Source organism: Vicugna pacos, chromosome 6, assembly GCF_048564905.1.
Source record: "Vicugna pacos chromosome 6, VicPac4, whole genome shotgun sequence".
In the NCBI taxonomy this organism is placed as follows: Eukaryota; Metazoa; Chordata; class Mammalia; order Artiodactyla; family Camelidae; genus Vicugna; species Vicugna pacos.
This window is the reverse complement of record NC_132992.1, coordinates 25,446,610-25,518,698: the sequence shown is the minus strand read 5'-3', so window position 1 is coordinate 25,518,698 and position 72,089 is coordinate 25,446,610. Positions and strand designations below refer to the sequence as shown.

The following is a 72,089-nucleotide window of genomic DNA, read 5'->3' as shown; positions in this document are numbered from 1 at the left end:
CTCTGCAGAAACTAAATCAAATTCCCTCTTGGTCATGTTTATTTTTTTCTTTTCGAAGTCCTCTCTCCTCCCAGGAGATTGATTGGCCCTTTAATCAATCTACATTCCTCCTCTTCTACACAGCTTTTGGAAAAAAAAAATAGGGGCCCAGAACCATTCAGCTCTCCCTCTCAGATTATATTTTCCCCTCAGCAAAACCAAAGTTTAGGAGTTACCTAAATAGTAACCTGAGTTCATTCCACCACACACACTAAAATGCCTCGGCCAACCCAGAAAAGAGTTTGCCAGAACACTCACCCAGCCCCCTTATAACAGACAGGATGTTCATGATCATGAATTCCACTTATTAAGCACATATTGTGTGCCAGGCACTTCATTGTTTCATGTTCATTATTCTATTAAATACAATCCTCCAAAGGATATTATACGCAGTTTACAAATAAGTAAGTTAGTTCTGAGGCAAAATAAAACAAGTTCTGAGTTGAAAGAAACAGAGTCTGTCCCTGTGTCTGGTTCCAAAGCTTGGCCTCTAAAATCTCTGTTGTTTCTGACAGCAGACATTGAGCAGACAGCTGGCCAGGGAGAGGTTGGGGCAGAGCCTAGAGTAGTGGGATGTTCACCCACCTGTGAAGGAGGAAATCCCAGCCATGGCTGCCTTTATAGAAGAAACAGGCATCAGGGAGACTCTCAGACAAAGCATAGATTCACAGACCTGGCAAGGAATTTGGAGATTACTCATTCAGTCCCACTGAGGCACATTCCCCAAAATCACATTACTAGTTGGTGACAAAACCAAGATAAGAACTAGATCTCTTGAGCATTTTTCAGTGGCCCTTCTGGTAAACCAGCATTTACCAACTCTTTACAGTCAGGTACTAACATAATGAAGATATTGTTGCAACCGTTATTTAAAATCAAAATCAACTGTACCCTCCTGTCTTCTAAGGTAAAGGCATAATTATTAGCTCTGGGGAAATAAACTTCCATATTTCTCTTCCTACCCCTAACAGTGGGAGAGAAGAAAGGGTGACATATGGCATGCATGAACCCTTTTTTAGCAGAGCACATTAAGAAATCTTGAGTTATGCAAAATGTGAATTGTGGGGGAGTGAAAGGGCTAGAAATGAAATGCTCTTTATAATAATGAAACACATGGAATTTTCTGTCACATCTGGGAGGAGAAGAAGGAGGAGAGAAAACTGAACAACATGATGAGACACTGAAATCCAAGCTGGTGGAAATGGACAAGGGACTTTCAGAAGACCAGAAGAGTTGATACTCAATTAGATTATTTTCTACGCGGTGCTGCAATGTATGATCTTACACACTTACTTCACTGGCCAGTAAAACTTTCCAGAAACAGTTGTAAATATTCGCCTGTACAAGTTGCCTTTTGCTGACACTTACAACTGTATTCTGGGAAAGAAGAAGCTGTTATCTCTCAAGTTTGAGTCATTGCTGAATCAGAGATAAAGAAATAGCCATAAGTTATAGAATGGAGAAGTAGGAGAAATGATTTGTAAAAACTCATAAGAAGAACAAAAAATAATACATGGAATGTGGAAGATGGCAGGAAAGACGATCTTAGCTGGTATCTAAGAGTCGGGTGGCTCCTGGTGACACCTAAATTGCAAAAGAATCTTCTACACTTCTTCCTTCCTCTTAGTCCTCTCCAATGAGTCAGACCAATGTCAAGGGGATGTTCCCCTATGTTTTCTTCTAGGAATTATATGGTTGAACCTTACCTTTAAATCCTGAGTTGAGTGGTTTCTTCCTATTCCTAGTTCATTGAAGGTTTTCATTTTATCATGCAAGAAGGTTGAATTTTGTCAAATGCTTTTTTTGTATCAACCAAGATAATCATATGGCTTTTTTCTCTTCATTCTGTTAATGTGGTGTATTACACTGATCAATTTTCATGTGTTGAATCATGTTTGAATACCAGGAGTAAATCCCACTTGGTCATGGTGCATAATTATTTTAATATGTTGCTGGATTTGATTCATCAGTATTTTGTTGAATTTTTTTTTGCATCAGTATTCATAGGGAAATTAGTCTATAGTTTTCTTCTAATGTTTTTATCTGGCTTTGATATCAGGGAAATGCCGGCCTCACAGAATGAGTTAGGAAGTTTTCTCTCTTCAATTTCTTGGAAAAGTTTGAGAAGGACTAGTGTTAGTTCTTCTTCAAGTATTTGTTAACATTTACCAGTGAAGCCAGCAGGTCCAGGACTTTTCTTTTTTGAGAGATTTTTGATTACTTATTCAGTTTCTTTACTTGTTATAGCTCTGTTCTATAGAATAGGTTTTCTAGTTCTTTATGATCCAGTCTTGATAGCTTTTGTGTTTGTAGGATTTGCCCATTTCATCTAGGTTATCCAATTTGTTGGTGTATACAATTGTTCATAATATTATCTTTTAATAATTTTTATTTCTGTAGCATCAGTAGTAATGCCAACAGTCATTTGATTCCTCTTTTCTTAGTCATGTAACTAAAAGTTTGTCAATCTTGCTGACCTTTCTGAACAATTAACTTTGACTTCATTGATTTTCTCTATTTTTCTATTCTCCAATTAGTTTATCTCTGATCTAATCCTAATCTAATCCTAAATCTGCACTTCACATAACAGCTGGCCCACCTTGCTTCCCGTTATAGTTAAGTTTGATAAATGGCCTTCTACAGAGGAAAGTTCCACAACATGTTCCTTGAAACTCCCTCCAGTTGGCACCAACCCATATTCAGCTACAAGAAGCCCTTTGAATCTGAAATCCCAGATACGTTAACGTCTACAGCTGTAGGAGCCAGGTCAGCTAGGGAGGGAGTAAAGGGGAGTCAAGGCAATAGTGAGACGTGGATGGCAAGGACTGTTCTGTACATTTTTCTATCACTTTAACAGCTCATCAAAGAGAAGAGAGTTAGTGCATCCTGATTTGGTTTTGACTCCTGCAAATTTCTATAATCACAGCTGTTTTAAGTGCTGGTAGAATTTTTCCCTTTGGGATTAAGAGACTTTACAAAGAATTAGATTGTAAGGGTGGCCTATTAGGAGTTAAATGGTGTTAGATCTTTATAAACAACAGCTTTCCCTGCCTCCACCTATTAGAGCCCAATCCCAACACACACATCAGTCAACCAACCCCTCAAGGAAAAGCAGGGATCTTGGTGCCAGCCACCTAGGAAAGGCCACTGTGGAGGTAAAAACCTTTCTCCTCTCTTTGCTAGCCACTCCCCTCCATGCTGTTGGGACTCAAGGTCACAGTCAATATAACCGCTCTACACTGTTCTCTTCTTTCCTCTTCTTTCTCCCAAAGGAGTCAGGAGAGAAGCTCCACCTCACTTTCCTACCCAACAGGAGGCAAACTATGTATCCTACCACCAGATTTTATGTCTCTTCCTTTCCTCTGATTCAGCCTGCATTCCTTGGGCAATAAAGGTCAGAAAGCTGCCTCAGTAACAGGGTCCGGCATTTCTTACCGAGTCCAAATCGGTAAAATCCACTTTTAGAGCCCAGTGGCTAATCCCAAACTAGGTGTCTAATTTACACTCTGCCTGACACAAAGCTGCTCTGTGAGTCTGTCACTGTCGCCTTCCTGCATGCAGTGGATGTCATTTTGTAGGAGCACAAGGTCCCTGAGAGCCCTGCACTGTATGACACTTCTGCAAAAAATACTTCTATCACTAGAAGGCTCTGCAATGACTCAGAAAAGATGAACAGATGAGAAGACACCAAAATCACTTTGCCAAAGGCACAAGTGCTGGCCTGTTACGCAAGCCAAAGAAAAGTCTGTATCCACTTTGTCCACAGGGTGGTGCTAGCCTCAAAAGAATTCCCCAAGAAAGATAAGAAAACAGTTCCATTCCCCTCTCAATGATAATAAGGCTGTACACACTGTGATCAAAACATCACTCATGAAAGACAGCTATACGTTTATTCTGCAAATCAGCATCTAAAATAGATGAGTTTGTCCCAATCCTCTTCCCTACACTACTTCCCAGGGGGAATAAAAGGAATTGAATCACTGTTCATTCTCCCTACCTCCAACTCACTGATTCAATCTTTACCAACCCTGGGGCAAAAGAATGACTCATGCTGGACTGTTGGATGTGTACAGCCCTGGCACAGAACCTTACTATTCCCGAGAGGGAGCAGGGGTACCCTGAGGAGAGGTGGTCAACTAGCCTTCGAAGGCTCCTCATTTTTCTCGTAAGTGCTGCTGGCAGTCTAAGATGGGAACAGAAGGCATTTCACTGGTGTTGCTGAATAAAACAAGGTGGGTTCAACATAAGTGCCCTCCGGGCCGATGGGCAGAGAAGACAAAGTCTGGCTTTGGCTTCTAAACCTGAAAATATGTCCTCCACCTGTCATATGACCAAGTCTTACAAGTTGCCTCTTCTATTTGTGGAGTCAAAATCTTTCATTTAAATGTTTTAAAAGCTCAGGGGAATCTCATTACACATGCTAAATAGTGCTTAGGCAACATAGATGATACCAAACGGAACCAATGACCAGGTATAAAAACAACTTTTAAAAATATGGTGACTGTCAACATCAAAAGTACCCTCAACTTTAGAAAGGGAGAACTGACAATAGTTGGTTAGTAGTCCTCTGTAAGTCAGACCTACCTGACACTGAAACTGGTAACAATGACAACCATGACCACAGTGATGCAAGTCCAAATTGTTTTCAGACCTCGCCCTAGACACTGGCACTTGTGATTTGGAAGATAACACAAAGTACCACATAACCATTTTACCCAAATATCCCCCTTAGGCCTACCATGGACTTTTGGCTCTTCTACATGTTTAAAATCCTCAACTTTTGACAAGAGCTACAAGACTATTATCCCTATAATTTCATTCATAAACTATACATTTTAACAGAGAATGAAGAAAAGACGTTAGCAAAAATTCCCATTAGTTTGAATGAGGTCATTAGATTGCCCAATTTACCCTTGAAATAGCAAGTGGCGAGATCCTGAGAAGACGGCCATATGGGACAACTAAGTGTTGACAAAGGCCAAAGAGTTTAGCAGTTAGAGGTTCTTGGGCCAAGGAATGACTTGGGGACAAGCAAAAATAAGTCTGAAAGTATTTTCCCATTTATCACAGATCAGATACAGCAAAGTGATGGCTCACAGGCTCAGTCAAATTCACAGTTGTATTTTGTTTGACTCAAACAGTGCTTTTTTTTTTTTAAATTTGCTTTTGTTGTAAATATTTAAAATTCTGGAGATACCATCTCCAGAACTCTAAATTTTGGAATTCTCTTTAAAAAATGAAAAGCTTTGTCAACATTGGACAGAATGCTGTGATAATAATTGCTCAAAGCTGATAAATAACAGGTGAGTCAACAGACTACATGGCCATTTGTTCACCATAGTCCCCATCACCCCAGTCGTGTCATACGTGGTCTACTTTATTCATCTGTGCCATCACCATGCCCCTTTAAATCAAACTGACTTTGATTCCTCAGGGCCACCTAGAAGAGAGAATCTTTAAAAGAAATGATGATGCCAACAGTGAGGGGAGGTACCAAAAGACAGACAACTTTCTGTAAAGAACATGGAAACACTTAGAGAAAAGATAACATAGCACAGCTCACACTGGGCTAAGTAGGAAGCACAAGGGATTCAGCAGTATGCAAAGGAGAGACAAATGAAAAACCATATGATGTGATGAGAAAGTGTTCCTGAATCTCAGCCTTCGATTTATGAGGAGGCACAGACTTACCAACAAGTCACACGAACTTTAGTCAAAGGCTCTCTGTGTGGCAAGGATGCAGCCTATGTGCTCACTTTCCCACAGCTCATGGATGAGAGTGATGGAACTGGCTCAGGCTGAACATGAGAAGCAAATCATGTTCTAGAATTATATATACACTGAACTCTGAGATAATGGCACAGAATTATAAATTATTTATGCTTAAGCAATTTGTGCCTGAGTCTTAATTTATAAAGGTGACCACGTGATGATACGAAGAGGTCAGTGTCACTGAAAAAGAGTTTATTGTTATTCACAAGTCCCCAGAAATAAGAGACACTCAGGGCCACATGGGGAAGCACCAGAGTCAGTCAGGAGGCAGGATGGAGGGGACAGCACAGCCTAGAGACTTGATCCTGTCTTCCATGGAAAAGGCAAACTGGGAAGGGAAAACACTTTAAAATTGGCTAGTGTGAATATTGGCAGCCTCTGCCCTATAGGGGTGGTCTCTAGTTGTCTGGTACCTGGTCCTGTGTGATTGGGGCAAGGGAATTAGTGGGTTGGTATGTGAGATTTAGATAAAGGAGGTAGTTGGGGATATGGACTAAGGATTGGCTGGAAAGTTTATAATATGATCTTTGCACACCTGTGAAAGCTGGATCACAAGGAGATGGAAACAACTCTGACCATTTGATTAGCCCATGATTAATGGATGCTAAACTGACAAACACAGAATCTAAGAGAAAACAGATCATCAGGAAATGTAAGAACTCTTCAGTCCAGTCCCTACATTTTATAAATGAGGAAATTGATATTTAAAGATATGGTGTCATTTGTCCAAAATCCAATGAAGTTTGTGAACAACACTGAACAGAACAGGATTCTTTTTGTTTGTTTTGTTTTGTTTGTTTTGGGGAGAAATAATTAGCTTTATTTACATAAATGGTGGTACTAGGGATTGAACCCAGGACCTCGTGCATGCTAAGCATGGGCTCTACCACTGAGCTGTACCCACCCCCTAGAACAGGATTCCCATGTACTACTCACAACTCTGACTTCTCTGCTACACTCTACTGACTTATGCCGATACACACTGACATATGCAATTTTCTTCATCGGGTCTTGAGAATCTAAAGCAGGGGTTGGCAAACTCTTTCTGTAAAAGATCAGACAGTGAATATTTAAGGCTTGAGGATCATGCTGTCTCTGTCACAACTACTCAGCTCTGCCACTGTGGCAGTAAAGCAGCTGCAGATAATATATAAACAAATGGGTGTGTCTGTGTTCCAATAAAACTTTATTTATGGACATTAAAATTGGAATTTCATATTAATTTTCATTACTGTTATAAAATATTATTTAAAATTTTTTTCAGCCATTTAAAAATGTAATAACTATTCTTAGCTTGCAGGCTGTACAAAATCAGGCAGAAGGCTGAGTTTTGCCCATAAGCCCGTTTACTAACACTTGGGCTCGATAATCTGTCTGCACACTTCCTATGAAACCTCAGATGATTGAGCCAGAAGACAGTTTATCACCCTAGGCCTTAGTTTCTCTATTAAAAAAATGAGGTAACTAGGCTCTAAGGTCCCCAGCAAACCTGTGGCCTTGAGGGTTTTGCCAAGGGTACTCAAAGACAAAAATGATCTGTGAAAGGCAATCTGTGGGGTCTTTCATGGGACACTGTTAAGCAATACCTCTCTCAGATACCTCCAAGAGCCAAATTCAGGAATGATATTGCAAAAACATCAGATATACAAAATTTTAGATTAAAAAAATTGTAGAATGACAAATTTAGGAAACAGGACTAAATAAACTTCTCTACTCTAGAAATTTTCAAACCTAATATGCATAGGACTATCAAGAGGAGGGGTCTTCCAAAAGCAGGCTCTCAGACAAGGACTTGGGTGCAGGTAGTTTATATCAGAGGCGGAAATAGGAAACACAAATGAGACAGGGAAATAAGAAACATCATGTAGCTTATGTTAATGAGCAAGTTACTACTATGAGCAACTCAAACTCAATTCTGCTGGAAACTTTGTGGGAAACTATGATGTGGCTTCAGGATTATTTCACAGAGGGTCGGGTGGTTTAGGCATTTGTCTATAAAGTCCAACCTCCCCGTGGTTGAGGGTTGTCCTAAGGATGTGAACACTCCCAAGGTTTCCAGGTGACACCTGCAAGGAGCCCAGAGAAGCTCCCAGAGTGCCAAAGAAAGCCCTTAGGCAAAGAAGAGAGCCCAGTTAAGGTGGGAAGTAATCAGCATGCCAGAAACAACTACCATGGCTATATTCAGAGAGGTGCTGAAGAGATAAAGTGTGGGTGTCAACACACTGGGTACAGAGGTGATGGGGGAAGGAAAGAAATCAACATTCTCTAACCTCATTTGCCCTCAAAACACATTCTTCCATAATTTGACTCTAGAACTCCTTTATCCATGAAGCATCTGTCCTTGGGGAGATACTGGCTGAAGATAAATAGAATGATGCCAGTGACTGGGTAATTTTGGTAAAATCAAAAGATTTCTTCAAGCTCTATTTCCTAAAAATCAATATGACAAAACATACACTAAATACCAATAAGCCTCTGTCATCTCTGCGGCAGAAACTAGGCCAATATATTTCACACAGTGCCAGGTATGAGGTCAACTCCAATACGGAAAAAAAAAAAATTTAAAGCAAAGAATAATTCACCTCCAATTTAGGTTGCCATCTGAAGTGATGCATGTCGGAGGAGGGACAGACTGTTCAAAGTGTAGTTGGAACCATGACAAGGCATCACCATCTGCCATCTGAGTCCCATCTCCCTAGTCCTTTAACCATCTGCACACCTGCTCAGGCATGTACATTGGGGAAGGGATGGCCCTGCCATCATTAATGCAGTGACAATAAAAACAAAAGCTCAAGAAAAAGCTCTAAGCCTCTGATAGCATCACTTCCTTAAATTTGGAATCTGCTTCCAAGAAGAAGTCTATAGAAAGGAGATTCAATAGCCTAAATCTACACAGGGCTGAAGTTTCTGTGTGCTCTGAATTTTTAGACTAATAGGTCATACATAGAAAAATCAGCAAATTGTTAAAGGCATAGCATGGCAAATGCCAAGCAGAACTTCATCTGGAATATATTACACATTCTCATTTTGAACTTCGATCAACACAAGAATCACTTCTTGTCTAACTCCATTCAGATTTCATCTCTAGATGCACTTTTCTCAGGAAAACTAAAATAAATCCATCTAAAACCAGTTACGGAAAAGTGCCTGTAAGTGCTCAAAGCAATCAGCTCTCCTAGAGAGCCTGGCACATAAGTATATAGTTTGGCTATTTCAGGTCTTTACAGTCTCCACACCAGAGACTGGGTTTATGTAAATGTGGCACATTCAAAGAGGAACAGACCTGGTCTAGGATCCAGTCTCTAAGGAATGCTATTTGCTTGGTCTATCTTCTCTAGGCAACAAGATTTGATTCTGAACGTTAGATAAGGTCCTCCGAGTTCAAGTGTCTTTCCTTAATGGTAACTGAAAATTCTAAAATAACTAAAAAAACAACTAAAATTCTTTTAGCTTAGGAATTAAAAAGATACCATGAAACATGCCATTAATAAGAACTCACTGGATATATTATATGCCATGAAATGGACAGACCCTTTTCTAATTACTTAGGTTAAGCGTATGAACCTATGTGGAGGCAATACAACACAGCAGTTAGATATACAAGCTCTAAGGTCAGACCATGTGAGTTCACTCTGACTTCATCACTTACTAGCTATGTGACCTGACGCAAGTCATGTAAACTCTCTGAGACTCAGTTTCTTTGTAAATGAAATGAGTACTGATAGTCCATGCAAAGAAAAATACATGTGAAGTGTTTACTATGGTATCTAGAGAATAATAAGAGCTTGTAAATGTTAGCTATTTGTAGTAGACTGAAAAATGGTTCCTACAAAGATATCCACATCCAAATACCTGGAACCTGTAAATGTTACCTTACATGGAACAAGCATCTCTGCAGATGTGATTAAGTTAAGGATCTTGAGATGGGGAGCTTATCTAGGTTATCCAAGTGCGCCCCTAAGTGCAACCACAGGGATCCTTACAAGAAGGAGGCAGAGGGAGACATCACACACACATTCACACACACACACCCACAGAGGAAAAGCCAATATGATGATGGAGCAGAGAGATTTAAAGGTACTAGCTTTGGAGATTGGAGTGATGTGGTTACAAGGCAAAGAATGTCAGCAGCCACTAGAAGCTGTTAGAGGCAAGGAAAGGATGCTCCCCTAGAGCCTGAGTGCAGCCCTACCAACACCCTGATTTCAGCCCAGTGATAAAGATTCTGGACTTCTGGCCTCCAGCATTGTAAGAAAATAAATTTCTGTTGTTTTAAGCCACCAAGTTGGTGGTAATTTGTCAGAGCAGCCATAGGAAAATAATCCTTGGTATATATTTATGGTGATTCTCTATTGCTGTGTAACAAAACTTTGTAGCTTATTTATTTATTAAATAAAATTTAATAAGTAACATATTAATAAAAATAATAATACATTAAATAACATTTAATAAATATTTATTACCTCACAGTAGTTTCTGTCAGTCTGGAATACAGGCACAGCTTCACTAAGTATCACTGCTTCAAAGCCTCTCACAAGGCTATAATTAAGGTGTGGACTGTGGTCTCATCTCAGTTTGAATGAGGAAAGAATCAACTGGGGTTCAGTCCTTCACAAGGTACTAGACCGAGGGTCTCACATTCTCACTTGGTCAGAGGCTGCCCGCAGTTATTTGCCATACATGCCTCTCCATAAGCTAGCTCCAGCACAGCAGGGACTTCATCAGAGTGAGCAAGAGAGAGAGCAAGAGAGAGGGAGATGGAAGTCAACACCTTTTTAACCTAATCTCACCAGGGATATTCTACCGCCTTTGCTGCATTGTCTTTGTTAGAAGTGATTCACTAGGTCTAAGATCATTAACTACCCAGGATAATTACTGCACACAGTCTTTTTACTTGACAACTCTCCTGGCTCTTCATCACCAGCTGATCTTTTCTGAATACTAAACTAATCTAACTCACATTGGTTTGCTTATTGCATAATGCAGGACTGTTAACTTTAAAAACTCCCAGTCTTTCAATCTGCAAATGCTTGACTCAGACTTAAAAATAAAAAGAAGTACTGACCATGTTTTACATCTGTTTCCAAGTGTTTCTGTGTAACTCCAACTCTGAAAAAAATTGTCTGCTATGTAGTTGCCTAGGAATGGCTTCTACCTGACACTGCTATCATGAGATTTTTCTAGACTGCCCTGCATTTGTTACCAGAACAATTTCCAGCCCAGAACATCTCTTCTCATTCTCCCTGGTTATTCCCTATGTCTCCCTGTCACATGTGTCTCCTTCCTTCCCCAGAATCTGTGGTTAGCCTTCAAAACTGTCTGGAGGTAAAGAAGAAATGTTTACAACACTCATCTCAGGTAATAAGCACGACAGTGAAGGATGTGTTTGGGGCTAAGAGGCAATTTGTCAAAAGCAGGTATACTCTCGTCATCAGTGAAAAGGCATGAGCACTAGTCTCAGCCCCAGGAACTTGCTAACACCTAAGGACCTCTTAGACACATGATCCCCTACATGATGCCTTGGTATCTCTTCACTTTCTTTGATCCAATCTGTGAAACATTTTGAGTTTGATGGTCTCAGTGAGCCATTCAACTACTTCAACACATAATAACTGAAAATAGCAAATAAACAAAACACACATATCAAGATTCCTAGAGCCCACATCAATAATTTTTTTTCTATTTTACTTTGCCAGATACCAAACTAAGGGAGATCATTTTTATTTGATTCCTATTACTATTTGTGATACTGTGATTATGCTAAGAAGTATATATTTGGTCTTTGTCCCCAGTTCTTGACACAAGAGTTTCTGAAACCCTTGGAATTTCCTGAGTGATAGGGATAAGAGGAGTGTCTCATTATTCATAATAAGCCCCTTTCAATCATACTTGAATTTATGCGAATGAGGTGGCTCTTGGTGGTCTCCTAGATTGCTTCAGAATGTGGATTGGTTGCCACAGGTGCCAACCATGTGATTGGAGCATTGGAATTTTCAGCCACATGCCCCCATCTCCAGGGAGGGGAGAGTGGCTGTAGATTGAGTTGATCATCAATGGACATTAATTTAATCTATCATGCCTACGTAATGGAACCTATATAAAACCCTAAACAACAGTGTTTGGAGTTTCTGTTTTGGTCACTACATCCACATGCCAGGAAGGTGACATACCCAACTGCATGGGAGAGAAGCTCCTGTGCTGAGGACCCTTCCAGACCTTGCCCTGTATACCTATTCATCTGGCTGTTCATTTGTTATCTGTTATAATGTCATCTGTAATAAAATACTAGTAACAGTGATTAAGTGTTTTCCTGAGTTCTGTGAGTCATTCTCTCAAATAACTGAACTTGAAGAGAGGGTCATGAGAACCCACAATATATGGCCAGTCAGTCTGAAGTGCAGGTAAGTCAGACTTGAGACTAGTGACTGAAGTGGGAGCAGTCTCATGCGTCTGAGTCATTATTCCGTGGGGTGGGTGCTAACTCCGGGTAGTGTTAGAATTGAGCTAAATTGTAGGACATCCATTTGGTGTCCACAGAAAATTGGGGAATTGCTTGGTGTGGAAAACCAACACTTTTGGTGACAGAAGTGTTGTGGGTAAAAACAGCTCATTACTGCTATAACAAATTACCACAAACTTAGTGGTTTAAAATAAGACAAATTTATTCACTTACAGCTCTGGAGGTCAGCAGTCTAAAATGAGTCTTCTGGGCTGCATTCCTTCTACAGAAGACTCCATGGGAGAATCTATTTTCTTTTCTTATAGAGGTGAGCTACATTCCTTGGCTCATGGCCCCTTCTTCTGTCTTCAAAACCAGTAGTATTATCTTCCCTCTGACCTTGCTCTTGTCTTTACATTTTCTGTCCGGCTTGTTCTTTCTGCCTCCCTTTTACAAGGATCCTTGTGATTACATTGGATCCACACGGATAATCCAGAATATCTCCCTACCCGAATATCCCAAATTTAATCACATCTGCAAAGTTTCTTGCCATGAAAGGTAATATATTCACAGGTTCTGGAGATCAAGGCACAGATATCTCTGGGAGGCCATTATTTTTTCTATCATACAATCCTTCCTAAAATTAAAGTCCCTTGAGTATTACCTGATCTTTGCTTCATGTATATTTCCTCACATAAAAGGAGCTGAAAACCTACCTAACCAGTTTCCAAGATGCCATAATGAACCACCAGGTACCCCTGGTTTCTCTTCAACTCCCCTATTTTTAATCTTCCTAAGAAATTTTTGTGTAACCTACTTTCACCCTCCTTGCAATTCCTTTTTATTAAACAATAAAATAGATGATACCTTAGCTTTTGAATTTACTAGATCTAATGACGCAAGTTTCCTCACAGAGCATTAATAACTCTACCAACCTCTCTGCATTTGCTTGAACTGTCTTCCAAGAGTCAGAGGGATTTCTGGATTAATGAACAGGTGAACACGGCCATCTAGCACACATACACACACATACAATCCTACCCCACAAACCTAAAATTGCTTACTTTATTTCCCTCTCTGTTCCAAGTACTCTTCACTCTCATTCTGTGTCTCAGTATATGGCAGCAGAGAAAGAGGAATCCATAATTAATCCTAGGGCATTTAAAGATTCTCAAACAAAGACAGTTTTCAATTAGAATACAGAGTTTCAAAGTGAGATCAGGAAACAACAGTGATTACTGCTACACACACATTAAAATGGTCAAAATCTAAAACACTGACAGCATCAAATACTGGTGAGGATGTGGAGCTACAGGTACTGTCATTCCTGTTGGTGGAAATGCAAAATGACACAGTCATTTTGGAAGATATTTTGACTGTTTCTTACAAAATTAAACATACCATCATATTATATGATTATCTAACTAGAAACCCCAAAGCTCTAATTAGAGTATGTTAAGCTGCTGTAACAAACACCAAAATTTCAGTTGCTTAAAGGACAAAAAGTTTGTTTTAGTTCAGAGGAAGTGCTGCAGTCCAGCAGGCAGCTTTCCACGATGTAATATAGGAACTTAGGATACCTTCACCCAAGGCTCCACCATCCCCTGGAGACTTACTAGTACATGCATAGCAGTTCTTGTAACATATTACATAATGAAGTGCTGGTTTCCAAAATATACAAAGTGGCTACAAATCACTCAAGCCTTTCCAACAGCTAAATGGAACCTCATGGGAAAACAACTCAGAAACCATCTCTTTTATCTAAAGTAAGTTCCTTTGGACATACATCCTCCACCTTAAGAATCCCATCAAAATAGTTACTTTCAAGAGTTTTGGCAAAGGTTTGGGCAAGAATCACTCTAAGACATAGGTGATAGAGGTATAAATTAATTACATTAGTCATATTTAAAATGCACCTGGCCTTAGACACAGCTATAACACATTTAGGAATCAATTCTACAGAAATATTAACCCAAGGACATAAAAAAACAAAAATCATTGCTGGAATAACTGAAACTCTCTGCCTGAAACACATTCTTTCCAGGTGCCTGCTGCCTCTCTCCCTTCACGTCTTTCTGTTCTTAGCTCAGATCTCATCTTCTCAGGAAGGTTCCCTGTTATTCAGATGGCCCCTCTCTGACCATCATCAGCCTGTGCCCCTTTTTAAAGGGCAAGGAGTTCCTGGGTTTACAGCATCTGGTGCCCATACCCCACACTTAGGCAAAAGTCTAAGTATCCAGCACCCTAGAACTCCCTGTCAATAGCCCTGCATTCATTTCCAGGGCCTGCCTGGACTCTGTCCTAGGACAGCCCCCTTGGGCAAGAACTGGGCCAACTGTGTTCTCCCCATTGGGTCAGAATGGCAGCCAAAGGCAGCTGTCAGGTTTTCATGGCTGTGTGGGCTGGGGACTCTCCAGGACACTTTCTGGTGCAGAGCAAAGTCAGGACTGAGAAGACAAGGGGGAAAACCACAGGCTAGGGGCATCCATTCATCCTTTTACTCCAGGTCCCATAAATGTCAGGAATAGCCACATCAACTTTCCCTACCAAACCCCAAGTTTTTCCCACTGCTGGAAATTCTTTCTTATCTCATGTTGGCCTAACTGCACTTCCCATCCTTTGGATTGGGCTTTACTGAAAGAGAAATCAACCACTTTCTAAACACTACAGTCCACTGATCAGGACACAAACAGCAAATGTCATTCTGTCTCAGACACCACCAGGGCCTAATGGCTCTGCCAATCTAAAATCCATTTGACGGTAGAAATCAAGCCAGCATCTTGAGGCAAGTTAATTAACCTGTGCCTGTCACTGACTGTCATCCTTCACCACTACCTAAAGTGCAAGCCCCTCTGGTCAGGTGTCCTTTCTTCTGTACTCACTCATGTTCAGCTCTGTGTCCCTGCTTACCCACCCCAATATCTACCTATCATCCTCCCATTATTGACAAATCCATCAGCCCTTCTCATGTTACTCTCTGGTTACCATTCTTTGTAAACTATCCCTGATTTTCCACTTTGCCCCCAAACACTCCCTCTACCTGCTTGTTTCCACCTCCCAATCCTAGGTTTATTGTCTCACTGCCCATATGCTGAGAGGAGGGACACATATCACAATTTTCTTGCTCTACATTGCTGCTTCCAGATAACTACCCCTCCTTTATTAAAAAAAAAAAAAACCCTGCCTTTAAGGGTTTTGTCATCTGTCTGTAGCTCCCACTCTTTCCCAGTCTTTGTTATTGATTTTCTAATTACTACTTGCATTTATTACAGATTAAAGCACTTGGATCATACTTATTGCCTTCCTTTCTTCTCCAATGCCATCATCACTCTAGGTTCTGGGTGAATCTGACTCAGTGTGCACAATATATCTGACATCACAGTTCCTGGACTCTCCACTCTATTTCAGCAATTAACTCTTAATCCAAATCCATTTCTTTGCTATTTTCTAAAACTATTCCACCTCTTGAACTAAAATTCTGATCTCCACTCCCAAATTGCATCTTCCCACATTTTCGTATGCTTTCTCTTCAGTATCTCTATCTTTATACTTTATCAATATCTCTAAAATATTAATTCCACATTTCCTCCAGTCTCTCAGCCCCTTTCTATTAACTGGACTTCCTACAAACCTCCAATCATCATTGTAAACAAAATTCTGATTGTGTTACTCTATTTAAAATTCTTCAAAGACCATAAATTTTAGAAATTTCAAATTCCTTAAACAATGTCTTTTATAATTTGGCCTTGACTGGCCACTACAGCCATATTCACCACCCAACACATACCCTGCACTCCAGTTTTGCTCTTATATTTTTATTATTTCCTCCCTTTCACTTGCTTTGGGTTTATTTTGCTCTTTTTCTCAGGTTCCTGAGGTAGAAGTCTGAATAACTGATTAGAGACCTATCCTCCATTTCTAATGTAAATATTTAACAATACAAATTTCCCTCTTAGCATTGCTTTAGCTGTATTCCATAAATTCTTATTTGTTTCACTTCCATTTTCATTCAGTTCAATATTTATTTTTATTCAGTTCAATTTTTTTTGTACTTCCCCCTATTTTCTGTCATTTAATTGGTGCATTTGAACAGTTTACATTTAATGTAATTATTGATATATTAGGGCTTAAATCTACCATGTCACTTTTTGTTTTCTGTTTGTTCTGTTTTTCATTTCCCCAATTTCCTATGGATTATGAACTTTTTTTAGAATTCCATTCTGATTTATCTATAATATTTTTGAGTATATCTCTTTGCATAGTTTTTTAGTGTTTGCTCTATACATTACACTATATATACATAACTTATCAAGTCTACTAGTTCTTTAACCAGTTTAAGCAAGATGTAGAATCCTTACCACTCTTACATAATTTCACCCTCCTTTGTTTACAGTTATCTTAAATAACTCCTTTGTGTATATTAGGAATATAGTTTTTGCTTCAAGCATCAAATATAATTTAGGAAACTCCAGAGAAGGAGAAAAGTCTATTGTATTTACCTATAGTTTTGCTTACTGTGTTCTTTCTTCCTTCCTGATATTCTGAGATTCCTTCTTTTATTATTGCTGAGATATAAAGAAAGAAAAAAGAAAGAAAAGATGGCTAAAACTATCCCTTCAAGTTATTCTTTTATGTTAGGTCTACTGACAACAAATTCTCTTAGTTTTCCTTCAGCCAAAAATGTCTTGATTTCCCCTTCATTCCTGAAGGATGTTTTGGCTGGCTATAGGATTCTGGGCTGACCACACTTTTTCTTTCAGCACTTGAAAAAGATACTGTTTCAGTTCCTTCTGTCTCCATGCTTTCTGATGAATAACTGCCATCACTGAAATTATTCTTCCCTGTAGGTCAGGTATCATTTCCCCCTCACTGCTTTCAAGTTTTTTCTTTGTCTTTAGTTTTTACAAGTTTGACAATAATGTACTTTATTGCGTTTTTGGTTTAGAGTTAACTCTGCTTCTCAGATCTGTAAATTTTTTTTTTACCATAATTTAGAAAGTTTTCAGCCATTATTTCTTCAGGTAATTTTAAAACCCTTCCCCCCTTCTCCTTCCCTTCCAGAACTCCGATGACACATTGTTTTAGTCCCACAGGTCCCTGAGGTGCTCTTAAATCTTTTCAGTCTATATTCTCTTAGTTGTTCAGATCAAGTTCTTCTGTTCTATTTTCCAGTTCACTGATTCTTTCCTCTGTCATCTCCATTATTCTGTTGAGCCCATTAACTGAGCTTTTCATTTCAGTTATTGTATTTTTTAGTTGCATAATTTACATTTGGTTCTTCTATATGGCTTCATTTCTGTGCTGAGAAGTTTGTTTTTTTTTAAATTTATTTCATGCACACATTCATAATTGCTCATTGAAGGATTTTTATGATGGCTGCTTAAAAGTCTTTAGCAGATCATTCTAATATTTATGTTTGCCTTTTTTCTATTCAAGGTGCTATTTCACAGCATCTATTGTCTTTTTTCATTCAATGAGGAAACTTCCTGATTGTTGATGTAAGTGATTTTCAATTATAAAATCTAGATATTTGGGGTATAATGTTATGAGACTCTGAATCTTAATTAAACTTTCTGTTTTACCTAGTTTTCTCTGATAACACTCTAACAAGGGAAAGGCGGGGTGGGTAGGTACCACCAGCTCATTACTGCCAGGTGTACAACTATTCTATTATCTTGACAACACTTTAGTGTTTAAAATATGTATGTATTATTTTTTCAATCAGAGAAAGTAAAATATGTGTTTTTGAAAGACTTAGCTCAATCATAAATTACTCCAGGAAGCCTTTCCTGTTTCTTCAATCCGGGGCTGGGGCCCCTGCCTCTATATGTTCCCAGGTCTACCTATACTTGTCTCATCATAGACTTGCCATACTATTTTGTAGATGCCTGTCTACTTGTCTGTCTCCACTAAACTGCAAGCGTGGTGACTGTACAGACACTGTCTTACTTGATATTGAATCCCTACACTAGATTGTGTATGACATGTAATTGTCACTGAAACAATATATTTTGGGAAGCTATCATTGGCTGTCCAAAATCTTCAGGACCTTCTTAGTAATTTTCAAAGGAAAGTTCACACTCAGTAGGTTACTGAAGACTCTGCAGTCAAGCCTAATAACCTCAAGGAAAGAAGCTCCCACCACTGCCCTACATAAGTTCTCTCTTCAACCTAAATGTTAACCTTGTCTCCAGAATCCTCCTACTAGCCTGCATTTCTACCTACCATTCTGGAGGATAGTGTAGTAGAAGGAGCTTATCTCATATCTTTTCACCTCCTGTTCTGAAATCTTTTTTCTAATGATCCTGATATACTTTTTCATAGTATTTGTGCATTAGAACCATCTTTGACATATTCTGACTCATTTTATTTCTAAGTGTATCATTAGATCTTCATTTACAAGGTCTATGCAAGAAGAATTTTGTCTTTTGACCTTAACATATAGCATAGCATCTTGCACCTTTTGCAGATAGGTACTCAATAAATACTTGTTGTTGAAGAAAAAGAAAAAATTACAGTTTGGAGTATTTGAAGAGGATCCAATATTAAGCCACAACTTAAGAAAACTGGCTTCTCCACCTAGCTCAACATCTTACTCATTGTAACATAGTAACTAGATCCAGTCACTTAACCCCATATTCTTCACTTTCCTCATCAATAAAATGGGAATGAAACTTGATCATATGTAGACATCGTAAAAGATATTTGAAGTCTGTGGTGATTTTGACCAAGCAGTATTCAACAGAATTTTTTTGTCTGTGCACTTGTTGAAGATAGCTCAAATAACCAGTTTTTATAAGTAACAGGTTAAGCAAGTGAGTTCAAGAGTTCAGAAGTGAGTTGCTAGCTCACATTAATTCAGCCTGTTTCAAGCCTCATTATACGACAGCTGCCGCATGGGATAAGCCTCTGATTTGACTGACTGGCTCAGCCAGTACTGACATTCCATTCAATAATTCTCAGCAAATGCATCTACCTGTGCAAACTCAGTTTTGCTCACAGGTTAACCTCTTCATGAATAACCTCAAACACAAATATTTTGGAAGAGAAGAAAGCACCAGGTCTGTTTGCAGAATCACTTTTTGGGGAAAAAAATAGTCAAGATAATTGTAGTTGCATAAATGGTTTCTTCCAAAAGGGCAGAGGTGCAAGCATTAACAATCAGTGGAGGACAGAGTGTACAGAACAGCAAAGAGAGGTGAGAGGCAAGGGACAGGGCAGTAAACAGCTCAAGAAAACTGCTTTTGCTGCCTCAAAAGGGTCTCCAGTTCACTTGGTACAAAATAGCAAGCCCTAATGGACTCCAAAAAATTCTTCCACAAGTTCGTAGAATAAACCACAAAGGAATTCTTTGACACAAACAAAAAAGTAAACCAAGAAAGTCAGAAAATCATCCAAAATGACGGCTTATCTTTGAGTCTACACTCACTGGAACCTAAAGGTGGAGCTTGGGATTCTAGAGAAATGCTGTTATAACTCAATAGAAAATAATTTTAGCAGTTTCTGTAGGAGGGAATGAGGAAAGAGAAGCAGATGAATCAGACTAGCTTGGGTGTATAAAAGGACCAGTGGGAGTAATAATGATCTGGGATAAAGTGGAGAGAAGAGGGAGCCAAATGGAATGTTACTTGGCTCTCTGTGTTTAACGTAATTTTAACTCTGGACCCCCAACGTCAATTAGGTCTCAGTTAGGGCTGCTGTTATATATATAGTATCTGCACACACACATACACAACACACACACAGAGTGTTTGCCTGTCGATTGTTCATTGTTACCAAGAAGTGTAATTTGGGAAATCAGTACTGTAAAGTGGATTTTATCACTAATTCAATTCTCTCAGAACTGAGAAGCTTGAAGAGAAAAAATGTGTATTTATAAACAGGAGGCTTTTACACCAGTGGAAAAAAATGTTGTTTCTTATTGGAGGCAAATTTGCTGCTATAGAATGTTTTTGGTTAAAATATCTCAGGAAAGAATTGACTTTTCCTTTGCCACCATATAAAACCTCCTGCATTCACTCTGTTGTCTTCTGGGATATGTATGTAAGAGTTCATTACTGGTTTGCCCTTGAGTTGGAGAAAATCTTTATAATTCCTAGGAACTGTTTTATTTCCTGCCTTCAAATCCATATGGTAAGGAGGAGTTACTTTACATTTGCAGGCTGTCCTCTTCCCAGGGTCTGTGACAGACTTTTCAGAAGACTTAGAACAAAGTCGACCTCACTGATGATGTACCTCTACTCCATAGCTGAATCCCAGTATTTGGATCAGGGAGACCCAACCCAGAACTTGCACCTCATTTTTGGTCATCATGTCCCTTCCTGCCTTCTTTTGTGCCAGTCTTGATCACTGCCTGGAATACAGATGATTAAGCCATGATCCTGAACATTACCCTAGACTTCTTCTTCTTCACCTTCCAGTGAATATAGTCATCAGATTCTAGCAACTTTACTGCTCAAATATCTCGTGTCCAATTCTCACTGACCCAATGTGGGCCACCATCAATTTATAATTGTGTTGTTATCATGGCCTCCAAACTCCTCTCCCAGCCTCCACATTTGCCGATTTCAAATTATTCCCCATATTGCAGCCAGAGTAATCATTCTAAAGCACTCTCTTCTTAAAGCCCTCTAGTAACTTCCTCTTGCTCCCCAAATAAAGTCCAAAATACTTAACAAGAATAAAGGGCTCATCCTGACACACTGAATTACTTTTGGTTCCCCAAACACTCCATTCTCTTTCTCATTTCCCAGCCTATGTCCACGCATGGAACGTTACTGTTCACCTACTCATCCTCTGGGTCCCTGCTTAGGTGGCAAGCCCTCCAGAAGTCCTTTCCTGACTCTCTAAATGAGTTATGTGCCTTTCTAAGTGGTCTCACAGAAACCTATCATGGAAGTTATTATGCTGTAGTGTAACTGCCCACTTACTAATACCTACGTGCTCTTGGACTATAAGCTGCAGGAGGCTGGACTATGAGTAGATCTTCACACCTCTGTATTCTCACATCTAGTACATATCCTGGCACATCCAAGCTCCTCAGTAAATATTGGCTGAATGAACTAATGCACACCCAGGCCCTAAGAGTGAGGTCATGCTTCCACCTTGCCACTCCCTTATACTCTTCAGGGACAGTGGCATTATACCATTCAGTAACTATTTGGGGATTATCAACTATTTGCCAAATGCTGTATTATGTAAGGAGGAAAACAAGCATCATCTTGCCCTCATAAAGTTCATAATCTGGAGTAATTCTTCACTTACTTATTCATACAACCATTTACTGGATTATATACATTTGATATTTATAATTACTTGTTAATTTCTGTCTTTTCTGCTGGCATAAAATCCCATAGGGATTATGCCTCAATGCTCCCCAGGAGCGCCCCAGTGTCTAGCTGTGCTTTCACTCGTTCAAAGCCTGGTCAGAGCACTGTACAACAAAGCAAGACTAGAACTGTCAGGAAACCACATCACAAAACCTTCTTCCCTTTCCTAACAGATTCTTTTGTCATACTTTCATATGCTTATCTTTCTTTTCCTTCCTTCTTCTGTTCTTAATGATACCAAGTATCCCGACTTACAGCGTTAAGGGCTGTGAATAGCAGAAGTAGACTAAGTCAAGGAACGTAGGTCTATCTTTGCCACTAAATAGCTGTAAAATTTGGGGTAAGTTCTCTGCACTTTCTGAACTCTCTTTCTTTATTTGGGAAATGAATGAGTCATATTAGATGATCACTTAAGTCCTTCCAGAGCTCTGAGCTTCTATTTGATATTCTACTAAATTAAAGCATTAGAATCAGCCCAATACATTGCATCTGTATAGAACATTTAATTTTTGCCAAAGGGCTTCCCTGTCTATTATTTTATTTGACTCTCATAATAAACTGACAATGATAGTATTAATCCTATATTACAGTTAAGGAAATGGGCAACTAGAGACATTTGAGGGCTTGAGATAGGAGGGATTTTCCCCTCAGTCCCATAGCATCCTTTGTCCAAATATCATATTAATGCTTCAAAAGAGCACTGTACTTCTCCCCAGGTAAGACTTTGTTTCATGTGGACAGTGAACACTAGAGTCCTCAAAGTTTCAGACAGCTTGGTGAGCATAATGTGACCAGTGATATAATTAAGTCTACATACACAGGACATTGAGTGAGCAGAGAAGAGAACACTTTAACTCTATCATCCGCTTTAAGGATTAAATTCTGTTTGCCTTTTAGCTTAGGAGAATAAAATTCCTTTAAAATATCAAGATGAAACTCTGAGTCACTCCAAGAGGCTGCTGCTCCTTTGCCTCCATCCTAGCTCCACCTCCCTGGCCGCCCCCAGGGTTCTGTTCTTAGACCTTCTCTGCTCATTCCACCTGATTGTTCTAGTTGAGTCCATCTACTCCCACCATTCCATGACAATCCACCTGCTGCCAACTCCCAAATACTTATATAAAGTTCCAACTTCTCCAAGCTCTGGATCTACGTTACCAATCACCTACCAGCCAGCTCCACCAGGATGTCCTCCATGTATAATGCCTAAACGCTACCAGAAGGGCACCCTGGGCCCCAAAGTCTAAAGGGCCCCACTGTGGCTCTCCTCTGACTATGACCCTCACCGCGGGGTGAGGATTGTCCAGGCCAGTGGGATGTGTCCACACAGAACTCATGTCCCACTTCTAAACCACACTCCAGGTACCAGGACCCACGCTCAGAGCCTTCAGTGTCCTCCTTCCCATGCTGATTCTCCTGAGGGCACATCCCTAGGGGTCAAGGTGTATGTGGCTCTTTGTTGGAGATGTGAACAGAGCTTGCCAGCTGGAGTGTCTACACACAGTGTGTGATGGGAGACAGAAGTGGAAAGGGAAAGGGGATGAGCCATGGCCAGGGCATTTTCACATAACCACATTCTGGCATAGAACTCAGAGGAGATCACAAATTCAGCTGTCAAATATATGCAGGTATGTGGGAGAATGTAACATTTTACTTAATGATGTGTTTGCTTGATTTATAACTTCTAAATATTTAGAAATATGAGATGTGAGCCTCCACGTGCACCCTTTAACCAAGCCCCAAAAAACATAAGCAGAAGGTCTGGTCACTGCAGACTAAACTCCTCTAAACCAAACCAATCTTTGCCTCTGCACCTGTTTTAGCTTAGGTTCCTTGAAAAGCCATGCCTGAAATAAGAACTTACTTGCAAGTAGTTTACTTGAGAGATGATCCTAAGGAGCAGACATGTAGGAGTGGAAAGGGTGAGCCAAGGAAAAAGAAAAAGACCAGAAAAGCTGGCATAAAATACATTATTGAGGTTCCTCTGTGAGCATCAGGGCTTGATTCTGACACTCCTGAGAAGGTACAGAATGCCTCTTGAGATTGACCACCCACTGGATAGAAGTGGGAACATTTATCCTCTGGATACCTTCTGCATTGATTGACATTGTGCTGTGTTACCTCCCTCGAGGGATGTGCTTGAACTCAGCCTCAAAGCAAAAAGTGAACACCTAGGGCACGCACAGGAGGTAAGTTGTTCTCAGCACAAGTAAACTGATGTTGCCTAAAACAGTCTACCCTAGTCATGGTCAAAAACAGAGGAGAGGCCAAGAGGATTTGAACTGGACACCAGATATGCTTGCTGTCCCACCCTACCTCCTTTCCTCCCTCCCAACCTAAACTTCTATTCTTCTCCTATATTCTATTTTTATTAATAATGCCACTACCAATGAGTCTCCCAAGGAGAAACTTCTGGAGTCACCTTCACTTCCCCTCCCTCAGCCTTCTCACCCCATCAGTCATAATATCTTGACAATTTTACCTCTGGAATGTTTCTTAGCTGGAACCATTCCTCTTCATTTCCCTCCCTTTGACTTAGTTGAGTCTCAACCCAATCACAAGAGCCTCACACCCAGATCTACTAAAGGAGGGTTTCATGGCAGCTGCCTCCAGTAGGCAGCATTAGATGACTTTTTATAGAGCCTCCTCCAGACCATCTCTCCCAACTCTAGTCTCATCTACATACCTCTGTGTATTCTATCTCCCCACCATGTAACTATTCTGTTTTAGAACTTCCACTGTTCCCTTTTACTACAAAACAAGTCAGAATTCCACACCCAGCCTAAAATATCCTTCTCTCTCTTCTCAAACTTTCCCACCCCCAAGCTCATCTCCCACAGCCCATCTCTCTCTCACACACTTACACACACACACACACACACACTGTACACTCCAGTCACACTTAGCTTCTGCCTATTCTCCATGTCCTTTCATGCATCCACATTGATGTTCATGCTGTTTCCTTAATCTAGAAATGATTTCTACAGCCACCACCCTCACATACCCACACAACTGCTAAATCCTTACACATCTGTCAGGTCTCAACTGAAATGTCACCTTCTCTGATTCCTCCCGGCTGGTTCGGTACCCCAAGCCCTGTTGGACATGATTGTTAGCCAAATGCAAGAAGGAGTGCCTCTGAGTAAAACAAGAACAACTAGGGAATGCACTACCTTACATGCCTCTAGTTAAAGACACACTGGAGCAGAGACACTTAAAAGTGGAATTCAGGAGGGAAACAGTGCTGCACAGAATCTGATGCCCAGAAAGGTTTGAGAGTTAAAGTAGACTGAAAATCAACTAAGTCATTGGTGTTTCTTAAGGAAGTAGCAAGGAGGTGTTAATGTGGTATTTAACACATGAACAAGTAACAAACAGCAAAGAATGAAATGAAATAGGCAGGGCTAATGCTATGAAAATTACCTAGAAAAGCCTATATTTAGGAGGAAAAGAAAAACAACAAATGTTCAGAATCAGCTCTATCTCATTTTAATACTCATGACAATGCATGCCCTTCACACTTATTTATTTAAAACCTTGCTTTTCAATCTGTAACTGCAATGTAAAATCAGCTAATTTCTGTTTGGGTCCAAATTAACAAGTATGCCTTTATCAAGAGGATCTGTGAAGCATTTGGAATTACAATTGCAGAGATAGGGGTTGGCAGAGTGATATACCCAACTTAAGAGGGCCAAGGATGCAGAAACTAAAAAGAACAATCAAGATAGTACCTGTTATCTAGAAAAGTCCCACCCATTGCCAAGATGAGTAAGTGCAGAACAGCAAGTAGAGACTCAAGGACTTCTATTGTAGAACTGGAAATATGGGTAATGGAATGGGGAAGAAGGGCAACACCCAACATAAGGTCCCAATAAATTGTCAAAAGTCAGTGGAATCAGCTATGTAAATATAAACATCATCCCATCTGCAAATACTTTTAAAAATGAAAATAAAACAAAACAACGACAAAAAAAAACGATGAGAACCTATTCATGGAAAGAGCTACCCTTACCAAGTCCAAGTAATCTTCTTCTGTTTCCTAGCAAAATTGTTCAATGATATACATCACCTAAAAAATGATTCCATCCATTTTATCTCTGTTACCTGTGACTGGATGGCACTGTTGTGAATATAAGGAGAAACACAACTGATTCAGTTCTTAGCAAAACAATGTTTTGCTTTTCATGTGAGACAATTGTGAGATATGGAAAGATGGAAATGTCAGTGATGACTGAATCTTCCACTCTACTGAGAATCAGACATTCATCTCCCATCAGTTTCAACTGCTTTGTTCCCCTAACTAGGAAACTTCCAAGTCATCTGAGGTAAGTCTGGGTAATTATTTAACTGTAAGTTATAAGCAGCATGACTTTTCATTTTAGTTACTGCACACTGAGTCATCTATACAGTGCTTGAAATTAAAATCAGATCACAGTGGAAGTAAAAAGGTATTCCACATGTGCCTTTGTGCTACTGGATAAAATCCAGTTCACTCTCCTCACTTAAGTCAGTCAGGAATTAAATGTAACAAAACAAAATAGTACGACAAAGACAGTTAAAAGATTCACATAATCAGCTGTCCCCATCTGTCAGGGGGCAGGTTTTAAAAAGCACAGGCTTTTACCGAGGAATAAGGGATTTACGTGAGCTATAAGTTAAAAATTCTGAGTGTAAGAGTTGTTAAATATAGAAATGGATGACTAAGAAAGATGGAATAATCCTAGGTAGGTTTTAAAAATAGAAGTCGTGTTCACCGGGCTGGGACTGTTTGGTTATTATGTGGCTAATGAAGTGCAAGGGAAAGCTAGTATCAAGTTTAAGCTTATGTCTGCAAAGAGCAACCGGCAAATTAGAACTATTCCATGACTCTGTCAGAGTATGGCCTCAAATTCATGCTTTCTCTTCCACTCTTATGGTCCCTAAAGTAGTACTCATTATATAAATTACTATTACTCTGATTATTGTTTCTTCTTGGAACAGTTTGTACAGATGCATTTGTTCCACATAAGTCAGGCAGGCAGAGTGGACCATTTCTTACTTCTGCCATTCTCCTTTCCCATACTAGAAATTATACTCTAGGTATGGGTAACTTCACAGCTACCAAGCCCATACCTGAACTTAGAGGACAGTTTAACATTTTATGATAATCACACTGATAAATAAAGAGGATATTTGCCTTGACAAGTCAATTCAGTAGCACCCAGCTTGGATTATACAGTGGAACCAAATTCTAGACTTTTACATTAGTGTTCCAATGTTGCATAACAAATTACTACAAACTTAGCTGCATAAAACACCACATATTTATTATCTCAGTTTCCACAGATCAGGGGTGTGGGTACAATCTAGCTGGGTCCTTTGTTCAGCATATCACAATGCTGCAATCAAAGTATTAGCTGAGCTGCATTCTCATCAAAGGCTTAACTGAGCAATAATTTACTTCTAAGTTCATTCTAATTATTGGCAGAATTCACCTCCTTGCAGTTGTATGATGACTCGGGCCCTCGCATTTTTCTGACTGTGGTTCTCAGGTCCTAGGGGCCACCTGCAGCTCCAGCTCCTTGCTACATGGGTTTCTCAAGCATAACTACTTATTTCATCAAGCCCTCAAGGAGAGTTTCCAGTCTGCTAAAATGGAGTCTTACATAATATCATATTATCACCAAAGTGATATCCCAACACCATTGTTGTATTCTGTTGGTTAGAAGCAAGCCACAGTCCCCATCCAACTTAAAGGGACAAAGCTACACAAAGATGTGAACACCAGGAGGCAGGGATCACCTTAGGGGTCTGTCTGCTACATTTCTGCACTAAGGGCTACATAACCACTGAAGAGACCACCGGACTACAGGTCCTGGCATTCTCTGGGAATCACAATCTTAATCCTCTCCAAGCAAATGGAATTACCATATGACTCAGCAAGTCCACTTCTAGGTGTATTCCCAAAAGAAATAAAAAAAAATATGTCCATACATTCATTATATATGAATATTCATAGCAGCATTTTTATAATAGTCAAAAAAGTGGAAACAACCCAAATGTCCTTCAACTGATGAGTGGATAAATAAAATGTGGGAGAGCCATACAAAGGAATGCTATTCAGAAGTGAAAAGAAGTGAAGTATTGATACATGCTATAACATGGATGAACCTCAAAAACACTATTCTTAGAGAAAAAAGTCAGCCACAAAAGACTACACACTGTTTGATACCATTTTTGCAAAACAGGCAGATCCACAGAGAGAAAAAGTAGACCCATGTTTACCAGGGGCTGGAGGGAGGAGAGAATGGTGAATGACTGCTTATGATTCATTTACAGGATAATGAAATGTTTTAAATTAAGATTACAGTAATGGTTGAACAACTCAATATACTCAACACTTTATGTGGGTGAATATTATGGTATGTGAGTTATATCTCAATAAATCTGTTTTTTTAAAAAGGCCCAGAAGAGTGTTATTTTTAAGACAATCTAAGATATATTACTTAAATACTAAAATATCAAAGTATTGGCATTTTTGTCACATTTAAATGATTTATAAGCACTATAAATATTCAAAAGTGGGGCTATCGCAGAACAACTTATACTGTGATAAGATCTTTCCATAGTACAGACATAGAAAGATAACAACAAGGCACATGGGTTTTCCCAACAGCCCAGCAAAAGTAAGTAGTTTTTCTAGAGCTTGTGCCAGAATTCATTTCCACATTCTTTGGTAAAGGTCTCCTCTTTCTCCTCTGTAAATTCAAATATTAAATAGACACCAGTACAGTTTAAGAAAACTAACAATTTCCCAAAAGGTACTTCTCTGTGTTTCAGAATCTGGAAATTCAAGAGAGTATACATATATCAAGAGATCAGGTTTTACAAATTAGTGGTTATCAGTAGGGAGAGAAGAGTGAGGGAGACAAGATCGGGGTAGGGGATTAAGAAGTACAAACTACTCTGTATAAAATAAATAAGCTACAAGGATATATTGTACAATACACAGAATATAGCCAATATTTTGTAATAACTATAAATGAAGTATAACCTTTAAAAATTGTGAATCACTATGCTGTATACCTGAAACTTATGTAATAGTGTATATCAACTATACCTCAATAAAAAATAATAATTTAAAAAACACCTTCCTCCCAGGCTTGTTGAGAGAAGTAAATGAAGTTTAAAAAAAAAATCAAGTTTTACACCTTAAATTTATAAAATTTTTATTTGTCAATTATACCTCAAAAGGATGGAAAAAAAGAAAATTCAAGAGAACAGCCAAGCAACTGTACAAAGATTATCCTCTCCTCATTGAGAGCAATAGGCACTAGCTCCAGAGAGTACCTTTAAGGATAAAATGTTGCTGGTTTTCAAGGTGACAGTTTCAGCAGGGATCCAAAGAACTAACAGTGCCAGAAACCTTAGTCAGCGAGGCACACCTGCTCATATCTGTTTAGAGACAAATTTAAAATGATACCAGTTTAGAGATATCTTTCCCCCATTTACTGACTTACACATTCACATGATCCCTCTCCATCCAACCTACCTCATGTTTCCATCTGCCCTTTAGCCCAGATCCACATGGGGACTAATTCTGAGAAATAGTACTTAACCAGAGGCTTTGAGTGGCCTACCTGCTACAGATGTGCCACAGTTCTACAAAGCAGTAATAGTTCCTGTAAATTCCTGAGGTTTTAATTGATGCCTGCCCTCTCCAATCCCTTCCCTTACTACCTATGGAAGCGGGAAAAAAAACAAACTATGTTATAGACCTTGAAGCAATCTAGCCTTTTCAAAGATAACAGTACAGTTTTCCACGCAGAGATGTTATCTAGAAGCCAATAAAGATGGCTTTCTAAGGTTGTTCCATGAAAAAAGATACACTTTTTTCTTAGCTGCAGAAAATCCTTTAGAAAACACCACCGTTTCAAGGAATATTTGTACCCAGAGGCCCAGAGAATGTCAAGGCCCCAGTGTTTAATGACATCTAGCAGTGCGCTAAGAATGGGACTTCATCCATTTTCTCAGCCCTTTGAGGAAAAATTCAAGGGTATGTCGTCCTGTCTCCTGCCTCTAGCAAGGACTGCACCTCCACCACCAAGAAATCCATAGCAAAGGGGGTTTCTCCAACCATATACCTATGATGCTATGTGTACATTTACCTTTCAGAGTTGAGCCCTTGGGTTTGTCTCTCCCTTGGTGCCATCACTTAATGTGTGAATAACCTCCTCCCACCCCTGGCTGGTCTTTAGACAGGTGGAAAGTGAAAGCATATTCTTTCCAGATTTCCCTAAATAATCACTTGGAATTTTAACAATATTCAAGTGTTTTTAAAATTCCTAAAGATAACACCAAAATTTTATGGGCTCTTCTTCTTCATAATCCTACATTATAATCTTATTATTTAATCTCACACACGCACACATGCGCACACACACACACACACACACACAAAGACATTCTCCTGGTATAGACCATCTCCTCCTTAGGTGGGTCTGCCTAAGGGAGGAAATGATGGGGAGCAAGAGAGGAGCTGAGGCTCAGAGAAGGCAGCTACCAGAGCCTAAAAATCAGAATTACAAGACATAGTTCAACAGAGCCCTCTGAAGTGATCACTGTAACCCCCTGTAGCTCTAAAAGCGCCTGCATTCCCACTCTTCAGTGGCCGCAAGCTCAGGGATGCTGGCATTACAGTCTCGGGGAATCTCAACTTCAACATGCTGTCTCCATTTCCGCTTTATTGTTCCTCTCAGGCCAGCTGCTTACAAAATTATGTTTGTTCTCTCACTTCCTTTGTCAATACTTCCTCCAGCAGCCAAAATAAACACTCAGCAATACAGCAACACACCAATCCCAGCACCGGGAAAAAAGAGAGAGAAAGAAAATGAAAACCTCACAGTGCACATGTGGCACAAGAACACAAAAACTCAGTTTCTAGGAGAGAAGAAACAACAGCTATACTCTGTATCCGTTTTTCTCCCCTTCTTCCCTACCTTCATCTTCCTTCCCCATACCACACTGAAAAACCCACATGGTTTCTTCAGCCTGGGATCCTGGCCAGAGGATCAAGGACACTAGCTGTTCCATGCTCACAGTCCTTCCAGCCCTGCTCCACTGATTACTTTTGTTCCGGTGGGGCTGGGCGGCTGGGCGGCAGGCTCAAGGTCAGCCACACTAGAGCTTGTGTGTGTTCCAGTGTTGGAAGCACTGCAGTGAAGCTCCAGGAGCCTCCCTTGTCTAAGGTTTGACCTTTCCTCACAATGACTCCACTGACTGGGCTTAAGAAATGGTGATATGCTGTTTGAGAAGGAACACTCTGTGCTAGAAAAAGGTCCTTCACTGGGAGGGAGTTCAGTCTCCTCCATCACTGGGTCCCTCCTCACCCCAACCTGGGTGAGTTTGGCAGATCATTTAAACCAGAATGTTTTTGTATAAATGGGGAAAGAAATTTTGACCTGACTAAAAGGAAAGCCAGGGCTCAGTGACACCTTGAGGTCCTTTTGGCTCTAGCATCAATGCTTCCTTCATAGTCTAGTCCAGGGATGTCAAACTCAATTGCCAAGGAACATGTGACACAAACAGGTGACACCAGCTGGAGAACGTATGCTGCATCTAAAGGGGCAGCCACTATTTAGTTACAGCCAAGTTCTGGCATTCAAGAATGTAGGCTTGGTTTTGCCAGAAATTCTTATTTCAAGAGAAGGCAGAAATATGTTTTTTCCTATAAAATCTCCTGATTTAAAAATTTTGACACCTACTTTAAAATTCACAATTCTGTGAAAGCCAAACAAAACATATGTTCTACCCTTTCTACCCCCCACCAGTTTGTAACCTTCTGTCTAGAAAATGACTCTGCAAACTAGGTATGACGCAGCTGGGAGTGATTTGTGGGAGTCATATCAAAATCTCCATGGGGGCTTCCTCAACTAACCAAGCTCCCACTCACAATCTACCTTTAGGTATGTATTTCCCCTCCCCAATGTTGCTTTTGCCCTTGAAATTTATTGCATTTATTATGCATGTGAATGTTGTGGCAACAGAAAAAGACTGACAATTACTAGAAAAGAAGTAAGTGCTTATGTTCATTTGGACCATGCAGTTTTGCAAATGTATTTTTATGTACCTTTTCTCATCATCATTCTTTTTTATTAAAAAAAAAGGGGGGGGGAAGAAAAAAATAGAAATTATAGCTCAGAGTAATTAAGTCACTTGCCCAAGGTCTCATAACTGACAAGTGATAAACACGGAATTTGATCCAAGGTCTTCCAACTTGCAACTTTTGAGAAGCCCTGAGTACCTACCTACAGACCTCTAAGCAACAGTTCTGGTCCATGTCCCCTTCTTCCAGATGCTGGCCTAGCCTGGCTCTGCTAGTGTTCTTCCCAACCCTGACATGACTCCTCATCATCCAGACTTTTGGAACTCATGACACTAGCACTTTGACCACAGCTGATGGGAAGAATATGTACCATGGCCAGACCATTACCCTTAGTGAGGACAGTGATTTCCCAAATTAATATTCCCATTGTTGATCATCATGAGAAAGGAAAGGCATTTGAGAAAGTAGGATCCGATTTTGGGCATGGAGGAGGAGGAGACCAAGGAAACTAGCACTGAGGTGAGGTGGACTGGCCCTATGTGACATGGCCAGGGCAGAGGCGGAAGGAAGGCAAAGAGGAATGCCCTGCAAAAGTCATGGTCAGTGGGCTCAGGAGCTGGGAAAGCTGTTCTGAGGTTTTATTTCGTATTTTCTTCATTGTAAACCCTTCTGTTATCCTCGGGCTTTCAGAAAAACATTTTAAATGTCATAATCTTGCCTTATTTACATTACATACCTTTTAAGAGGTAAGTATACTATACCTGTAAGAGGGATAGTATCCACACCTAAAGTAATTCAATGAAAATGGAAAACTTGATGCTAGGTGTCTTTTGATTGCCCCTCCAGATCTGCCCTCCATCCTCCTCTACCCTCTGTGCCCTGTGAGGCTGAGCTGTACAGACTGTTTCTACTGGCTTCCTTACTCCCAGGCTTCTGGTTGAGTTTGCTCAAGGAGTAGATCAGAGGGAGGGAAGGATAAATCTGAGATTCGGGCAGTTTCCTCATTGTAGGGTTGAGATGTACTAGCTACCTCATTTGGCCAAGATCCCAGCTTCTGCCAAAATGGTCTTCTCCACTTGGCACATTTGGATCCATCACATCTGGCACATCGCATTCTGGTAACTGCTCCCTTTCTCTGCCTCCTCCTTATAGGAGTGTTAATGGGACTCAGGTTTCAGCCTCAGGGTGCTACTCCCTACTGACTCTTTTTTTTTAAGTCAGCCTTTTATTAAACTCTCTTCAAATTACCAAATTGAATGTTTATTTGTTTCCTGTTAGGACCCTGGCTGTCACAGTCACTTAGTTGTTGCTGTTTTATTATTTATTATTATTGTTATTATTAATAATATTAAGGATGAATTTCTATGGATAAAAATACATAAATTTTGAGTTCACATCATTAAATATTGACAATGTAACCAACACCCCAGTAAAGATAATGAAACTTTCATCACCCAAAAAGTACATTCATGTTCCTTTCAGGGTCACCTCCTCCAAACTCAAAGAGGCAACCATTGGATGAAAACACTTTTTACAAAATGGAGAGAGACCAAGAACAAATCTGGGCAGATTAAAATTAACACATAACAAATAGAAAGGGTTCCTATCTGAAGAGTAAGTATTCTTCAGATGGGACACAAAAAGCTGGAGAGGGAAAGTTATAAATGACTTGACTTTCTGAGATCATCTGGAACACAAGGCTCAGACTTTTGTTCAGTTGGGCATAACAGGTTAGAGTAAACCTGAAGGCTGGAGAACTTTAGGTTACGTGCTTATACATAGATCATATGTTGTTTACCACAGAACTCTCATTCTGAAGACAGATGACCGAACCAGAGAAAGGAGCCTGATACAAAGAGTGCATTTATAATTATCAGTGATCTGTAGCCTGGCCTAGCATGTGGCCTTTAACTAATGAAGGCCCCTAATCATGGAAGGATCCTGGAAGGTCAACTCAAATAAATACATTTTCCTAGGGAATTTGAAAATAAGACTTTAGAGCAATTCAGATAGCAGAAGGATACAGAGACCTTAAGATAACAGAAGCTATAATGACTAAACAGAGGCTAAGGGGTAAGCAGTAAAGAAACAGATTATGTAGTGGAGGAGCAGAATTAGAAAACAGCTGAGTAACCACAATCGTTAAGCAGTGGGCTAATAGCATTGGATACCTATCTCCAAGGGAGTGAAGTTCAGAAATCGCTGCACAGTCACCTCAGCTACTGTTGGATTATTAGAGCTACTGCTGACGATTTATCCTAAACAGCATTTCCATTCTCTATGAGGCCTGGGTGGGTGGGGGATAACATTTTTTTTATTTTTCCCCCATAAACTCCCAATAATTAAGGAAACTTGATTTATCTCAATTCCTCACCAAATGGAAGAGGCTAGCAAACTGTAAGCAAGGTTTATAAAGCAGACAGATCATAAGTCATAGGCCTAGGATTTATCAACTCTGTGTGGGAGAAACTAGTTTTATTTCCCTAATGTCTTCAAATAAGTCTGGTTATGGAAGAAACTTCAATGAAGAGGTTGCTGAGTCATTGGTCAGTTGTGGTTTCTAGCCATGACCCTCTCCCAAATAAGAACACTCAGCAGCCTATGGAAGGAGTTGCAGGAGGTTCAGTGAGGGCCAGACCTGTGCCAGAGGCTGGAGTGTGAGTAGGGATACCAATGATTTTAAAGAGAGCAACATACTAGATTTTGAAGAGAAGGTGACACAGGTCAGAAACAAGATTTGATAGGGAGTAATAAAATATCTTGAGCAAATTAAAGAAATCATTCATTCAACAAATACAGTTGTCCCTTGAACAATACGAGTTTGAATTGTGTGGGTTCACTTACATGCAGATTTTTTCAATAAATATAGTCAGTCCCCCATATTCATGGAGGATGTGGAATCCACAGATATGGAAAGCAACTACATGACTTTTGTTCTAGCAGGTTTTGGTTTCCATGGCGGGTCCTGGAACCAATCCCTCAAGGATACCGAGGGATGACTGTATTGATGAACACTATACCATGAGATATGAAACAAAACCAAAAAGTGAGAGAGGTAGGAGGTCATGATTTCTGCTCTTGGGGAGCTCATAGTGTAATCTGACAATTCTGCACTGATTTTACTGTAAGTAACCACTGCAACAGTAGGTAACCTGTGTATGTGTATGAGAATTTGATAATCCATTAAACATATATAGCACATGAGTACTTAGTAAATGGGAGCAATTATTTATATAATTACTGTTTTAGTATAAGACCATTTGGATTGTTGCTGTTCCTATGCCCCCCGCCCCTTGAGAGAATGCCCCCTGGCAGACATCACTGGCAGCCTGCCCAGTAGCCATCCCCCTCTCCCTTCTGGGTTAACAGAGCCTAATTTTGTCTGGGGCAGCAATACAACAGGATTGATCTTTCAAAGCAAAGCCCTCCTAGTTTTTCTCTTCTCCTCTGCAACATTTCCATTTCCCAAGATACCCTGCAGCTAGGAGTTACCATGCGACCCAAATCTGACCAATGAGATGCCCAGAAATGCCTGTTGGGAAAGATATTTTTCTTCTTGGAGAAAGAGACTTTGGAGAAAAAGACTTGCTCTTTCCCCTTCCAGGTATTAGGGCTTGATATCAGAATCTGCTATAGGCATCTTAATGACCATGAGATGACAAACACGAAGAAGGAAAAAGAAAGTGAGTGTGCTGAAGAAGACCTATGAGGTGAAAGGCTGGAAAGAGCCTGGATCCCTGATGGCATTTTCAGTCCTCTGAACAACCCCCTTCTTCCAGTATCCTTGGTAAGTAAAAAATAAATATCCTTACAGTTTAAGCCTTCTTTCATAGGTTATTCTGTCATTTACAGCTGATAACAAATTTTCATGATTTTTAGGAGACAGCTTCTCTGCATTGATATTTTCCGTCTAGAGCTGCACTATTCAATCCAGCAGGCACTAGACACATGTGGCTACTGAGCATTTGAACAGTCCTTTAGTCCAAACAGAGATATTTTGTAAGTATAAAATATATGCCTGGTTTCAAAGATTTAGTACAAAAGAGAGAGAGATTACATAAAATACTTCATAAATAATGTGATATTAATGAAGTAATATTTTGGATATATTATATTAAAATATTTTATTAAAGTTAATTTTACCTGTTTCTTTTTGTTTTTTGAATGCAGCTGCTAGAAAAGTTAAAAACGTGTGTGTGGTTCACATTATATTTCTATTGGACAGCACTGTCTAGGGTATAAACACACAGCCCAAAGAGTGTTTAGCTGTTCTGGGAAAGCAGAAGTTGAGGAAGGAATAGGTATTAGGACATGGTAGTGATGGCTCCTCCATGAGATGGCATTGGTGAAGCTTCTTTGTATTTTCTGTATTTCTAAATTGGCTTTTATTTCTATGCGTTTGGAGAATGAATCAAATCAGAACTTGCACTTCATAATGTACATAGATGATTTGTCTCACTTTGGCCCTTTCTATCCCTTTACCAACATTTTCAATATTTTTCCTCTGAGTAGTTGAAAGGACGTAGGCCCACACCCCTTTGTAAATTCTCCATCTTGATACTACATTAAGCTCACAGTTCAGAACTACACCAAGTGAAAAAGTGGAGAGTTTACCTATCTCTACCTCCCTCACTCTCCAACCTGGTCTCCTGATGCTCTCTGCATTCCTGAAGACCTGTGATGTCCTACCGGAGGCCTGGCTCCACATCAGGTTTCAAGTTTATTTCATCAGGATTTTGTCTCTGTACTGCAGCTGATTTCAGTTAAGTATACAAAAGATATCATCAATCTGAGGGTGCTTTAAGGTACTAAATCCTCCTCAGGCAAGTTTGCATTTTGCATTTTTAAAACAGATCTTCAGTTAACCCAAATGATTTGCTCATGGTTCATGTCAGAGCTAAGGCAAATCCACGCAGTAGGGTGGAAATGGCTTGACACAGCAGGTCATTTCCATCAGCTGAAAGGAGACTACAAAAACTTTTATCTACTGGGCCAATGCATGATGCTACCCCTGCTAATGAAAATGAATGTATCCACTTAATTCCCATGCCCAGCCCACACCCATCTTAGTTCAGAGTGCTATAACAACAATACCACAGACTAGGTGGCTTATAAACAATAAAGGCTCATTTCTTACAGTTCTGGAGGCTGGGAAGGCCAAGATCAATGCACTAGCAGATTCGTTGTCTGGTGACAGCCTGCTTTCTAGTTTGTAGATGTCTGTTTTTGCAGTATCCTCACGTGGAAGAAGAGAAAGGGAGCTCTCTAGAGTCCCTTTTATAAGGGCACTAATCCCATTCATGACGGCTTCATCCTCATGACCTAATTCCATACCAAAGGCCCCATCTCCAAATAGCATCACATTTGGGATTAGGCTTCAACATATGAATTTGGGGGGGGCATGAACATTTAGCACTCTCCCAGACCATAGGCTTGTTTCACAGAAGAATAAGTGCTGGCCCTTATTGTACCGTTTGGATTGATTAACAATCTCCAACTCTGACCAATACACAGAGAAAAATAAGTAGATTAGATTTTTATAAAATATGGGAGGAATTGAGAAAGCAGCTGGTAACTAGGTTCCAGGTTTGAATCTGAAAAACATAAAATGTAATAGCTTTCTAAGAAGGACCAGGAGGCATCAAATGGGAAGGAAATTCTTCCAACGGGCTGGAGAGATACAGGCAATATTCAATTTTAGATCCTGTGCTCTTCCTATCAACAACATGACATCCAGTTGACTATTTCAGCAGCATATATAATTCAGCTAATCAGAAAAACATGCAAGCAGTTGAGCAGCTGTCTTCTAGACATGCTTTAATATATGGATCTGGAAATATCCCAAGTTCTGGGGTAAAACCAAATCAATCAAAAAGCCATTAGGGTTATCTTACCACATGTCAACAAGGCAGTGCTATTTTCAAAAGTAACATCTTTTGGATTTAAAAGGTCTCTTGAGTTTCCCTTTATTGCAAGAGAACAGCCACTGGACCTGAAATCTTGACTCAGCTCTGTCTCACTAACTCCACTGGTCTTGAACAAATCTTTTCCCCTTTCCAATAGTCCAAGATTGCATTTAAGCCTAACACTGGATGATTTGATCTTCCTGATTAGTTTTCTAGCTTGTGCTAATCACTATTCATCTAAATTTGAGGAGGAATAAAGAAAAGGTGAGTTAAGATTTTTACACCAAACCTATCAGACATCTATCTGGAAGGGTCTACACCAAAATGCTTAAAGTGTGTTTCCATCAATTTGGTGGGACTGAGGATAGAATTTTTCTTCACATGTATAAAGAAGCCTTTACTGAAGGATAGGATAATGAAAGGGATTTATATCAGACGTAGTAAAGAATTTGGTCTTGCTCAAAGAAAACATTCAGCCTATGCCCTCCACTTCTGGGAGGAAATCTCTGGGCCCTCCAAATGGGAGTGTCTTGTTTGGGAGCTTTGGGTCATAGTGGATAGTCTATTAATGTGATTTAGGGGAAGGGCTGGCCACACCAATATAGTCTGGGAGAGGAGAGAGGAACTGACAAAAAACTAACAATGTGACCTAATGTGGGAACTTTGGGTTATGCCTGGATACTGAAATCAACCAAGTGGGCAACAATGAATCATACCCATGTAATAAAGCCCCTATAAAAAACTGGACCTAAAGGCCCAGACGTGTGTTTCTATTCGGCAATACTTTGCACATCTTGTCACACACTGATGCCAGCAGAGTGATGTGTCCTGACTCCATAGGGAGAGAAACAACGGAAGCTCTGTGTGTGGTACATCTCCTGGACTCGGCCATATGAGCTTCTTCCCTTGAATAATTTTAATCTGTATCCATCCCCTGTAATAAACCATAACCATGAGTATAACTTCCAGTGAGTTCGGAGTCCTCACAAATTATCAAACCTGAGGATGGTTTGTGGACCCTCGGAACTTACAGTTGATATCAGATGTAAGGACTATGCCCTCTATTTTGTTATTAGCCTAAACTCTATGCAATATCACAGCAATGAAAAAAAATGTTTTGATAGATATTCTTCTTCTAAAAATCCAGGAAACTTTAACTATTTCCCACAAATCAGCCAAGAGCCTCCCAACATGCTCTCTATTTATTCTTCCTCTTTATCACTCTCCCATGTCTCTACTCCACTCTTCTCCAAAGAAATTCTTCTTTATTTGTAATGATCTTGCATATTTTTAATCATCTCTCCTATTTCTCTGTATTTTTGACTCCTACATACCCATTTTGGAATTTCACTTTCCTATTAACAGTTATCTTCATTTATTTGAATTGTTTATATGTATACTAAAATTTTTCTACCTGAAAAAATATATATATATGTATCTTTTTAATAAAAAATAACCTTCTCAAAACCAGGTCTATGTATTTTCCAATCTTGACACACATTCACATGCAAAAATATAACTGTCCAGCAAGAACAATTAATTGAGAGCAATTTATATTTCACAGCTTTTAAAATTCTCTTTTGCAATTTCGACACTCTGATGGAGTTTATATTCCAGCTTCTAATCCCAATTTTTTCCTCTCTTTCAAAATTTTCTTTAAACTTGTCCTAAGAAGCTCTTCAGTCTTGCCACCTCGTCCTCTCATCTCTGCATCTGTCTTCTTTTCTACCAATTATTCTTTGATTTTTTTCTAAGTAGATCCTAATATTCTATACTTTTCCCTCTTCTCCTTCTCACAAAATACCCCCAATATATCTTTTAAGTGAGAACCAAAACCATCTACACCCACACAGCTTACTGGCCATATTATCATGACCTTACTATTTCAACGTGTTTATCAATATAACTTTACTATTCCAAGAAACTTGCCCTCAAGAATAAAAGTTACAAATAACTTTACTCTTCATTCCATTTCATTCTGAAACACCAACCAATTCTTCCATATAAAGTATTAAATGACAGTATGCACACTAAAACTCTTGGACTCCCTCTTCAAAATCCTCACCTTGTTACATCCACTAATTCTAGACTATTATATCCAATTCTAACTAAGCCCCTGCATTGAAAGATCCACCTTCATCTAGGTAGGTCTTCAAAATCTCAATAAATATCCTGACTTTGCCCTTTCCCTTCTGAGGTCCTGTTAAGACTATATCAAGGTTCTGTTCTCCCTTACCATGGTAAGAACAAACTCTGCTTTGAGCTATCAAAGATAGTTTTGGTGACATTTTCAGGAGCCAGTATTTGACATAAGGCCCAGGAGTGAAGATAAAGTAGCAAGCCATAATTTCCCTTTGTGACTGAGTGTTTATATGTATACCTTTAGTGGAGGAGGCAGAAGGGAAATGTGTTGCAGGTGGGTAGGGAAGAGAAAGAAACATACAGAGGTATGCCATTTCAAAATGTTTAAGAGATTTCCACAACCAATATCTCATTTGAGCCTTATGATAATGCTTTGTGGTAGACAGGGCATATACTATGGTCCTTATTTTAAAGATGGAGATAGTAGCCTTGTAGAAGTTAAGTGAGTTTAAGATTTGGGACACATAACATGAAATAGCTAGAGAAAAATTCTAAAGCAGAGGTCAGCAAACTGCATTCTGTAGGCCAAACCTGGCACCATGGCCTGTTTATGTAAGGAAAATTGTGTTGGAACACAGCCACATCCATTTCTTTGCATAACTGTCTATGGTTGCTTTAGTGCTACAACAGCATCACTGAATAGTTTTGACAGAGACCATATGGCCTGCAAAGCCTAAGATATTTACTATCTGGCTTTTTACAGAAAAGGTTAACCAGCTTCTATTCTAAAGCAAGATGTCACAAAGTTAACTCCCAAATAAATACAATAAAATGATTAAACCCTAAAGGCCTTGAGGATATCAATCAGATAGTTCTTCATCTAGCAAAGGGATATTTGAAAATATGAAGTGATAAACTGCCAGGTTCTAAGGTTTCTATGTCATAGGAAAGTGTCCTCCCAGGTAGTTCTCCACCTAGATACAGAGTGCATTGATATTGTGAATGGAAGTTGTGTTGGTAAAGAATGATCAATTAGCCAGCACTGCAGGCAACTATGCAGCAACAAATAGGCACACAAATAGCTACAATAATAAAAGATATTGCTGATGAAATTGAACTTTATAGACTTTGAAAATATATCCGAAAATATTAAAGGAATGCTCTGTAATAGCAGTATCAGCAATAGCTGAGAAAGGAAACCAGTCTGCAACAGGCAGGCATGAATTATCAGGAAATACATCAATAGCTTAGTGGATAATAGAGTCAGCTCTCCGGGAACTCAACAAGAGTTATGTCTGCCTTTTTACTCTCCCTCTGTAGCCTGAACTTCAGCCTCTGCACAGATCTTCCAGCTTCCAGAGTTGCTCACGCATAGTCTACTCTCCAAACAAAATGGTCCTTTTACAACAGCACTTAGATCACCATACCGCTTTGCTTGAAACCCTCCAATGGCTACATATTTCACTAAAGGAAGATTTTCCTTGAAGGTAATAAAGCCACAGATTCAGTCCTCTCACTTGCACAGGACTCTTCCAAGGGCCTGGCAATATATTCATGTAGTCTTTTTATTTTTTTAATTTGTAATTGTGAGATATTTTAACCATAACTGTCTATTTTTGAATTTCCCTCTGTCACAACTGTTTTTGAGTCAAGTGGTCCACGATCGACACAGACACTATGGGAACCAGTTAAGGAGAAACTGAATTTGAAAACTATTCAGTTTGAGTTAGTGGGAGGTATTACTGTAGCTGGAGATTACTTCAAAGTAAAGTTTTTGCTGATATAGAAATGCCTTCCAGGAATACTTCTTCTACTACTTCTCAGTGCCAGCATACAATGTGACACTAAAGATCAGGCCTAGAGGTCATAAGATAGGAACTTATCTTCATCATATAAGAAATATGCGGCTAGCAGAAGAGAAAAGGGGTTTGAAACATATGGAGCCAGAAGCTAGTCTGCAGAAAATTCTTACAAATCTTACTTCGTGTAAAAAAGAAATTTGAGAAAAGCTTTCCCAAATTTGACACAATTCTAAAAATGTACATGGCATTACCCATAATGAGTTGTGAACTCAAATTTTTCTACACTATGAATAAAAAATAAATTTTGACTAAATAAGATAAAGACTGAATTATCTTTCTATTCTTCCTCTAGAAAATGATGTGACAAAATAATATGTAAAGGGGCAATCAAAGAGATTTTAGCCAGAAATAATGAAGAGGGGAAAGGTAATACAGAGGGGTGTCACAGTTAATTAGTAAAATTATTATGGGGATGGGTTTTTTTTTTTGGATTTTATGGTGTGTAGGGGCGGGGGGAAAATAAAAACTTTTTCTTCTACCCTCCCAAGTTCTGTGGCTGGGGCCCTGGGAATTAAAATGGCAAAAGATGGATTAACAAGGAGGAAATAAACAGAGTTTATTAAGAGCAATGCACAGACACACAGAATAAACTCCATAAACTCAAAGGGGTGGTTGTAACTTAGGGCTTATATAGTATCTTAACAAAGAATAGTAAATTTGTGTAGAAGTGGTAAGACAAAAGAAAGGGGATTTGGCATTCAGGAGCAGTAAACTGGGAAGGTAAATATACAGGGGAAGTGAATAGAAGATAAAGGTTGTTTTAGTGAGGTTTGTTATGTACATTCCTCTCTATCTCTGAGCTTTAAGAGTCTATAATGATTAGGAGTCTTTTTGCCCTTCCTGGTATGATAGTGGGGAAGACAGGCGGTTTCTTTTGCATCTGCTATTCTTCATTTCCTCAACTCAAAACAATCCTTATGCCGAAGTGGTATATTTGGAAGTGGCATATTCCAATCCCCTACCCTGGTATTTGTCACTCTAAAAACTGATCATTTCTTGTGGGGTTTTTTTTTTTTCCATTCCAAGTAAGTTTTTAAGTTTGTGCCTAATTTTGTATTTCTTTACATATGCAAGGCCTTGAGGACTAAAATTTCAACCCCTGCAAAACCTGGATGCACCCTTAAATCTCAGTTAAATACAATGCCTTAATAATAATAGCCTGACAAGGCTTGCATGAAGGAGCCCCACTACTCTCTGACTCCTCTCTGACACTCCCACCCTCTCCCACTCCCCTCAAGCCACTATAGTAAGCTGTTCCTGAGTCACACTCAGAACATTCCCACCACAGGACTTTTGCACTGGTTGTTTCCTGTGTTTAAAGCGGTCTTTACCCAGACACCACCATGATGTTTCTCTTACTTTCTTCAGACCTCTGTTGAAATATTGCCTTAATAGAGCAGACTTCCTTGATTACATTTATAAAGTAGCACTGCCCTCCAGCTCCCATCACATTCTATCATCTTTCCTTGCCTTATTTTCCTTCTTAACAACTAGCACCATTTAAAGTTCTAAACAGTTATTTGTTTACTATCAGTTTCTACAAGTAGAGTGTAAGCTTCAAAGAGGCAAAGACTCTCATTCACTGTTGTATCCCCAGCAATGAACGCTCCCCAGGGCCTAGAGCAATGTCTGGCTCATAGCTAGTTCTTTCATGTTATCTATTGAGTGAAAGAATGAATGAGTGAGTAGAATTATTAATACCTAAATTTAAAGGGATTAGTAGCAAATGCAAGACTAGGTTATAGCTGTACCTTATTTTATTTGCAATGAATATCATGTAGTTTGATAAACTATATCTGATTCATTAAAGAGTGGGTGTTTAGTTCTTTTCCACTAGAATTTATAGTTGCATACAACAGGTCAAGGTAAAAAAGCCTTTTCAAGTTTTACTAAGGACAAATAATCAAAACGTGTGGACACAATTATGACTCTTTCTGAGAAGTTAAACCAGTTGAGCATTTTGACCAAATAGCACTTATTTGAGGCCCATTCCTATTGGTTAACATTCCTTTCACAATATTTTAAACTTGTACAAACTGCCTTTTAAGACTGTTTTTAAAACTGTAACTTATTTCTCATAAAATTAAACATAAGACCTCACATCCTACCATCTGGAAGAAGTTTCAGAGATTACTGGACCTGATGGTTCCCAAGCCACCTGTGTATTAGGAGGACCTGGAGTGTACGTTTTAAAAAAGCAGAAACAAAAGTTTAAAAAACACAAAAAAACAGAGATTTCCAAGCCCAGGAGCTAGTATATTAGAATCTAGCAGAGTAGCATCCCGAGGTGGTTTTTTTGTTTGTTTGTTTTTTGTTTTTTTAAACAGGGTCTCCTCTGACTGCAGCCTTCCTGACTCACAGGATTTAGGAACTACTGAACTTGTTTGCTCCTCTCATTTACTGTGTGTCACCAAAGGTGAAACTAATGTATGTAAACCTTGAATAGGAAATAGAAAAAAGAATCCAATACCATCAGAGATAGTGGTTCTCAATCTGATTAAACAAGCAGAGTCACCTGGAAAGCTTTCATCTCACTAGCCAGGCTCTCCCCCAGGCTAACAATATCAGAATCTCTGGGTGGAACCTATGGCATTGCTCTTTTAAAAGCTCCACAGTGGGTCTAATGTATAGCAAGGAATGAGGAACCCTGATCTAGAAGAAAAGAATGTCAAGAAACAGAGAAACCATTCTTGTTTTCTTCTTAGGCACTTATTAATTTCCTCAGTCTGAAAACCATATGGCAAAAAAATCAACTTGGAAACATCCCATTCAACTGACTTTTTATAGCTGAGAATGTTGGATTCCAGAGAGACTTGCCTAAGATCAAATAATTAGTTAGAGGTTAACTTGGAACCTGAACCCAGGTATCCTATTTTGCCACTTTTACTACATCAAAATCCGATCCACTGCACTTCATTCCATAAGCAAGCCTATACTGACCTGATAGACGGTAGTTTTGTTTTGTTTTGTTTTGTTTTCCTAATTGAAACATAGTCAGTTACAATGTATCAATTCCTGGTGTACAGCATAATGTCCCAGTCATGCATATATATACATGTATTCATTTTTATATTTTTCATTAAAGGTTATTACAGATATTGAATATAATTCACTGTGCCATACAAAAGAAATTTTTATCAATTTTTATATGTAGTGGTTAACATTTGCAAATCTCAAAACACCCAAATTTATCCCTCTCCACCTCCTTTGCCCCTGGTAACCATAAGATTGTTTACTATGTCTGCAAGTCTGTTTCTGTTTTGTAGATGAGTACTTCAGTGTCCTCTTTTTTCTTTTTAGACTCTTATTCAATCTCCTAGTCATACCAGGCTTCACTTCTGCAGTGAATCACAGACAGGAACTGGTTATAGTTCAGATTAAATGGTGGGCTAGCCAAGCAGCTCCAAAACACCAATCTCTAACAGTATTTTCCAAACTTGCCTGGTCAAAGACTCATGTGAGGAAATGGTTAATAATAAAGGTTCCTGGGGCTCTCCACCGAAGAGCCTGACTCGGTAACTCAGCACAGCACCTTGGAATACGTAAATTTAACAAGAGTTGCAGCTCACTCATATGCCCTGCCAGTTTGGAAAAGGCTGCTAAAATATTATAGGAATAAATGAAATTTTATCCCACTTAATTCTAATTTCCATGTATGACTCTTTACATGAGGAGTCAGCAAAATTTTTCCATAATGGATCAGTTAGAAGTAGTTCAGCCTTTGGAAGCCATGTGGTCTCATTTGCAACTAATCAACTTGCCTTTAAAATATGAAAGCAGCCATGGATTATAAATGAATGAATGAGAGTGGCTATATTCCAATACAACTAATCACAAAAACAGGTGGGGAGCTGGATTTGACTCATACAGTATAATTTGGCAACCTGCTAGTTTAGATAATTACCAAGATACAAATTTATAGTTTATATCATTTAGAAATATTTACCTATAAGGCATAAAAACAAAAAGTAACAGTGATTAAAACAAATGAGGATTTATTTTATCTCACATAACAAATTTAGACCCAAGTGTTTGCTGATGTTAGTTTAGCAATTCAATAATATTTTGGAAGTGGCAGCATCTACCTCCAGTAATCTCTAAAAGACATCTCCCTATGTATCACTGGCTAGATTTGGATCACATACCTACACCAGGTTCATGACTAAGTTCATTATCTCTGAAACCAAGGGAATTCTATGTAAAATGTGTATGCTGAGGGGAAAGAGAGGGTACAGAGATTTATTAACAAGGAATAAAGCTGGGTAAGTAGTGCTTTTTGGTAATCAACTAATAGTGCCCACCACTGTGCACCCCCTTTGGCAACTGAACTTCCACACGCATATCCTTCTTCCTACACAGGCAGTTTATATAGGTGTATTCATATCCTCCCCAAGAGAGAAAATCCACAAAGTCACATCTAGCTACTGCAACCAGGTCCAAATCTAGGATCTCTAGGTGATGATCAGTTTTCTTTATTTGGTCCAAAGATACCTACTAATAGATCTGAAAGTTTTCTCTAAAGAACACGTTATCTGCTATCAACTCTAAAGAACATGTTATCTGCTATCAACACATTTAATGATGGGAAAAGACTTTATTTTTTTGGAAAAGACTACATCAATAGTTAATATTTATTGTCATATAAGCTGTCCTGTTAGAAAAGAATAGTGGAAAATGCCTGTCCTCTCAATGGAGAAAGTTCCTGGTTAATCAATCTGATAGTTGTGTTTGTGAAAATCTCTCTATTTTTCTTCCATAGCCTCTGGTTCTTTCCTCTATAAGATACTCCTTAATCACTATTGTCAATACCTAAAACTGAGATGGACATTCAGGAGAAAGTTCTTTTCTAATTTTAGCAAACCCTGCATGTTGGTATAAGTTCAAACATCTAGGGATTGCCTTTGAGGTTCAACAATTATATAGTTGTTGGTGAGGCATGCTTTATCCTTAACAGTAAAGTTCCTCCCAAAAACTTAGATTCCATCTACTTGCTTCTGATCAATTCCTTGCATTAGTAACCACAGCTAAAGATTTTGTCTAGACGTAGTCTTTGAGGCAAAGGATTCTTGTCTCCCTGCTGCTAGATCCTGTGCTCTTCCAAATCCTCTGGCATTTAACACACATAATCAGGTCTTTGTGGTAAGAAGCCCTAGTTTTATTAGTCTTAAGGGTGCCACACTTTCGCCTCTGCTTGTTTGAACTTGGTGGTACCAAAGACACTGTCTATAACCCTGCCACGGTATAAATTATGGGACTCTGTTCATTTTGATCGAAGGTCACAGATTACCTTTGTTAGTAAAGTCATAATGAGACAGGAGGGAAGAGGGCAGGGAACAACCATTAAAAGAATGACACAGTAATTAGTACCAAGACAGCAGATGATTAAACTCCCAGTAGACCTTGAGCTTCATTATACACATTGTAATGTATTAGCATGACACACCCACAGGTGCTACGACAGTTCGTTCTGAGGCTACCCATGAAAAGTCAAAGAGAGGGCAGTGGCCCAATTCCTGGGAATCTCCTCCCCTTCCCCAGAGTAATTGGAATAATCCTCTCACTTGTTAGCATATAAAAACTAGCAACACTGAGTTTTTCAGCCTCTCTTGCTCCCTCATCTTCTGAGACAGCCTGCATGCTGTCTATGCAGTGTGTATCTACTTTTACTTTAAACTAAACACCTAACCCTGCACTTCTTGGCCTTTCTCTTACCTTCTGAGACACCCTGCACTCTGTCTATGGAGTGTACACCTCTCTAAGTAAATCTACTTTTCCTCAACTATGGCTCCCACTTGCATTCTTTCCTGCACAAAGCCAAGGACCCTCACTTGGTGGGGTGCATCCTAGGGACTCAGCCGAGACCTAGGACACAGCCATACTCTTGAACCCCATTTTTTTTTCTATATCAATACTTTCTTTGCTCTCTGCTTGGAGATTAGCTATCTAGCTTAAGTTTGCCTCTCTTAGAAGGACTTCTTTGCTAACAGAGCTCCATCAAATGGCTGAACCCTATTTAACCTCTACAGGTCCTCACAGTATCTCCATGGAAACTGGAGAGATCCTTGAAGCACAGTTTGAAAATCATAGATAAAAACACACAATCACTTACAAATAATTTGACCCCATGTAAGTAACTTATTTTGATTGGCAACTGGGTAGTGTGAGGGACAGCTAAGAGTGTTTTGCCAAGGTCATCTCATGTCCAATACCCCTTATCATTTGCCCAAGTGACATGGATGCTGGGATATCAACCACAAGGAAATAGAGTAAGTGACCAGCACCTTAGAAAACCAATCAGTATATTTAGAATAAACTTTAGAAAATCTGCAGTTAAAACAAAACAACAAAAAAAAACTTGAGTGATTTATTTTTCAAGGCAAGTGAAAGATAAACCCGAGAAAAAAAAAGTTCAAACTTTCCTTGATTGACTCACGTATTTTTTTATACTGTTGAATAATACATGCATATTATACATATGTATATATTTGCAAATTCTTTACGGGAGGAGGTAGAAAAGGAAGGGTTCCGCTTCAAGATGGCGACGTAAGCAGCTCCCGAACTCACCTCCTCCCTCAAACACACCGAAACTACGGATATATATGAAACACCGTCCTTCGGAAAGAAAAAAACCCTGAAAACTAGCTGAGCAACTCCTACATATCAGGCCAACAAGAGAAAACCCACATGGAAGCAGGTAGGAATCTCGTCATAAACCCCACACTCGGCTCAGGGACCCAGGGTCTGGGAGGAATTCAAAACCCCGAGCTTCTCCCTGAGGAGCAAAGGGTTGAACCCCACATAGAACACCACCAAATTTTAAGATCTTCACTTGAGAGAGGGAAACGTCGTCCAAAACGTCTCACGTTGAAAACCAACAGAGCTTGTGCCCAAGAGACCCACAGGTTATAAGGGCCTGAGGATCGGCTCTTACAGGGCTCGAGCTCGGACTCACCTGCCCCGGGACCGGCGCGGGAGCAGCAGCCCCAGGGCCGCCCAGACTGTGTGGGAGACGCTCACTTGGTTTTTTCTTGTCCTGGAGCCTCGGCCTGAGGGGCAGGCAGCCGGTTTGACAGGTATCTGGAGACCTGTGGGGAGTTCTTCTGGAAGGAAACACAGCCACCATCTTTACACTCCCGGTCGCGCTCAGGACGCCGGGGTCTCCTGGGGGAGCTTTTACACGCGGCTAGTGCGCCAGTTTCTGCACCCGCTGCGCAAGGGACGTCGGTACGTCATCTGGCTGAGGAGGCTGACGAGGCTGACGAGGCTGACGAGGCTGACGAGGCTGACGAGGCTGATGCTTAGGTTCCACAAGACTACATACTTGGGCACTTTAAAAGCTGTTGCCTGAGGGTCCGGCTTGCAGTCAGCCTGAATCTAAGGGCTGAGGTCCTCCTCTCTGGGACGCAGACAGATCCGGGTAACTCCTCAACTATTGAGCCCATTAAAAATAAAATAGGCTGCTGGGACAATCGCAAAGGTTTGAGAGACGACCAAGAGCTGGGCAGGGTTGAGCAGAGAGGTTCATCTCCCACACGAGGCCACTCCTTCAAGACTGGGAAAGGTGACTTTTTTCAGATGTATAGAAGCCAACACAGAGAGGCAAGCAAAAATGGAGAAACAGAGAGGGAGGAAAGGTAGGAGGGAGGAAAGAATGTACAATGGCAAGTTGGAAAAAGAAAAGCTACATGTGAAAGAACAGATCCAGGGGTCAAAATGGATAAATTCAGCCACTCATTCATTACTGCTTATTGAACACTAACTGTCTTCTGAGGAATCTCATGCCAGGTCCAGGAGGTAAGAGATGGGAGTGCTGCCCTGGTGGTGCCTACAGACTGATGGAGATAGGGCTGTGGTGTTGCAGAATTTCAGAGTGCCCTCTTAGAGGCATGCAGTGAGGTGGCCCTCGGTGGGCACACTTGAACAATGAAATAAGTCCAACAGGAGTCAAAAACTCTGGGAGCAAAGGGACAGTGACCAAGACTGTCTGGATGAGTTAGGAACAGCCTTACGTAGAAGGTGATATCTGAGCTGACTTTAGACAGTGAGTGGAGAGTTACCAGGCTGAGAAAGGGGAAGAATCTGCCAGGCATTGAATAAAGTGACCATGTGTCAAAAATACCTCACTTTTCTGATGCCTAAAATCTCTGTGCTCAATAGGATGCCAATTTTAAGAACAAGCAACCTAGTGTGTAAGGAACTTTCTTAAAATCACACAGTGGAACTACATGGAAGATCAGGGGAAACTTATTTGAACCAAGACTTCAAAGAAAACAAAATGTCCTGCTTGCTTGTTTCTGTGATAAGGTTAACCCCCCATCCCCACCCCGGGAGCCCTACCTGAATTGCTTGCCCCTCTCATCATATAGAAACATCAAATGCTGTGGGAAAACACTGGAAGTTTTCAGTAAAGTTCCTGCATTTTATCTAATTTTTCTTCCCTTCTGAACAGTACCAGGAAGTCAAAAGAGGTCACTAGGACAAGTCAGCAATTCTGTGGAACTGGATGCTGGTTGCAGTGCCTCTGTTTCAGAATTATAAAATCTAGAGGTAAGAAAGATTTAGATAATAGTTAGCCTCTGACTTACTCAACGGTAGGACATGAAAGGCATAACACTTGTGTTGCAAAAAGGTCATCTGGTTTACAAGCAACCTCAGGGTCCAGAATTTGCTATTCTGCCTTCCCTTACAGAAGAGCACTGGACAGAAGAAAAGGCAGCTTCCCTGACGAATTGCTCAGGGTAAAGAGCAATTTGCCTTAAGACTGAAGCAACTTTAAAGACTCTACTTACATTTAGACCTAAAAAGAAAAAACAAATCACAGGCTCTAAGCTCCGATGTTTTAACCCTTTTAAAGTTATTTAAACAATTGCAAAGTGTGTTTCCAAGGTGCAGTATTTTCTTAACTCCCATGATTTATCATCTGGAGCAGATGGCAAATATGCTAACTATGTTCAAAACATCAGTTTTAATCATTTAAACCTCTTCAAGCACACTTTAAGAAGGGGTATGGGGTTTCCTATGAGAAAATATGGCATTGTTGCTAAACTCATGCTCTCTGAAATCAGACCTCTTTGGTTTAAATTCCAGCTTCACCCCACCTCCCCATATAACTTTGGCAAATCACTGTATCTCTCTAAAGCATAGTCCCCTCAACTGCATTGTGAGGCTAATGATAGTAACCACCTCACAGGGGTGCCATGAGGATTAAACAAGATGATCTGTGCAAACAACATACCATATCTTAACCACTCAATATATCAACTATTTTTCTTCTCATTTCTTTTCATTCCTGATATTTTCCCTTTAAACTGATGGTGGAAAGAGAGACTTATGAGAGTGCTTGGGATTTTTTGTTTTTTGGGGAGGTTTTGGGTTTGGTTTTTGTTTTTTATTTTTTTATTGAAGTATAGTTGATTTGAAATATTAGTTTTAGGTGTACAACATAGAGATTCAAAAATTTTTGTAGATTAAGCTCCACTTAAAATCTTTAGAGAATGCTTAGGTTTTAATGCACTTGCACTCTGGATTTATTTTGAGCTCCCCATGTTAATAGTGATAGAACATCTCTTTCCTCTTTTACTTCTAGTGTTAGAAAGCCTTAAGCAATGAATTGCAGTAGAGACTACAAGGATAAAGTGTGAATGCATGCAAGAATATTTGAGAGAAGAAATAAAACAGGAAAATAAAGATCAAAGGGGTTTACAAAATAACTGAAAAGCGACAGTTGTATTTAGGACAATCTTTCAATTATCCATAAAGATCATTCATTAAGGAAAAGAAGAATCAGCTGGCTAGCACAGCCCCAGATCCCAGTGTTCCTGCCTCTCCACAGGTTTGGAGAACACTGGAATCACTAATGTGTACTGAAGTCACCCCTACCTGATCGGCGCCAGGTCCTGAGCCTCACCATTGGTGACATGGGCCTAAGTATACTTGGATGTCCATAAGGCTGCCTAATTCACCATGGCAGTATAAATGAGTCTAGGCAGGGAAGAGATGCATTAAGGTTTTTTTGTTTCTGATTGTTTGTTTGTTTGTTTTTAAGGGAAGTGTTAGTTTTTGAGAGCAGAGGAGTAAACAGTTTAAACTCCTATTCCGAAACTTTAGCCAATGGTAAATAGTTGGCTGCTGCTTACTGTCCTTGATTTTAACTTTTTGTCTTTTCTCGTAAGATAAGTGTTCCCTGATGGAGAAGTGACTTATGACATAGAAAAGTGCTTGATTAGTAACCAGTCTGTCTCCAGCTGTGGAGCAGTCTCATCCTAAAAACTTTTGGGAGGTTCTAACTCGAAGCTGTGGTTTCATTTCAGAGGAATCCAGAAAGCGGGGGTGGAGGAGAGAGATACTATAGCGAAAAATCTCTTCCCTTTGTCTTCTGTACTCTCCTAGAAGGAGAGCACAAAAGGAACATACACAAACGAGGTTCAAGTACACTAAGAATCACAGTTTCTAAAGGATAGCGAGAGGTCAATGATTTGAGAGTCAAGAAACTCGTTTCTCATGTTTACTTCAGCTGTGACTCATTATGAAACATTGCCAGGGGTCCCAGAAACCTCCAGCCCTCAGTTTGCCCATCTGTAAAATGAAGATTTGAATAACTGGCCAACCCACATTACATCTGATATATTTTCAGAGACTCAGAATGAAAATCATAAACACGTATTAATACAAAGACGAGAGGTTCCCTGCTGAAAGAAACTAGGCTAGCAAAAAAAAAAAAAATTCACATTTAGATGCTAATTAGATGTACCAGATTAAAGTAATTTAGTAAAAATTAGTGAGAATAAAAATCTGTGGTTTGGTGATAAAAAGAGAGGACTTCTATAAGAAGAGACAGACAAAATCAGAGATTCGGTGACTCTCATTTACTTGGTAGAGTTTAAATGCTTCCCCTCCGTCCTATAAGGGAAATCCTTGGGAAGTTTGCAGACTGTCACCATCTGTTCAGCAAAACATGCATCAACATAATATTTTCCACATGTTACATTGTTTTTTTAATTTTTGAAAACAGAAATTAATCTTTTCCTAGTCGAATGTTTTACTATAACCACTGTCAAAGAAAATTAAGTAGAAGCTCTCTGTTTTGATCCTACTGCTCTTACCAAATCATTTGCATTCTCTGTGGCAATGTATGGCTTAAAGCTGAGAAGAAACTAATTTGGCTTCTCTTCAAAACATAGCAAGTCTATATTTCCTAAGTCTGTAGAACTGCTCTTTGAAGCCTATCTTTCATGTAGCTGCGAAGTCACATCTCTCCACTTTCCTCATCAGAACCCCATAGTGACTCCCACTGACAACTTAATCAAGGCCAAGTTTACTATCACTGCCTGGGTATCCACTCTTGGCTGTGTCATGGCAGCCAACCACCCCTGTCCTTACTATCCTTCTTTCTCCCACCACCACTCCACTGGCTGATACACTTAGCAACCAGGCCTGGAAGACAATGCAGTTGGCCAACTAGTGCCTACCAGCATGCAAGGCATAAAAGGACATGGACAAATGGTCCTAGACATTCTTCCTATCCACACAAACTGGTTGGGAAGGAGATAGAACTATTAGAGGAAAAGACAGTAAAAACATCCAATGTGACATGGTAAAAACCATAATTACAACAATGATGATGGTAATGATGCTGGTAATTGGGCAGGATCTCAAAGTTAACTCCTTTATTTCATCTGTGTCTTCTCTTCCAAGTTTCTAGACTATGGTTGGCCAGAGGAAAATTAACTTTTAACCCTATGTGGTTTAAAGTTTATAGTTTCATCCAGTTCTTTTGGTTGTCCTTTTAGGTAATACTCAGCTGTATTGGTAATGCCCATTTTCCCAAAAGGCAAAATCCTAGAAAACAATTGTCTTGTCCAGCTGGTTTTGTGGTGCTCTGAGCAAATCTTGGTCCATCTATGACCTTTGATAATAATATCATCTCTCCAAAAATTAAATTTATTTTTACCTCACAGCAATTCCCATAAAGAAAGAAAACACTGAGTGATGTGTTCATAAAAAGTGTGAAGAGCAGATCTTACTGTTATTTTTAAACAAGTAAATAAAGAGTTCAGCAGTTACTTTAGAATAATTATTGTAGGCTGACTGCATCCCCCCAAATTCATATTTTGATGTCCTAACTCCTAGTACCCCAGAATGTGACTACATTTAGAGATAGGGTCTTTAAAAAGGTAATTAAATTAAAATGAGGTCATTCAGGTGAGCCCTAATCCAGCATCACTGTGTCCTTCTAAGAAGAGGAAATTTGGACACTGACAGGCACAGTGGGAAGATCATGTGAAGACACAGGGAGAAGACGAGCCATCTACAAGTCAAGAGGAGAAACCTCAGAAGAAACCGACCCTAGACACACCTTTATCTCAGATGTCTGGCCTCCAGAATTGTGTGTAAGCCACCTAGTCTGTAATCTTTTGTCATGGCAGCCCTAGCAAACCATTACAATAGGAAACCTCTGAAAACATCTCTCTGTGAACAGTACAACAAAAAGAGTTTTTTTGGTCTGTTTTTTCACTGGTATTAGCTGTTTTACACACTTCAATAGTATCTGGCACAATAGATGTCAAATAATATTTATTGAATTAATGAATAAACATTATCTGTTGAGTTAATTCAAGATGTAACTTTAATGCATTTTGCCAAAATAGCAAATCAAACTAAAAAAGTAACTTTCTCATTAAAAAAAAATTCTACATTTATACATTTATGTGTGAGGTAATTTCTAATCATTGTTTAAAAAATTGTTTTAAGGCTAAAATAGTAACAAGTCATTATTTCCACAAATGTTAATGAGTTACTTTCTTGGGGTAAAAGCCTCAAATTGTGGAGAAGTGACTGATAAAAGTATTTAATTTGAATTTTCATGTATGTTTCTATAGCCAGAGTCGTCCTGATATTCAAAGCCTTGCTTGTTTTTTTCTCTCATCTTACTGATCTCTTCTAAATCCTGCAGAAGTTGTTAGAAGTACAGTTATCCCCATTTTATAAATAGAGAAAGTGAACTGGCAAGTCAGGGAATGTTCTTCAATATTGGAAAGCAGGCTCATAGGGAAGGCAGTTAAACCGGATGAAAACAATGAAACATATGCACCTGGGAGAGGGAGGGGGGAGGAGGGGAAAGAAGAAACTGAGGAGGACCACAGTCTTTGCCCCTCTCTCTACCCACAACTTCGATCATACCTAGAGTCCAGCAATTCAGAATCTTTCACATTGTATCCAAAAGGGTTTGGTTTCTGAAGTGTCCCCACCATCTAATTAGAAGACCTCAGCCTCTATGTAGGCATCCCCATTCATTCACTCATTCATTCAGTAACTAGTTACTGAATATCTACTGTGTGCAGGACACTCGTGTAGACTGTCTTGTACAATGTCCTGTAGTGAACAAAACAGACAAAAACATCCCCGCCCTCACAGGGCTTACATTCCAAGGGTGGAGACAGAAAAGTAAAAATGATAAATAAGTAAAACATATAACATGTTAGACAGTATTAGGTGCTAAATAGGAAAAAAAAAAAGAACAGATAAAGATGTGCGATAAAAAATGTGAGGGATAGTTGTAATATTACGTTAGCCAAGGAAGGTCTCATGAAGATGAGTTAGGAGGCTGACTATATGAGAAAACATTGAAACACGTTCTTATCTTCTCAAACAGTATCCTGAGCTTTAGATGCAAACAGCCTGGCCTTCATTCACAGCGCCACTCCTGATTTATGTGTGAATTTGAACAAATTTCCCAAGTTTTCTGAGTCTCAATTTCTTTTTCTGTAAAATGAAGAAAATTATACTCGACTTGTAGAATTGTAAGGAGTTTATGCAATACATATAAATCAAGTGCTTAAAACAGTGCCTGACATATAAGAACTCAATGAATATTAGGTTTTGTAATTGGGTTTTTTTTTTGGTTTTTTTTTTACTAGTGGTATTCCTACAATTTGATTTCAACATTGTGAAAATGCGACTAAACATCAGACCGCCTCACTGGATTGTTGTGGTCATCTGATGAGGTAAGACATATAAACAGCTCTTGAATCCTGGATCACAGTAAATGCTAAATATATGCCTCTTGCTCTTGTTATGGTTGTAACCAGGTATAATTTTTATTTTCTTAACAACTGCAACAGCATTCCTCTTGGAAAAATACCCTATGGGAATAGAAAGTGAGCTCCTAAGCGCATGGACATGAATCTACAATAATTAAGCAAAAGAGAAAGGAGAGCTAGTTAAGCTGCTCTGCACTTGAAAACAAATGGTGGGGAACTGGGAGAAAAGAGGGGAAGGAGAGAGGACCCAAGAAGGTGTTGTGAGGCTTGGAATTTTACAGGGTAAGGGCTTTCGAGATCTTCTCTAAGGATACGATGGTGGAGAAACATTTTACACGTAGAGATGCATGAAATTCAACTAGAAAATGTTTTGTTGCAACATGAACCCTTCTTCCGCCTGCCCATGCCACCAAAATCTGTAGTAAAGACAATTAGACTCACATGTGCTTTGTATGAATAAGTCTTTTGTGCATATTGGGAAGGGTTTCGTGAGCCAGAAGTGACCATGAAAATGTAAAGGCCACAAGAATTTGGAGAAATCTTAGAGATGACTTTGGGCTTCTACAGGGAATGGATGAGGCCTTCAGACAATCTTACCTAGTTCTCTGACATCTGAATGACACTATTAATAATAACAACCACAGCATTAGAAGGGGTGTGTGTGTGTGTGTGTGTGTATTTTGGTGGTGGAGGGAAGTGGACATTATAGGGACCTTACACAATAGTGGGGGCCAGTTAAACTGTCTCTAATAAATCTTTTGTCTGAGTCTGGAGCTTGAAGTCCACAGGGCAGGTCATCAGAATGAGAAGAAAAGATATTAAGTAGGGGTAAACAAGTACAATCTGGAACCCACAAGGTCAGGGACAGACTAGAACCCTCATCAGTGATAGCTCCTCTAACCTTGATGATGTGGGCATCCAGCCTGAAGGGCCCTTTGTCACAGAACTAAATAGACACGTAGTTCAAGAGTCAGAGAACTTTGAGGATTCCCAGGAAGGTGGCTGCTGCCTGGGGCAATGAGGTGAGCCAACAGATAGCAACAACACCTGTCACTGTGAGCTTCCAGAGTGCCTGCCCTGACTTTCCAAGAGTGAAACACAAAATGGTTGCTGTTTCGCTTTCAATCTTCATACCTATCGCAAACGTGTCTCGTGTGGCCCATCTCAGCTAGATACATTCAAGGAAGGGATTTCTCTAAAACATAATTCAACCTAGCCAAATTAACATATGACAAGGCCACCACACTAATAATTCTTGCAACAATGTGAGCTAGACATTTCATCCCCATTTTCAATTAAGAAAAATGAGGTTTAGCTGAGGGTCCATAACTTGCCTGGAATCACAAAACTAATAAATGGCACAGCCAAAATTCTAAATGCCTCTACATTGCCTAATTAGACATATTAAGTAACAATAGTCCAAATGGGAATAGTGACTTAATAGGTATCCCAAAAGGACGCCTCTAGTATTGTTAACTTTTATGATAATTAATCCCTTACAAATGTAAAACTGTTGTTTTCAATATAGTTTCTTATAAACTTTTCCTCTGGATCTTCAGAACAACGCTGTGAAAAAGACAGGTGAGTTTATTACCTACATTATACAGATGGGCACATTAATTCTTATTTATACTTTTCCTAAACCACACAGCCATTAGCAGAGCCAACTCTGGAATCCAGGTCTCCTGACTGAGCCCATTGTTCCAGAGCTCCATTCAAGTCAAAGTAGCAGGCCAGAGTTGACAAATGAGCCAAGAAGGAAACAAAAGGAAAGATGATAAAAAATAAAATAAAATAAAATAAAATAAACAATAGTAGATTTGGTAACAATTCTGTTAAAATTTTTTAAATGCAGTGCCACAGACCTGCTCCTTGCCTAGCAAATGAATTTACCCACATCATCCTTACTCTCATCTCTATCTCAGTAGTAGTGAGAACCAAACAGTTCCCCATTATCTGGCATGGTTCCCATGTCCCAGCACTAGGTTCTGATTTTTTCCAAGTTCTGAGGTTGGGAGCTGGGCACTGAGTTAATCCAGTTTAGGAAGAATCAATGGTGTCATCTTTGAAAGGAGTCAAAATTCCATCTTCATTTTACCAAAAAAGCTGAAGTTCCCTCTTGTTGAGACTTCATGAGAAACTAACTATGGTGACTGCTGTAGCTAGATTTTATTTATTCCTTCTACAAATATTTGTGGAATTTCTATCATGGGTAAGCAAAGTGTAATGCACTCGGTGGACACAACATGAATCAAACAGAGTCCACCCTCAAGGAACGTACAGGAAATAAATGGATGAGACATAAGCATGAATCTATATATACTATGAGATGCTGTGAAAGAAACTGTAGATCAAGTGCTATGGAAGTTCAGTTAGAGATCATTCCTTCTGGTTAGGGATAATAAAGGAAGCCTTTGTGGGGCTTGAGCTTGAAAATACTGTCTAAAGAAAGTAGCTTTGAAAACACAGAGTCCTTTAGATTAGCAGGAGCACAGGCATGTGAGGATGAGAAGTGGGAAACACAGTTAGAAGGGAGGGTTAGGAGTGTAGGAAATAAAGTTAGAAGGGTAAATTGGAGCCAGATTGTGGTGGACCTTGGAAAATCTACATCGGGAATTTGAAATTTATGTGTGGAATCACTGAAGTTCTCAAAGAGTTTGGGGGCAACTTGAAACACTTGGGTTAATGCTAGTTTGCAAACTTTGAAGAAAAGCAAATCTCAACTGATTTACATTTAACCATTTTCAATCCTAATTAAGTGTCATGGAATAAATAAAGATGATTAATTCTTTTAAATCAAAGGTATTAACTCTGGCAGTTATCCCTTCTGACTAGCCCCTCATACTCAAAGAATGCCTGCGTTTGGATAGAGACATAAGAAAAGGCAAGGAAGGGAAAATGTCCTGTTGGTGATGAGATCCTACTTAGCTTAACTTGTTTGAACCCCAGGATAATGCTATTTTCAGTACTATCTTCAATTGTGGTTTCCATAAGCTGCTGGCCCTTGGTTGGAAGAGAAATCCCTAGTCCATCTGGAAGTTCTACTGCAGGGAAAATAAAAACAGGCAAATCAGTCCCTAATTTTCTGATGGAGAGAGTCCATTACAAGGATGGTTGCCTCTGGAAGTATCTCACAGGAGTCACATCAAGTCTTTTCATTTCAATGACTAGGAAAGTGAGTAAACTTAGGCAAGACAGCTCATGAAATTACCCATCCCTGCATCATCCCGCAGTCATATGATGATGTCCCAAGCTATGGTGACTGTATAAATGAAACTTCATTCTCATGGGAGAGAAGAAATCAAGTCATTATACTGTCATTGTTTCCTAATGAAGATTTCACAGCCTAAGACTGAAAGAATAGGGGAAGTTTTTAACTATTCCTTTAAATATACATTTCTATGTATACAAATACACAAGTATATTAAACATATTATTTTAACATTGTATTAATTTAATATTATTTGATCATATTATTTTAAATTAAAATAACTGAAGTTTTTTTCTTGAAAAGTGAAGATGACCCACTCCCAATAACATGTTTCACAGACCAATGGGCAAATATCCAATTACCCTAACTGCTCATTTTTCTAGAAAAAAATAGAGATTATAACAGAGACCGCCCTCTGGCAGTCAGTTACAATATGATCATGATATACACATTTTCGCACATTTAGTTATTAATTTTGCCTAAAACTACTTTATAAAAACCATTGCTTCTTTGATGGGCATGAAAAGGCAGACAGAGAACCCCAGATACTGATGGCCTGGAGGATTCCCCAAGAAACAAAGGAAAGGTGGAGAAGCAGAGGTGAGAACTCTGGACCAGCCAGACCAGCAGCCAGCGACTGATGTTGTGGGAGGGGAGGGGTTCCAGCCTCCCCACTCTCCACCACTAATACTCCCCACAAACAAACAAACCCACTCTCAATTCACCTTTTAAGTTTTCATTTTTATTTAGTTTTTACTATTATTATGAATGCTATTTTCTGTCAATGAATCCTTATCATGCAAATAAATCTAACTGGATTCAGAGAACAATCAAACAAAAACACAAGCCTCCCTCTAGCAAAACTATTGAAAACACATTCCTTTAAGGTTAAAATTAAACAGCCTCTGCTGACTTTTTTTTCCCCCATGGCAGCAAACACTGGGTCTGTCTTAAGCCTTCCCTGGCTGCCCCACACATTTATACCAGCTTAGAGGCCTCCAAGAGGCAAATAACAAGCAGAATTAAAAAGGAACAAATGACCCACAGCCTCGGTGCTTTGTTTCTAGGAGCAACTGGTGTCCACTTCCAGAATCTCTGAGGCTGGAAATGATGGGGGAACTATGTGGTCCAGAAAAAAAACAATGTGTGGACCTGAGTGGCATGTCATTATTAAATTTCCTTACTGGGCCAACATACTGCCTTCTTACAGTTTACCAGATTTTGCCTAACCTCATCCACATTTAAAAGTCTATGGAAAAACAGGAGGGCCTTTCAGGGGGAAATTCATTCATGTTTGGATTCAGGCAGACTGAGGAACCTTTAATAGCACTGTCATTATCCTGCAGGGCACACCGCAGAGCAGCCAGCAAGCTCTCCCTCAATGGACACAAAATTTCCTCTGGAATTTACAGAGCAGAAACCTTAAACACACATCGCCATAAGAACCAGATTACATAATGTCTCCATCACCCTCCTGACAGCTACAATTATGAGTCAATCCCTGGTTTAAATATGAAACCGGAAGCTCTGTGTTTCCCCTCTGACTATGTGGCAGGCTAAGTGGACCTCTCCGGGCCTGTCAGTTTGGAGATCTGAGCTGCTCCCACAGTCACTAATTTAGCATGAGACCAAATGATGGGGTAATTAAAAGCAGCACTGCCGAGACCCACTTCAGGACCAGATGTTCTCCTTGTTTAACCATTGCCCACATGAGGAACAGAAATAGTGCCCCTACCCCCCCCCCCTTTAATTTTTCTTTTTCTTTATCTTCCCCAGCTAATTTCCGGCTTCTGATCCCACAAAATAAAATAAAAATAAAAGCCCCATTACCAAAAGATGACATGTTATTGAACACATGCCTGTAAGTTGTAATGTGCCCTGTAGTCTCCTCTTTGTACTTCTTGAAGCCTTCCAGCGCAGAAGACTTAAGTTGCCCTGGAAACTTAGCAGGACTAACAGCTCTAAAGAGCCCCACCTAGCTGCAAGTACTTGAATGTGAGTCAACACTGACCACCCTGGCACTTAGTAGCCAGAGACTAGTGAATAGCATTGCTTTTTGGTTTTTTAGGAGCCAAAGATGGGCTGAATGAGGCATCCCCTCCCCTTTTATTGACCAAAAAAAAAAAAAAAAAGGACAAATAAAAGTCTCTACCCTAACTTCTACAGCCCACTGGCTAAGAAGGCCATGGGTCATCTGGTAAATAAAGGAGAGATCTTCTCTTCATTTCTCTGGCTACTGGATAAATAATAAGACAGAAGAAAAGGGAAATTGAGCTATAATTCAAATCTTTCAAAAATGGAAAAGCAGTATACAATATAGCTACTTCAGTCTTATCAAATTAGATGAACTAGCTTTCATATGTCCTTTGGGATCTAGGGTCTTGCTTCCCTAGCTTTTAAACAACAGTCTTTAAGCACTATCTTGCAAATCAAGAGAATAGAGATGCAATTGTAATTCCTGTAACTCCCCAGTTTGTGACCATAGACAAGCCACCTCTCTGAAGTAATTTCTTAATCTGTAGTAGGGAATGAGTTTTTGCTTTCTTCTCTTCAGATGCTTATCTCTGCAAACCTTATCCTCACCAACAATTTCTAGGCATGTGCATTTCAAATTTTTAAAATAAAAGATATTACCAAGTCTGAGGATTTGCAAATAAATAGGTATAGTCCTTTAAAAAATAAATAAATCTAATGTATAAGATTTGTTTGTTCACGTGGGATTTTTGACTCTATCAATATAATCAGACGAGAACCTTCCATTCTGGCCTTCAGTCAGGTAGATTGATCCAAGTCAATAACTATTAATGATTCAATCTAAAATAAGGATAAAGCTGCTCTAAAAGAAATATTGTAAATCAGAAGGAAACAGAAATATTCATTAATTTGGAGGAAATTCAGCAGTTCTGTAAAGTGAAGGACACTGCTATTGATACCGTTGTGTAACTTTTGTTCTATCCTACAATCGCTTCATATGTGGGATTTGATGTGGGTTGTGTCCACTTAGCTAAATAGACAGGAACAGGACAGTCTGAAAAGAGTTTCAATTTTCAGGGGTGATATCCACATCAAGACAAAATGCAATCCAGAATGACAGCCAAGCAGGGCCATATGACAAGAAATAAAGTTGTGGGCAGCTGTATGTTGGGCATCCTCTACCCTGACACAAATAAGGAATCACTGAGTTCCCATCTTTAAACTACACTTTACAGTCCTCACCACCTGATTTGTGTGTGTGTGTGTGTGTGGTGTGTGTGTGAAGGGAGTTGGGGAAGATGATGAGACTATCCATTTGTTTATGTCAGTGTCACTTAAGTGGCATTTCCTGCAGATACCTGGAGATGTATCTGAAGTAGGATGTCTGCTACTGTCTCATATTTATGAGCTACCTGATTTGGATGCAAAAATATACTGTTTTTTATTGAATGGGGGAAATATTCAATGTATGCAAGCCCTTAGAGGAAAATACGCAAGTTAGAGGTCTAAACAAGGCCCAAAATAACAAGAACCATACAGACATATTTAGATCAACATATAAGAAACAATAATCACACATAGCCTCTTAACTGTCCTACATCCATGGGATGTTTAAAGAATGAGTGAAGGATCAACTAAGTACACCCCTTGCAAATATAAAACGTGATTCACTTTTGCCAGGATTAACCATCCACTCCTGGGGAAAGAATGACTCCTCCATCTCAGTGCCCCATTCTGCTTTGGGTCATTTCAGGAAACATTTCCAGCATGTTTGTGCTCTCAAAATCTTTTCCTGCTCTTTCCTTCCAACTTCTACCTAGCCACAGATCCCCAATACCCACTTGGCTCCCTGTTTTTTTAGATTTATAAGTGAAGGAAAACAGCAGCAAGTTAGTATTAATTCTTCATATCCTGGATTTATTCATTCATTCAACATAATTTGTTGCCCAATTCTGATGGACAAGGCCTGCTCTGGACATAGAGGATTCCAGAATTTAGAAAGACAAGTTCTTGTTCTCAAGGAGGTATATTCTAGTAGAAATAGACATTAAACTACTAGCCCTAGGAATAAGTGGTACAAGGTCAACAAAACAGGAACTCTCCAATCTTCTTATATCGACGTTTACTGGAGTTCCAGTCCCACACATCTTCCACCTGTGCAAGCAGATAAGGTGCTCACCTCTGATTTAGAAAGAATTCCACCAGCATCTAGGGCTTTATGGTATCAGTTATCTGGCTTTTTAATATTCATTTTAACAGATGAAAAAATATTAAACTCAGAGAGGTTATGTGGGTTTTCTGAGGCCACAGTTGTCTCAATGGAGGAAGCAGGGAAATCTTAGAGAGTAATCTGTATATCAGAATAGCTGCCGCATCCAAGAACTTCAAAATTTTCAGGTTACATCATTTTACTGGTCTGGGTACAACCATTTCTGGACCTGCGACATAGCCCACTCCACCTCTGAGAAAATGGAAAACCAGGAGCGGTGACCTCAGAAACAACTTCCTCCTCTAAATGCAATTTCTTGTCCGCCTAAACCTTTACAGCAGGGCAGGTGGTGTTAGTCGTACCAAGAAGCCTTTCAAAGCAGGAACTCCCGCCTGCAGGTCAGCCTGGATCTTGTCCAAATTGGGTTCCACCCACGGTGAAAACCAATCTGTTTATGGGTGCGCCTTTAAGATGTTACAGAACGTCTGCGAGCGACGGAGCTCAAGTTCCCGCCTGCTCTCTAAGTCGCCCGCCCCACAAAGGTGCACACACAAACACGCTCGAGACTGAAAAAAGGCTTGACGGACCTTCCCTCCTCCCAGGCCTGCAATGAAATGCGCTTTAATTGCATCAAAGGGCTCTTCTCAATGGGGTTTCAGAGGCGCGAGAGCGGCTTTCCCGGCGAGGGCTCCTTTCCGGCTTGCCAGCATTCCAGCGCTCCGCGAAGGGAAGGGGACGGGGCTCCTTCGGGAGGCCCGCAGGCTTATTTCCATTCCGCTCGCATACAGCCTCCGTTGTGCGGGCCAGGCCTGCGGAGGGCAGCCGCGGTTGCCGGCGAACAAAGCCCCATTCATCCCCGGGGCCGGCTTCCTCCCGGCGGCGCGGCCGCAGATGGGCTGGCCCCGGCACGCCATCCTGAGACCCGGGCGCGCGGCCCGGCTGGGCGCGCACAGGTCCCGATTCAGGCTGGCCTGGCCAGGGCGACCCCGGCTTCTTTTGGGGCAGGCTCCGCAATGAGGATCGGCCGAACCCCGCTTTCATTTCAGGGCGGCGGATGTGCGGACACTTCAGTCTTTTCAGCGCGGAAATCCTCAGTTAACTCTCGGCTCGTTGAGAACGAACATGTCAGTCTCCTCGGCTCCCCCACCCCTGCCCCTCGGGATGGTACGGCCCAGAGTTTCCCGAGTTGTGAGAGGACTTTGTTTCTCGTCCGCGGCCTCTGAAATCCCGACGAAGGGGTCACTTCCTGACTTTTGTGTCTCTTCAACCCAGTGCCTTGAAAGTTCTTACCCTCTTGTTGTGACTAAGTACATAATTGCAAGCCTACCCCGTAACTTTTTTCAGGACTTCAACATCCCTCTAGGTTGAAGTTTGGGACTGTGGCTTCACAACGAAGACCACTGTTTTTCCTCCCCCATCTCACTCCTGGGAAAAAGAAAAATAGAAGAAAACGCACTTGTTCACCACCCCTCTTTACAACCTTTGAGCACATTTCCTCTGTCCCACGCTTTAGACCAAAAACAGGTTAATGCCACAGAGCCTCACTTTTCCTTAACTCGCAGGCAGCTGCAGGGGGAAGGGAGGCCGGGGCGGGAGCTAGGGCTTGATTCCTAGTTCACAATCTAAAGCAGAAACAGGCTCCAGATCCACATTCCTACGGCGTGGATTAAACAGGGAATGGCAGAATCAAAGAACACCAGATATAGGAAGACTTATCAACTTAATCCATTCATTTTAGAGATAAGAAGCAGATAAGATCCGGGAGGGGAAATGACTTGCCCGCCCTCAAAAGGAAGCTGGTTCATCTTAGTAAAAATTGCCCTTGAGCAAACCTGCAAAATGACCTTAAAAATAATTTTCAACAAGAAAAAATTATTGTTCAAAAAAATATATTTGCTGCCTCCTTTTTCCTTCTGTGTCAGAAAGGGCCTCCCCCTGAGTTGGTGGGGGAAAAGTGAGAACTCAGGTTTGAAATGAGGATTAGAAGAGAATCTTAAAGTATCTTCCGAAAGAATGCTCCCAGTATTTCTTTTACTCCCTGCATTTTGAACATTGCTGACCTCTCTCCTTAAAGTAAAATACTGCATCCTTGATGTGGTTAAAAAACACAACAAAATAAAAACTGGTTACTCACTACTCCTTTATTGCTGGAAAAAACCTTCAGCATTGTCAAATGGAGATAGGGTTACTTTGCAGTGGTTATTTGTGAAGGTACAAATGAATCAGTGTACACACAGAGGGAGAGAAAGAGTGTGCTTTGGCATCCTGGGCACTATTCTAAGCACTTGACATGCAGTACCTCATTTAATCCTCACAATAACCTCTGAGGTTTACTATTAATCATACTCTCATTTTACAGGAAAAGAAATCAAGGCTGAGAGAGGTTAACTTTAACAAAATCACACAAATGTTAAGTGGCCACGCAGGGCAGTCTGATGCCTGGGCCTGATCTCTCACACTGGGCTTTACTGAAACTTTATGCACAAACACACAGGAACACACCCTGGGCACAGAGATCTGAAATGGGGAGCCAGGGAGGTCCCAACCAAACATAGGTCTTTGTGCTTCAGAAAGAGACCGCAATGGCACGGCTAAAGGCTATCAAAAGGAAAAGCTGCTTCATCCTGGCCCACAGGAAAAGAAAGAGGACCCTTCTGAGAATGTACTAATTTAACACTGAAATTCGATTTTCAGAATGAGAAATAGCGTCAGTTAATAATCACTACCCATTCCAAGCGGCCTTGTGATTTTATCTTTTAAGTAATGCTCTGTAAACTTACAACTGTGTCTCAGCGTGCTGCGTCAAACAAAACTTGGATTCAAGTTTGGATCTGCCATTTCCAAGAGATGAGACTTTGAGAAATTTATTTAAGCACTATTGTCCTCAATTTCCTCTTCTGTAAACTGGAGAAAATAAGAATATCTGCTTCACTGGGTTGTTGTGAGGATTAAATGAGATCGTCTGTGTGAATGTTCACTATAGTTTTATCCTACAGTATACGTTTGTATCAATCCTTTTAGACTAGGTTATGCTGTGGTTTAAAAAAATCTTAATTATAACAACATAGATTTATTTCTCACTCACTCTATGTGTCAGTCCCAAGTTAGCTGGAAGCTCTGTTCCACTCTCTTCACTGGTGAAGTATCTGCCATCTCAAACCTTGCAACTGTCATAGCATAGGGGACAAGAGAGCACTGGAATGTAATTATTCTGGTAATGAAATGCTCAGCCTGGAAGCAACACACATCACTTTCCCTTATAACTCATCAGCCAGAACTAATACACTCCCTCCCATCTCACACCCCAACTGCATTGAGGCCAGGAAGTGCAGTCCTACCCTGTGCCTATACTGGGGGAGGAGGAGGACTGAAAATACATGGTAACCAGCACTAATGACTTTACCACGCTCAGTAAACAACTATTCTTCTGCCTTAGGATAGCAAGTACCAGTTCCTTTTTGTGACTTCCAAACGCATAGCTAATCCTTGAGACTTTTGAGCTGCTTTAATGCAGAAGGCTCTGTAATCTCAGGAGTCAGGTTTTAATAAGATTTAATAATAGCTTCTGGCTGCCCCAGGCTACCAAGGTGTTCTCCTGCTTCTTAGGGGCTCCACCTTCCCATAAAAGGAAACAAAAAACAGAAAGCACATAAAGTGCTCCCCTTTGGCATACCCAATTAGGAGTTCAACATGGAAAGGAACAGAAAATATGCAAATAAGAGCAAACACAAGTTTCGACCACAGAACTAAGAAAGTATCTAGGAAAGATGCTGTAGGACAGGGAGGTCCCACTGACATTCTTTTCCTCGCCCACATCATATTGGACCAGCTGTTTCTCCTGGAAATGATTCTTAACCTCTCCTCATTTCCCAGGTCATTTCAAATGAACTTGCCTTTGTTTTCTGAACAATTCAAACCTCATCTGCAGTTAATTTAACACGTGCCTTACTGATTGACTGACCTACACAGAAATGTTCATCTACTTCTCTGTTTTTTGACTTCCGCTTATATTCAGTCTCATATCGTCCTATTACATTTTTATGTGACCATTCTTCTACTGTTGGGCTTTATCTTGTTGCTAATTTTTAATATTACAAATATAATAAATAGCACGAAAATTATTATTCTGGGACATAAAATTTCAATCTGCGTATATAATTCTCTCTTGAGGCTGGAATAACTAGGTAAAATGTATGAATTTTGCTGCAGAAGAGCAATCTGAGCCATGTGATAGCCTTTACGTCTACCTGTAGAAACACAACATAGGAGTAGCTGCTGTAGAAAAATGCCTAATTACCCGGCATCCTGGGAATTCTTTGGCCCACCAGCCTTGTGGACAACAGTGGGAGCAAATTCTTCAATGTAAAGTATAAAGTGACCTGGTTTGAAATAATGATTATAGGACTATGTAGCAACAGAGAAGAATGCCCATGATTCACTAAGTGAAAAAAGCAGACACTCCGATTACAACCATTAATTTTTTAATGATTACAAAAAGGATTATTGAGAACTACATAAAAAGTATCCATGTATGAAGACAATAGGAATGACTTTTTTCCTTTAATCTTCCAGAATTTTAGACTATGGTTATATTGATTTATAACAATTCAAAAAAAGGTAAGTAGAGCAAATGCTAGCTAGGAAAGCTGTGTAGCAGCTGCTCTTTTAGAAGTTCCTGGCCATTGTTGCACCGGAGCCAGCCCCAGTTGCTTGAATGTGGAAGCCACATTTGGGCTCCCCAGGGTTTTCTTGTAGCTGCTGCCTCCCCCGCAAAAAGGAGAACCACCCGGGTGGCTAAGCAAACAATGCATTGTCCTGCATCACCACCAGACCTGACTGGGAGGCCTCCTGAAGGCCTGAGACCTCCGAGAGAGGGGACTGAACTTACGGGGGTGTTTCAGAGCAAGAAACCATGTGAAAGAAACAGGAAATGAGTCTCTCAAACCCAAACCATGTGGGAAGACAGGCTACATCATTAAAACAAACCAACAATAATACAAGTCTGTATGAATGCCTTGTTACTGAAAATCATTTGCCGTCCAATAGGAAAAAATCTATTTATTTAATAAACATGTCTTAAGCACCTATGTGGGCCAGGCACTGGGATCATCTTAAGGCTTTAAACTAAGTATCTTGGCCCTCCTGGGGACATCTATTCTGTACAAAGAGACATGAAAACAACTCATCAACCCAGCATGGGATAGATTTAATGTAAGAGGCAGCATATGCCTCTAGCAGAAGAGGCAACTGAAAGGGCCTACTAGATTTGGCAATCGCAGAAGAATCCCAGGCTAAGGGATTAGAGAGAGATGCATTGAGGCGAGGAGGTAAAATGTTAGGGACTGAATAAACACTTGTCTCTCCGGAAGCTTAGCCAACAGGAAAAGAGAAAGAACAGGAAGATAGTAGCTTAAACTGGAATTCAGGATCAAGAGAGGGTAATTTCTCAGGTGGGAGAGGCCTGAATATGTTTATAGATTGAAAGGAAGAATTCCACATAGAGGAAGAAGTTGAAGATACAAGATAGAAAGGGGAGGTGGGAGGAGATGGCATTTGGTGCATACTTCAATACTACTATCTCTTCCTCTTGGAATTTTTACGTTATCAACCACAAGTTGCCAAACATTCCTCTCTGTTTAAAGAGCTCCCGTTTACTAGTTCTTCTCCTGGCCTGTTTTCAGCAGGACATTAAATCTAAGATCTTGCCTTACGTAAATCTGGCACTTTTTAAATAACAATGATCTTTTAGAATTTATAGATTTTTCTCGACTCTGAAATGCATCAGATTAATAGCTATTTGATACTTCCCTTTGCCTTCTCTTCTTCAAGAGCTTAGCGAAACAGACCTCAAAGTTGCAGGTGCCAAGAAACAAAGATGGAATGCAAATCACTGCGTTCAAAGAAACCTGTTTACTATAAGTTAGAAGAAGCAAAAAGGGAAGCAGTTGTCTCAGGGACTATTGTATTTTTCTTTTCTTTTTGAAGTGTTTCCATTTTGAGTTACATTTCCTTTTACCCACTTGAAATTATTTATTCTTTCAAAACCCATTGGTTTATCACAACTATACATCTGTTGACCAAACATGGGTAAAATAAAAAGGATGAAAATATTTCTTGATAGAAACAATGCTTTTTCTGTTGACTAACTACTTGGTTTTTTCCTTCAGTTAATCTTACTCATGGTAATTTCCTTAGAAAAGATACTTGAGTAGAAAAGACACTGAGATTAATTAATCCTTTGCAAGGAATTGTTCAAAGACTTTTCAGATATGAAACTTTCTACAGAATTCTAGTGGTCAAAGGAAATTACATACAGGATCTAGTCAACTTGAATGGCAAATCTTATTTTATCTATTCTCCATCTCTTGGGAGATAGTGCTACATTCTAAAAACAAACACTTCTAGTTGCTATGAGCAGTAGATTGCCCTTTAGTGCTAACATGTAAGGTATTTATTATGTCACTTTCACTCAAAACCAGCACCCAAACTAGTGTTGATAAACTAAGGGGCCATGGAGTCTGGTGTGGAAGCAAAGCTGCTAGAAATACGGTGTCTTTATTTATACCGTAACGGTGTTTCTGAAGGGTAAATGGAAAATAAATATTTTCCTTTTAATTGCATTATTGCTTTAAATCCATCTCTTATTAGATTGATCTTCAACTGACAGTCTCTTTTAATAATTTAGCCAGATTTTCTCTATCCAGCTTCCTCTTCCATCGTTTAGCAAGAAATTGTCAATAAAAAAGTGTATAGTGCCAGAGAAGGACAAGAGAAGGACAGTATTTTTACAGAAACCCTGCAGGGAGTTGTTTTGCAAAGTAAGCATGCCCTTGTTAGGTGAATAATCATCCCATTATTTACTATTTTGTGAATTTGATTCTTCTATATTATTATTTTTTTAAAAAACAGAATATTACTGAATAGAAGAAGCCTACCAGAGTAACCTTCAACTTTACCATTTCTGAAAATACAAAAAACAAAACACAAATTATCACATCAGTACAGTGTAAAGGATTTGGTCAAATTTATTCAAGTTAATCATAATATAAGAAAGAAAATGGAGATATTTCTAGGTATTTCTCTATGCATCTATGCATCAAATTTCAGAGTTTACAAAAGCCCATTTCTCAACCTTTTCCTCTTTCAATTCTCAAATTTTGCAAGAGTTTGTTTAGTCTTTGGATTCTTAAGTTCTCCAAGTATATTTTCATAATGAACGCATTATGTTATTACTTAAGGATTGAAAGGAGTTTTCAGAAACCGATACCTAGAACTAACTTTAGAAAAGAAAAAGAGCTTCTCTTATACCTATATGTATCAAATGCAGTGAGAAACATCTAGGCAGGTGGTACCAAGGTTCCATAGGGAAATAAATATAGAATTATGAATATGCTGCTGAATGCTAAGTAATTACTCACTCCCAAATAAATGGATATCTCATGAAGTTGAAGACACAAGGCTTCTAGGAGGTTTCTAAGAAATATTTGCTGAGCATCTATTTTATGCCAAGGCACTGCACTAGATGCCAGGTAGGATTCAAATATGAAGAAGACATAGATTGTGTTTTCTAACCACTCTTTCACCCAGAACCTGGGTTTGTTTGTTTGTTTGTTTTTGTGTTTGTGTTTGTTTTTTTAAAGGGCAGGCAAAAAAATAAAAAAAAGACATTCTTTTCAGAAAAAGGAAAAAGAGGAGAGCTAATAGGAACAAATATACTTTGGTAAGTGTCATGTAAACAAAAGCATTACTTTTGAATAGCTTGATGAACAAGGATTTTCCAAGAGATAAACACAAAACTTGAAAAGACTGAATGGTTGTTCCTACTGATCAATCCAGGCATATGCTATAATCCAGAGAAAAGAATGATGAGTTTAGCTGCCAAGATAGTGACATTTTTTGCCCATGACACAGTCAAAATACAAACAGTAATTCAGTCCCATTTGGTTCTTTTTATCTCAAAAATTCTACTACAAAGCTATTCTGAGAAACCAAAAGGTAACCTCAACTTGGTAGTTTTGTAAACTCAGTGTGGAAAGAAACCATGCCTTGAGGTCCTCTTGGTGCCACTGGATTGATGAGAGCTCTCTAGATTAGGGCTACACTCTGTTACCTGAATGCCAAGTTGAAATGATTTTGAGACTTGGGTTTCCCTGAGTTAAACTGCAATAAACAGGGAGCCTAGGAACTCTAATTATAGTAGTTCTTACTGAAACACAAACAAGGTGGAGTTTTTAAAGTTCCATTAAGTAAAGTGTTAATTTGCATGTCTGGGACCTTGACACCCTCTCTAATAAAACCCTGCGTATCTCAGAAAAGATATTTTACTCTCTGAAAGTGCTCAGCTCACCTGTTCCAATGAGGACAAATCAACATTTTACAGTCAGCAAGACTGACAATGAGTACTATTTATTTTGGATGAACAGGATAGAAAGCAGGTATCAGTTATATTACCATCTGGAAGTAACTTATGGTCTAGAGCAGGGGTTGGCACACTACAGTCCCTGGGCCAGATCCAGAGTCCCACCTGTTTTTGTAAATAAAGTTTTACTGGAACCCAGCCACACTCATTCATTTACGTATTGTCTCTGGCTCTTTGGGGCTGTGATGAGTTGAGTAGCTGCAACAGAGACTATATGGTTCACGAAGCTTAAATACTTTCTATCTGGCCATTTACAGAGAAGGTTTTCTAACCCTGGTCTAAAGAAGTGTGAAGGCCTATATGTCTATTTGAAATATTACATAAACAATTACACAGTCTTTTTCTTTAACCTGTGGCTCAAAGAGTATCCGTACCTTTACCCAAAAGGAAAAGAGCGATGCAAAACTTAGTCAAATAAACAGCTGTTTCTAAACTTTTAAATTGCCTGTTCATGTCAGCTGTGGTAAAAACTGGTAACTCCTTTCCTAATACACTCCAAAAAATTCCTCCAAATCTCTCCTTGAAAAGCATGGTTAGCCTTCTCGTACCACTTTAGAATTTGAGGAGCCTGATCTACTACTAAATATACGTATTTTGGTCAAAGTGGTTTCTTCTAGCACTTAGTGTTCAGTTCTATTTTTCAACATTTATCCTTCTAATGTGAGGTTTTTCCTTCTGAGCAATAGATAATATCTCAGCCCACTTAGCTATTATTTCTATCCTTAGA

At 39.7% G+C, this 72,089-nt stretch overlaps 1 protein-coding gene and 1 long non-coding RNA gene across 2 annotated transcripts in view; both read left to right on the top strand.

Annotated features, from left to right (window-relative positions):
- TMCO5A (transmembrane and coiled-coil domains 5A) overlaps positions 1-1,218 on the top strand; it is a 437,463-nt gene extending 436,245 nt beyond the window's left edge. The window contains exon 13 of the mRNA XM_072962709.1: positions 1,185-1,218. Coding sequence (XP_072818810.1) covers positions 1,185-1,203 — 19 coding nt within the window. The 3' untranslated portion in view covers positions 1,204-1,218. The remainder of the gene's footprint in view (positions 1-1,184) is intronic.
- A 46,821-nt stretch (positions 1,219-48,039) lies between these two features.
- On the top strand, positions 48,040-57,334 carry LOC140696837 (uncharacterized). Its single transcript, XR_012073384.1, has 4 exons — positions 48,040-48,204; positions 49,960-50,057; positions 55,427-55,513; positions 57,201-57,334. It is a non-coding gene; the product is annotated as an uncharacterized lncRNA (long non-coding RNA).
- The last annotated feature ends 14,755 nt before the right edge of the window (positions 57,335-72,089 follow it).